At 46.3% G+C, this 72,089-nt stretch overlaps 1 protein-coding gene across 1 annotated transcript; it reads left to right on the top strand.

Moving 5' to 3' along the window:
- The first annotated feature begins 29,748 nt into the window (after positions 1–29,748).
- Positions 29,749–69,572, top strand: UPP2 (uridine phosphorylase 2). The gene is made up of 7 exons (XM_063933696.1): positions 29,749–29,918; positions 30,808–30,925; positions 32,665–32,823; positions 36,054–36,168; positions 47,161–47,370; positions 47,962–48,108; positions 67,688–69,572. Exons 1-7 carry the CDS (start codon positions 29,857–29,859, stop codon positions 67,828–67,830), a joined length of 954 nt encoding a protein of 317 aa, XP_063789766.1. The 5' UTR covers positions 29,749–29,856; the 3' UTR covers positions 67,831–69,572.
- The last annotated feature ends 2,517 nt before the right edge of the window (positions 69,573–72,089 follow it).

The following is a 72,089-nucleotide window of genomic DNA, read 5'->3' as shown; positions in this document are numbered from 1 at the left end:
TGGGGCAAATATAGCAATTTAAATTATGCCTGTACTGAAAATGTAATTCTACAAAACAATATATTTTAATTGTTAATGTCATCCAAAGATAGCAATAAATGGCCAAGTATCACAATGGTACAGGCACCGACCCAAGACGTGTTTAATAGGCTTCCCTATACACAAGTGTGGACCAAACATTCGGGTGTGGTATAAAAGATCTACATTTATTAAATAGACATTCAACAGGTCAACACCATTTGATTGACATGCATTAGGTCCACAGGGTCAAAAGATCAACAGGGTCAAAAGGTCAACAGGTAGAAAATGTTGACATAGAAATGGTCAACACAAAAAGGTCGACACAAGGATTTTATGCTTTTTTGGTGTAATTTTGTATATTTCATCACCTATGACCACAACTGGTGGTTTACATAGACCCTCATGATTTGAGGTAATACTCCATATAATCTAATATGGACTCCCACCCCAATCCATGGCAGACCCGCACCCGGCCCTCCCCCACCCACCACTCCACCGCAACCACCCCTCCCCCACCAGCATCACCCCCGCAACCGCCCCTCCCCCACCCACGCCATCCCCGACCCTCTCCCCCATTCGACCCTCCCCAGCACCCACCCCTTCCCTATCCGCGGCACCACCGGACCGCCTACCCTCTGCCACAACAGCCCTGCACCCATCCCTTCTCCACCTGTGCCACCGATGCACCCATCCCTCCCCCACCCGTGCCACAACTGCAACCGTCCCTTCCCCACCCACGGCACACCCGCACCCGGCCCTCCCCCACCCATCGCTCCACCTCAACTGCCCCTCTCCCACCCGCATCACCCCCCGCAACCACCCCTCCCCCACCCACGCCACCCCCGGACCCCTTCCCCCACCCGCGTCTCCCCCGTACCCACCCCTCCCCTATCCGCGGCACCTCCGAACCCCTTACCCCCCCACGACACCCCCGCCCTGTCCCTCCTCCACCCATGCCACCGCTGCAACCGTCCCTCCCCCACCCACGGCACCCCTGCACCCATCCCTCCCCCACCCGTACCACCCCTGCAACCGTCCCTCCCCCACCTACGGGATACCCGTACCCAGCCCTCCCCCATCCACTGCAACCGTCCCTCCCCCACCCGCATCACCCCCACAATTGCCCCTCCCCCACCCATGGAACCCCCCGATCCCCTCCCCCATCCACGTATCCCCCGCACCCGCCACTCCCCCAACCACAGCACCTACTAGATAATTCATCAGGCCCTGCGTGCGCTTTTCACGCCGTCACAAGGGGCTACGGCCCCTTAACCATCGCATGCCCTTTGTCCATGCAATATTTAACCACTCACAGATTTAAGATTGGGGGTAATATTCCATATAATCTAAATATTGTATGGCCCAAGTCCGTGCAAGGGTTAAGGGGGCGTAGCCCCTTGCGACGGTGTGAAGAGCACCCGTAGGGCGTGATGAGTCACCTAGTGCTAAATAAATAGCAGCAGGGGTGCTTGTGTGACTGTCCACCCTCCCTGCTTGCTGTATGCTACATTCTCTCACAGAAGGTAATTGAACTTTTGAATGACTAATTGTGAAATAAGTAAACATTACACAAACTTGAGCCAATATTGATTTTAACACGTGCTCATCTGGCAGACGTTTATAGTATTGCAGAGTACACCAGAATGTGACAGACTGAATACAAGACAATTCTAGGCAGCATCTTTACTATATATTTCTCTAACGTCCTAGTGGATGCTGGGAACTCCGAAAGGACCATGGGGAATAGCGGGCTCCGAAGGAGGCTGGGCACTCTAGAAAGATTTAGGACTACCTGGTGTGCACTGGCTCCTCCCACTATGACCCTCCTCCAAGCCTCAGTTAGATTTTGTGCCCGGCCGAGGTTGGATGCACACTAGGGGCTCTCCTGAGCTCTTAGAAGAAAGATAGTCTTAGGTTTATTATTTTCAGTGAGACCTGCTGGCAACAGGCTCACTGCAGCGAGGGACTAAGGGGAGAAGAAGCGAACTCGCCTGCTTGCAGCCGGATTGGGCTTCTTAGGCTACTGGACACCATTAGCTCCAGAGGGATCGACCGCAGGCCCAGCCTTGATGTTCGGTCCCGGAGCCGCGCCGCCGTCCCCCTTACAGAGCCAGAAGCAAGAAGATGGTCCGGAAAATCGGCGGCATGAAGACATCAGTCTTCACCAAGGTAGCGCACAGCACTGCAGCTGTGCGCCATTGCTCCTCTCACACTTCACACTCCGGTCACTGAGGGTGCAGGGCGCTGGGGGGGGGGCGCCCTGAGGCAGCAATAAAAACACCTTGGCTGGCAAAAATACCTCAATATATAGCCCCAGGGGCTATATATGAGGTAAATACCCCTGCCAGATTCCATAAAAAAGCGGGAGAATAGGCTGCGGAAAAGGGGCGGAGCTATCTCCCTCAGCACACTGGGCGCCATTTTTCCCTCACAGTTCCGCTGGAAGGAAGCTCCCTGGCTCTCCCCTGCAGACTACTCTACAGAAAAGGGTAAAAAAGAGAGAGGGGGGGCATTTAATTTGGCGCAGTATATAGTTTATATTAAAAAGCAGCTATAAGGGACATAACTCAGTTAGTCCCTGCCTTATATAGCGCTCTGGTGTGTGCTGGCATACTCTCACTCTGTCCCCCCAAAGGGCTTTTGTGGGTCCTGTCCTCTATATAGAGCATTCCCTGTGTGTGTGGAGTGTGTCGGTACGGCTGTGTCGACATGTTTGATGAGGATAATGAGGTGGAGGCGGAGCAGATGCCTTTAGAAGGGATGTCACCCCCTGGGGGGCAGACACCTGAGTGGATGTGCTTATGGAAAGAAATGAGTGCACGTATAGACTCATTACATAAGAAATTTGACGACATGCCGACTGCGGGACAGCCGAGTTCTCAGCTCGTGCCTGTCCAGGTGTCTCAAAAGTCATCAGGGGCTCTGAAACGCCCGCTATCTCAGATGGCACAAGTAGATGTCGACACGGATACTGACACCAGTGTCGACGACGATGAGTCAAATTTAATGCCCATTAAGGCCATTCACTGCATGATTGAGGCAATGAAAGAGGTGTTAAATATCTCTGATTTACATCCAGGTACCACAAAAAAGGGTATTATGTTTGGGGAGAAAAAACTACCTGCAGTTTTTCCCCCGTCAGATGAATTAAATGAAGTGTGTGAAGAAGCGTGGGCTTCCCCTGATAAGAAATTGGTAATTCCTAAAAAGGTACTAATGGCGTTCCCTTTCCCGCCAGAGGATAGGTTACGTTGGGAAACACCTCCTAGGGTGGATAAAGCGCTCACACGTTTGTCTAAAAAGGTGGCACTACCGTCTCAGGATACGGCCGCCCTTAAGGAACCTGCTGATAGAAAGCAGGAGGCGATCCTGAAGTCTGTATATACACACTCAGGCATTATACTTAGACCAGCTATTGCGTCAGCATGGATGTGCAGTGCTGCCGCTGCGTGGTCGGATAAACTGTCAGAAAATATTGACACACTAGACAGAGACACGATTCTGCTAACAATTGACCATATCAAAGACTCAGTCTTATATATGAGAGATGCACAGAGGGAAGTCTGCCGGCTGGCATCTAAAATAAGTGCATTGTCCATCTCTGCTAGGAGATGCTTATGGACTCGCCAGTGGACTGGAGATGCAGATTCCAAAAGGCACATGAAGTTTTGCCTTATAAGGGGGAGGAATTATTTGGGGATGGTCTCTCCGACCTAGTTTCCACAGCAACGTCTGGGAAGTCAGCATTTTTACCCCATGTCCCCTCACAGCCTAAGAAGGCGCCATTTTATCAGGTTCAGTCCTTTCGGACCCAGAAAAACAAGCGGGGAAAAGGAGGGTCTTTTCTCTCTAGATGCAGAGGTAGGGGAAAAAGGCTGCAACAAACAGCAGGTTCCCAGGAGCAAAAGTCCTCCCCCGCTTCCTCTTCCAAGTCCGCCGCATGACGGTGGGCTCCACAGGCGGAGCCAGGTACGGTGGGGGCCCGCCTCATGAATTTCAGCGATCAGTGGGCTCGCTCACAGGTGGATCCCTGGATCCTTCAAATAGTATCTCAGGGGTACAAGCTGGAATTCGAGGCGGCTCCACCCCACCGGTTCCTAAAATCTGCCTTGCCGATTGCTCCCTCAGACAGGGAGGCGGTGCTAGCAGCGATTCACAAGCTGTATTCCCAGCAGGTGATAATCAAGGTACCCCTACTTCAACAAGGCCGGGGTTACTATTCCACACTATTTGTGGTGCCGAAACCGGACGGTTCGGTGAGACCCATTTTAAATTTGAAATCCTTGAACACATACATAAAAAAATTCAAGTTCAAGATGGAATCGCTCAGGGCGTTTATTGCAAGCCTGGAGGAGGGGGATTACATGGTATCCCTGGACATCAAGGATGCTTACCTGCATGTCCCCATTTACCATCCTCACCAGGAGTACCTCAGATTTGTGGTACAGGATTGCCATTACCAATTCCAGATGCTGCCGTTTGGACTCTCCACGGCACCGAGGGTATTTACCAAGGTTATGGCGGAAATGATGATACTCCTTCGAAAAAAGGGAGTTTTAATTATCCCATACTTGGACGATCTCCTAATAAAGGCACGATCCAAGGAACAGTTAGTGGGAGTAGCACTATCTCAGGAAGTGCTGCGCCAGCACGGCTGGATTCTGAATATCCCAAAGTCACAGCTGGTCCCGACGACACGTCTAATGTTCCTGGGAATGATTCTGGACACAGTCCAGAAAAAAGTGTTTCTCCCGGAGGAGAAAGCCAGGGAGTTGTCTTCTCTAGTCAGAGACCTCCTAAAACCAAAACAGGTATCGGTGCATCACTGCACGCGGTCCTGGGAAAGATGGTAGCTTCTTACGAAGCAATTCCATTCGGCAGGTTCCATGCCAGGATTTTTCAGTGGGACCTGTTGGACAAATGGTCCGGATCGCATCTTCAGATGCATCGCTTGATAACCCTGTCCCCAAGAACCAGTGTTAGGGTCTCCTGCCCTGTGCTGCAACGTCGTCATGGCAACCGGGAGACAAGTGCTAGTGGAGTAACCTGAGCGCAGCTGATACTCCGGTTCGGGTCTTTTGCTGTGCAGTGGTTATAGGCTCTGTGCACGGCAGGGGATCCGGTGCTGGTTTTTGTGCTCACAGTCTGTGAGGTCTGAGTGGGGCGTGGACAGCACCTGCTTTATAAGGCCTCTTTTCAGGGTAAGCAGATGCTGCTGAATCTTTGTTGGTTAGTCAGTTCATGAAAGTTAGCCAGTACTGTGTAGCTTTGTATTTGTTTGTTGCTTACTGCAAATAGGCCTGGGGATTTGGTATTACACTCTGCCAATCCAGACCTAGCAGTAAGACTGGAGTCAGTCGTTTAGCTTGCTGGGGTTCTGTTACCACTCTGTGAACTTAGCAAGTTTGCGGCTGTATTCTAAGACTTGCCTGTCTAATCCTGTCTCACTGTGCTAGGTGTCAGGGGTCAGTTTAGTGGCAGTAAGCTAAAACCTGTGCACTGCAAGTGAGAAATAGGATTGTGGAGACTCTCCTTGTGTCTATCATTCCATCTCTGACCAAGGAGTTTACTGCCACACCCGTTGGTAACCCTTTAGGGTTTTGCTGTTGCCCTTAGCAACAGCATTTCGGGTTCTCTATGTATTAAAACACAACATCTTGCTTTTTCCATCTGTGCAGTTCTAATACAAAGGAGATACCCAGTTCCTTAGCCTCTGGGCTTCTCTGTTCACTTTGTGTGTATTTTGTTACCCTATTACCTTCTGTGTACGTTATGTCATATTCCCCAGTTTGTCTGTGAGTCCATTTGTTTTGCATAACAGTTCAAACACCAGTACATTCCTGCAGACACTGGAGTGCATAACAGTTCTGACACCAGTACTTTCCTGCAGGCACTGGTGTGCATAACATATTCAGCAGCCTAATACTCCTGTTGAAATTTTGTGGGAATATGGAGCATACCCCTCAAAATACGTTGCAACAGGTGGTCGATCAGGTGCAGGTCCTGACTCGACAATTTAATGATTTGTCCATTAAAATGCACACCTCCCAGGCTGCTGGTGGAGCTCCCGCAGCAGCAGCACCTGCAGGGGTTAAGGAGCCGAAAGTAAATCTCCCGGATCGTTTTTCTGGAGATCGCTCGCAGTTCTTTTGTTTCAAGGAGAGCTGCAAGCTATACTTCCGGCTTAGGCCTCAGTCTTCTGGGTCGGAGATTCAGCGGGTGGGCATAGTGATTTCCTTGCTACAAGGAGACCCACAGGTCTGGGCATATGGGTTGCAGCCTGACTGTCCGTCGCTTAAAAGTGTTGATGCTTTTTTTACGGCACTGGGCATGTTGTATGATGACCCTGACAAGACGGCCTCAGCCGAGGCTCAGATTTCGATCCTTAAGCAAGGGCGAAGGCCAGTTGAGGTTTACTGTACGGAGTTTCGGAGGTTGGCCCATGATACCCAGTGGAATGACCCAGCCCTGAGACACCAGTACCGAAGAGGTCTTTCTAACCAGATAAAGGACCAACTGGTACAATATCCCTTGCCTGATAGCTTGGATCAGCTCATGCAGTTATCCATCCGGGTGGATAGACGGCTGAGAGAGCGTAGGCTTGAAAGGGAGACTGAGATTTCCTTCCTTCCCAAGGGAACCTCAGACTCTGAGGAATTTTCTGAGGAGCCTATGCAGATTGGGGCTACCCGCCTCTCCTCGCGTGAGAAGACGCGGAGGAGACAGCAGGGGTTGTGTTTGTACTGTGGGAATAAAGGTCATGTGGTAGTATCATGCCCAGAAAAGCCGGAAAACTTCAGGGCCTGAGGGTGATGGGAAATATCCTGTCAGGCCAGAAGTCAGAATTTCCCAAGAAGACTTTTATCATTCCGGTGACCTTGAAGATCCTCGGTCAAACTGTCAAGACTGAGGCCTTTGTGGACAGTGGGGCCGACGGGGTTTTTATGGACCGCCAATTCGCCCTGAAACACTCTGTTCCCTTAGTACCCTTGGCATCGGAAATTGAGATTTGTGGGTTAAACGGGGAACCATTATCCCAAGGTAAAATTACCTCTTGCACTAGCCAGATTTCTTTGTTTATTGGAGCCACACACTCTGAAAAATTGTCCTTTTATGTGACTGTCTGTACTTTTGCCCCATTGGTGTTGGGGTTACCCTGGTTAAGGGCCCACAATCCTCAATTTGACTGGGTCTCTAGGGAGATTCTTAGTTGGGGTACTGATTGTTTCAGGAGTTGCTTGAGCCTTCCAGTCAGGCTCTCGCAGCTAAGTTTGCCAGGATTGCCAGGGTGTTATGCAGATTTTGCGGACGTGTTCTCCAAAAAAGTTGCAGAGGTACTACCTCCCCATCGCCCCTATGACTGTGCCATTGATTTGTTGCCAAATGCTAAGCTTCCCAAGAGCAGGTTGTACTCCCTGTCACGTCCTGAGACTCAGGCTATGGCAGAGTACATTCAGGAGAACTTGGCTAAGGGATTTATCAGACCTTCACAGTCTCCAGTTGGGTCGGGGTTCTTCTTCGTGGGTAAAAAGGACGGTTCGTTGCGACCCTGCATCGACTTCAGGGAATTGAACCGTATCACGATTAAAAACTCATACCCACTGCCTCTCATTTCGGTCTTGTTTGACCAGCTTCGTACTGCCACCATTTTTTCTAAGATTGACCTACGCGGTGCGTACAATCTAATCCGAATAAGAGAGGGGGATGAATGGAAGACTGCCTTTAATACCCACTCAGGGCATTATGAATATTTGGTGATGCCTTTTGGGCTCTGTAATGCCCCGGCAGTCTTCCAGGATTTCATGAATGATGTGCTCAGGGAATATTTGGATAGATTCTTAGTTGTATACTTAGATGACATCCTAATCTTCTCCCATTCCCTGGAGGAACATCGGAAGCATGTACGCTTAGTCCTCCAGAAACTCAGAGACCACCGGCTTGGGGCGAAGCTGGAGAAGTGCGAATTTGAAGTTCAGCAAATCGCATTTCTAGGATATATTATCTCCCCAGAAGGTTTCCAAATGGAGGGTTCCAAGGTACAGGCAGTCCTGGATTGGGTGCAGCCCACTAGTTTGAAGGCGCTTCAGCGTTTCCTGGGCTTTGCGAATTTTTATAGACGATTTATCGCTGGATTTTCGTCTATAGTGGCGCCCTTGGTGGCACTCACTAAGAAAGGGGCGGATGTTGCTCACTGGTCTTGTGAGGCTAAAGCGGCTTTTGCCCGTCTCAAAAGGGCATTTGTTTCGGCCAAGGTGCTGCGACACCCAGATCCAGAGCGTCCTTTTGTGGTGGAGGTGGATGCCTCTGAGATGGGTATTGGGGCAGTGCTTTCTCAGATGGGAGTGTCTGATAATCGCCTTCATCCCTGTGCTTACTTTTCCCGTAAATTTTCGCCTGCCGAGATGAATTATGACGTGGGTAACCGGGAATTGTTGGCTATTAAGGATGCACTCGAGGAGTGGAGACACTGGCTTGAGGGGGCTAAGTTTGTGGTCTCAATTCTCACTGACCATAAGAATCTGGCATATTTAGAGTCAGCGAAGCGTCTCAATGCCAGGCAGGCACGATGGGCTTTGTTTTTTGCTCGCTTTAATTTTTTGATAACATATCGCCCTGGGTCAAAAAACATCAAGGCTGATGCGCTCTCGCAGAGTTTTGCTCCAATCCAGGAGACCACCGAGGAGCCGTTGCCCATTGTTTCCCCATCATGTATTAAAGTGGGCATTACCCAGGACCTCTTATCATTAGTCCTTAGAGCACAGGAGCAGGCTCCTCCAGACCTTCCGGTAGGTCTTTTGTTTGTGCCTCCTAGGTTAAGACAGCGAGTGTTCCTGGAATTCCATGCCAAGAAGTCGGCAGGTCACCCGGGTATTGCCAGAACTCGGGAGTTGCTATCTAGGGCGGTGTGGTGGCCCTCGGTGGCTAAGGATGTGGATCAGTGGGTTCGGGCATGTGACATCTGTGCCCGAAATAAGACTCCTAGAGGGGTTCCTGTTGGCCCATTACATCCACTCTCTATCCCATCTAAGCCATGGACCCACATTTCAATGGATTTTGTGGTGGACTTGCCCAAATCCTCGGGGATGACAGCCATCTGGGTTGTCGTTGACAGGTTTTCGAAGATGGCGCACTTCGTTCCACTGGTTGGGCTGCCATCAGCCAGACGCCTGTCTGAATTATTTATGCTGCATGTTGTGCGTCTCCACGGGTTGCCACTTGATGTGGTCTCTGACCGCGGATCCCAGTTTGTGGCCAAATTCTGGAGGGCATTTTGTTCAGATCTCCAGATTTCTGTCAGCTTGTCGTCAGGCTACCATCCGCAGTCTAATGGGCAGACTGAAAGGGTGAACCAGTCCTTGGAGCAGTTCCTCAGGTGTTATGTCTCCAAGTGTCAGACTGACTGGGTTGCTCATCTGTCCATGGCGGAGTTTGCCTATAACAACGCGGCTCACTCTGCTACAGGGATCTCTCCCTTCCTTTGTGTGTATGGGCATCATCCTAAGGCCAATTCTTTTGACCCCCTGGACTCCACGCCTGGTGGTTCCTCTGTGGTTTCGGTCCTTAGAGGTATTTGGCGGAAAGTGAAGAAAGCCCTTGTGTCTGTGTCATTAGTGACCAAAAGGGTTTTTGATAAGCGGAAAAGACCCTGCAGCTTCAAATTAGGAGACTTCGTCTGGTTGTCTACCAAGAATTTGAAGTTGAGACAGCCATCTCATAAGTTAGGGCCCCGGTTCATCGGCCCTTATAAGATCACCAGGGTTATCAATCCGGTGGCATTTCAGTTAGATCTGCCCCGTTCTTTGGGTATCAATAAAACATTTCATTGTTCCCTTTTAAAACGGGCGATTAGTAATCCTTCTTCCAGTGGAAGACCTTCCCCTCTTCTGATACGTGGCCAGAGGGAGTTTGTTGTTGAAAGGATTCTTGACTCCAAGGTGGTTCGGGGTCGGCTGTCATTTTTGGTGCACTGGAAGGGGTATGGCCCGGAGGAGCGGTCGTGGGTGCGCAGTTGTGATCTTCATGCCCCCAGACTGATACGCTCTTTCTTCTCGCAGTTCCCCGATAAACCCGGTGGTAGGGGTTCTTTGACCCCTCGTCAGAGGGGGGGTACTGTTAGGGTCTCCTGCCCTGTGCTGCAACGTCGTCATGGCAACCGGGAGACAAGTGCTAGTGGAGTAACCTGAGCGCAGCTGATACTCCGGTTCGGGTCTTTTGCTGTGCAGTGGTTATAGGCTCTGTGCACGGCAGGGGATCCGGTGCTGGTTTTTGTGCTCACAGTCTGTGAGGTCTGAGTGGGGCGTGGACAGCACCTGCTTTATAAGGCCTCTTTTCAGGGTAAGCAGATGCTGCTGAATCTTTGTTGGTTAGTCAGTTCATGAAAGTTAGCCAGTACTGTGTAGCTTTGTATTTGTTTGTTGCTTACTGCAAATAGGCCTGGGGATTTGGTATTACACTCTGCCAATCCAGACCTAGCAGTAAGACTGGAGTCAGTCGTTTAGCTTGCTGGGGTTCTGTTACCACTCTGTGAACTTAGCAAGTTTGCGGCTGTATTCTAAGACTTGCCTGTCTAATCCTGTCTCACTGTGCTAGGTGTCAGGGGTCAGTTTAGTGGCAGTAAGCTAAAACCTGTGCACTGCAAGTGAGAAATAGGATTGTGGAGACTCTCCTTGTGTCTATCATTCCATCTCTGACCAAGGAGTTTACTGCCACACCCGTTGGTAACCCTTTAGGGTTTTGCTGTTGCCCTTAGCAACAGCATTTCGGGTTCTCTATGTATTAAAACACAACATCTTGCTTTTTCCATCTGTGCAGTTCTAATACAAAGGAGATACCCAGTTCCTTAGCCTCTGGGCTTCTCTGTTCACTTTGTGTGTATTTTGTTACCCTATTACCTTCTGTGTACGTTATGTCATATTCCCCAGTTTGTCTGTGAGTCCATTTGTTTTGCATAACAGTTCAAACACCAGTACATTCCTGCAGACACTGGAGTGCATAACAGTTCTGACACCAGTACTTTCCTGCAGGCACTGGTGTGCATAACAACCAAGGTGTCTCTTCTGTGGTGGCTGCAGAGTGCTCATCTTTTGGAGGGCCGCAGATTCGGCATACAGGACTGGGTCCTGGTGACCACGGATGCCAGCCTACGAGGCTGGGGGGCAGTCACAAAGGGAAGAAACTTCCAAGGACTATGGTCAAGTCAGGAGACTTCCCTTCACATAAATATTCTGGAACTAAGGGCCATTTACAATGCCCTAAGTCAAGCAAAATCCCTGCTCCTACACCAGCCGGTGCTGATCCAGTCAGACAACATCACAGCAGTCGCCCATGTGAATCGACAGGGCGGCACAAGAAGCAGGATGGCAATGGCAGAAGCCACAAGGATTCTCCGATGGGCGGAAAATCATGTACTAGCACTGTCAGCAGTGTTCATCCCGGGAGTGGACAACTGGGAAGCAGACTTTCTCAGCAGGCACGACCTCCACCCGGGAGAGTGGGGACTTCATCCAGAAGTCTTCCAATTGATTGTAAATCAGTGGGGTCGTCCACAGGTGGACATGATGGCGTCCCGCCTAAACAAAAACTAGAGAGGTATTGCGCCAGGTCAAGAGACCCTCAGGCGATAGCTGTGGACGCTCTAGTGACACCGTGGGTGTACCTGTCAGTTTATGTGTTCCCTCCTCTACCTCTCATACCAAAGGTATTGAGAATAATAAGAAAGCGAGGTGTAAACACAATTCTCGTGGTTCCGGATTGGCCAAGAAGAGCGTGGTACCCGGAACTTCAAGAGATGATCTCAGAGGACCCGTGGTCTCTGCCGCTCAGACAAGACCTGCTACAGCAGGGGCCCTGTCTGTTCCAAGACTTACCGCGGCTGCGTTTGACGGCATGGCGGTTGAACGCCGGATCCTGAAGGAAAAGGGCATTCCGGAGGAAGTCATTCCTACGCTTATTAAAGCTAGGAAAGAGGTTACAGCAAATCATTATCACCGCATATGGCGGAAGTATGTTGCATGGTGTGAGGCCGAAAAGGCCCCAACAGAGGAATTTCAACTAGGTCGATTTCTGCATTTCCTGCAAGCAGGAGTTAATATGGGCCTAAAACTAGGCTCCATTAAAGTACAGATCTCGGCTTTGTCGATTTTCTTTCAAAAAGAACTAGCTTCAGTACCTGAAGTTCAGACATTTGTGAAAGGAGTGCTGCATATTCAGCCCCCATTTGTGCCTCCTGTGGCACCTTGGGATCTCAACGTGATGTTGAGTTTCTTAAAATCACAATGGTTTGAGCCACTAAAAACCGTGGATCTGAAATATCTCATGTGGAAAGTGGTCATGTTATTGGCTTTGGCTTCAGCCAGGCGTGTGTCAGAATTGGCGGCTTTATCATGTAAAAGCCCTTATCTGATTTTCCATATGGATAGGGCAGAATTGAGGACTCGTCCCCAATTTCTCCCAAAGGTGGTGTCAGCGTTTCACCTGAACCAGCCTATTGTGGTGCCTGCGGCTACTAGGGACTTGGAGGACTCCAAGTTGCTAGACGTTGTCAGGGCCCTGAAAATATATGTTTCCAGGACGGCTGGAGTCAGAAAATCTGACTCGCTGTTTATCCTGTATGCACCCAACAAGCTGGGTGCTCCTGCTTCTAAGCAGACTATTGCTCGCTGGATTTGTAGTACAATTCAGCTTGCTCATTCTGTGGCAGGCCTGCCACAGCCTAAATCTGTAAATGCCCATTCCACTAGGAAGGTGGGCTCATCTTGGGCGGCTGCCCGAGGGGTCTCGGCTTTACAACTTTGCCGAGCAGCTACTTGGTCAGGGGCAAACACGTTTGCAAAATTCTACAAATTTGATACCCTGGCTGAGGAGGACCTGGAGTTCTCTCATTCGGTGCTGCAGAGTCATCCGCACTCTCCCGCCCATTTGGGAGCTTTGGTATAATCCCCATGGTCCTTTCGGAGTTCCCAGCATCCACTAGGACGTTAGAGAAAATAAGAATTTACTCACAGGTAATTCTATTTCTCGTAGTCCGTAGTGGATGCTGGGCGCCCATCCCAAGTGCGGTTTATCTGCAATACTTGTACATAGTTATTGTTAACTAAATCGGGTTATTGTTGAGCCATCTGTTGAGAGGCTCAGTTGTTTCATACTGTTAACTGGGATTCATATCACGAGTTGTACGGTGTGATTGGTGTGGCTGGTATGAGTCTTACCCGGGATTCAAAATCCTTCCTTATTGTGTACGCTCGTCCGGGCACAGTGTCCTAACTGAGGTTTGGAGGAGGGTCATAGTGGGAGGAGCCAGTGCACACCAGGTAGTCCTAAATCTTTCTAGAGTGCCCAGCCTCCTTCGGAGCCCGCTATTCCCCATGGTCCTTTCGGAGTTCCCAGCATCCACTACGGACTACGAGAAATAGAATTACCGGTGAGTAAATTCTTATTTTACAAAGGTCCATCATGGGTTAGTGATGCAGGCTGCATAGTAATAAGGCGTCACACTCTAAGCTAAATGCAATGCTGCTTACATTGACAGGCTGCAGGTATTTCGGGATGAGGAGAGAAAGCGTTGCAGAAAACAGGACTCCATTTTGTGGGCAGTGACTGTGTCCTCGGACACAGTATCACTGTGTTTCGGCAGCCAGATATCCTGAGCAACCTGAGGGTTATGCGGAAGTCAGACTCTGCAATCGATGGTTGCGATGTTGATCTGATGTTGCATCTTCAGATGCAGGCAGCAGATCAGAGAAGCCACAAGTGGGCATCTTACATGGGACACTTCCATCGGCTTTTATTGCATAGTATCGCACAACCACTGCATACAAAGAGGCAACAGTGGTGCCACCTCTGAATCAGCACCTGTGTTTCCCGAAGAGTCTTATTTATCAATGTATCTAAAAAGAAAAATACTGGCTCGCATCGGTAAGAGAAGCCTTGTGGCGTAGCCGGACAGTCCCGGAACCCTGTGCTCATGGGTGACCTAGCTTTATGCATGCGCCGGCTCCAGTTTACTAGTATGGTATAAGTTGTTTCAGTGTGAGAAGCTGTGGATGCATGCTGTTGCTATGGTTTCCTTTTAACTACACTTCCTATGTAATGAAACAATTTTAAAACGAGTGGTACAAGCAGCTTGTTTCTTTGATGCACAGACACTGACAGACATATCATCGGGTAAAATGAGTGAATCCTAACTTTTGTAAACAAAAACAAAAACTTTGCGCTTTAGATTTAAAGGCACATCACTCTTTTTTTTTTTTACAATTTTTCTAATTAAGTTATATAAAATGGATTTCAGTCCACTTTGTGATAGGGGTCAATTCATGAAGCGGTGAAAAGTGTGGAAAAGTGTGCCAGTGGAGAAGTTGCCCATGGCAACCAATCAGCTGCTCCGTACAATTGTATAGTATGCAAATTATAAATGTTACTTCAATGCTGATTGGTTGCCATGGGCAACTTCTCCACTGGCTCACTTCTCCACACTTTTCACTGCTTCATGAATAGACCCAGGGACTGCTAAAAACAGCAGATAAGCAGCCACTTGTAAAAAAACTCCCCATCATTTTTGTTGGCCTTTTAGATAACCCCTTATCCTATAGATTGTTCTAAAATTCCCACTCCCAGCTTCACTTGTATATACTGTAGCAACAGCAAATATTAAACCCATTTTAGGAGCTCTCTCATACAATTTACCTGTTAGTATTATAAGACCTATATGTAAATAAAAACAAGTGCAAAAAGGTTTCAGGTAGGGTTTAATCTCATGTGGTTCATATCTGGTTCTCAAAATCTCAAAGGCTAAATATAGTATTGACGGCACTGTAATGGAAGCTACTGAGGAGGAAAGGGATCTAGGAACCACTATTTTAGATGACTTATGCTGGGTACACACTGGCCGATATATTGGCTGTTCAATTGAATGGCCGATATACAGTATCATGGGCGCGTGTGTACCCCCGATATGTCTGTGACTGACATAGTTCACAAACATACTGCATCAGCCCTGTAGCACAGCCGATGGCCATGCCTCCCGCTATTCGCCGGACGGGGCAGGCAAGTTGGAGAGCCTGTGACCACCGCTGGTCTGCTATGCAAAGAATAGATGCTGTGCACATGTGTTCAGCATCTAACAGTGTGAAGAGTGAGCTGGCAGGTTGCACAGCTGCTCGAGGAGCGCTGGGCATGCCCCTAAAGTGACGATAATGGGGTTCGGTGAGTGAGGCACCACTGGAGAGGGTTAGGGTTAGGCTGCGTGGAAGGAAGGGAGAGTTAGGGTCAGGCTGCGGGTTAGTAGGGTTAGGGGAAGCATAGTTACCTAGTAGGTGTCGGGATCCTAAGCATCGGGATGCCGCTGGGAAAGGGGGGACATGATAGAAACTTTTGAATATATGAAGGGTTTTAACAAGGTACAGGAGGGAAACATTCTCCAAAGGAAGAGAAGTATTAGAACACGAGGACATGCACTGAGACTGGAGGGGGGGAGGTTCAGGGGAAATTTGAGGATGATGACTTTCATAGAAACATAGAGTTTGACAGCAGATGAGAACCACTTGGCCCATTTAGTCTGCCCATGTACATACACACACACACTAGGGTCTATATTTTAGTATACAGAGGAAACTAGAGATGAGCGCCGGAAATTTTTCGGGTTTTGTGTTTTGGTTTTGGGTTCGGTTCCGCGGCCGTGTTTTGGGTTCGACCGCGTTTTGGCAAAACCTCACCGAATTTTTTTTGTCGGATTCGGGTGTGTTTTGGATTCGGGTGTTTTTTTCCAAAAAACCTAAAAAACAGCTTAAATCATAGAATTTGGCTGTCATTTTGATCCCAAAGTATTATTAACCTCAAAAACCATAATTTCCACTCATTTTCAGTCTATTCTGAATACCTCACACCTCACAATATTATTTTTAGTCCTAAAATTTGCACCGAGGTCGCTGTGTGAGTAAGATAAGCGACCCTAGTGGCCGACACAAACACCGGGCCCATCTAGGAGTGGCACTGCAGTGTCACGCAGGATGGCCCTTCCAAAAAACCCTCCCCAAACAGCACATGACGCAAAGAAAAAAAGAGGCGCAATGAGGTAGCTGTGTGAGTAAGATTAGCGACCCTAGTGGCCGACACAAACACCGGGCCCATCTAGGAGTGGCACTGCAGTGTCACGCAGGATGTCCCTTCCAAAAAACCCTCCCCAAACAGCACATGACGCAAAGAAAAAAAGAGGCGCAATGAGGTAGCTGTGTGAGTAAGATAAGCGACCCTAGTGGCCGACACAAACACCGGGCCCATCTAGGAGTGTCACTGCAGTGTCACGCAGGATGTCCCTTCCAAAAAACCCTCCCCAAACAGCACATGACGCAAAGAAAAAAAGAGGCGCAATGAGGTAGCTGTGTGAGTAAGATAAGCGACCCTAGTGGCCGACACAAACACCGGGCCCATCTAGGAGTGGCACTGCAGTGTCACGCAGGATGTCCCTTCCAAAAAACCCTCCCCAAACAGCACATGACGCAAAGAAAAAGAAAAGAAAAAAGAGGTGCAAGATGGAATTGTCCTTGGGCCCTCCCACCCACCCTTATGTTGTATAAACAGGACATGCACACTTTAACCAACCCATCATTTCAGTGACAGGGTCTGCCACACGACTGTGACTGATATGACGGGTTGGTTTGGACCCCCACCAAAAAAGAAGCAATTAATCTCTCCTTGCACAAACTGGCTCTACAGAGGCAAGATGTCCACCTCATCATCATCCTCCGATATATCACCGTGTACATCCCCCTCCTCACAGATTATCAATTCGTCCCCACTGGAATCCACCATCTCAGCTCCCTGTGTACTTTGTGGAGGCAATTGCTGCTGGTCAATGTCTCCACGGAGGAATTGATTATAATTCATTTTAATGAACATCATCTTCTCCACATTTTCTGGATGTAACCTCGTACGCCGATTGCTGACAAGGTGAGCGGCGGCACTAAACACTCTTTCGGAGTACACACTTGCGGGAGGGCAACTTAGGTAGAATAAAGCCAGTTTGTGCAAGGGCCTCCAAATTGCCTCTTTTTCCTGCCAGTATAAGTACGGACTGTGTGACGTGCCTACTTGGATGCGGTCACTCATATAATCCTCCACCATTCTTTCAATGGGGAGAGAATCATATGCAGTGACAGTAGACGACATGTCCGTAATCGTTGTCAGGTCCTTCAGTCCGGACCAGATGTCAGCATCAGCAGTCGCTCCAGACTGCCCTGCATCACCGCCAGCGGGTGGGCTCGGAATTCTGAGCCTTTTCCTCGCACCCCCAGTTGCGGGAGAATGTGAAGGAGGAGATGTTGTTGACAGGTCGCGTTCCGCTTGACTTGACAATTTACTCACCAGCAGGTGTTTGAACCCCAGCAGACTTGTGTCTGCCGGAAAGAGAGATCCAAGGTAGGCTTTAAATCTAGGATCGAGCACGGTGGCCAAAATGTAGTGCTCTGATTTCAACAGATTGACCACCCGTGAATCCTTGCTTAGCGAATTAAGGGCTCCATCCACAAGTCCCACATGCCTAGCGGAATCGCTCCGTGTTAGCTCCTCCTTCAATGTCTCCAGCTTCTTCTGCAAAAGCCTGATGAGGGGAATGACCTGACTCAGGCTGGCAGTGTCTGAACTGAATTCACGTGTGGCAAGTTCAAAGGGCATCAGAACCTTGCACAACGTTGAAATCATTCTCCACTGCGCTTGAGACAGGTGCATCCCACCTCCTATATCGTGCTCAATTGTATAGGCTTGAATGGCCTTTTGCTGCTCCTCCAACCTCTGAAGCATATACAGGGTTGAATTCCACCTCGTTACCACTTTTTGCTTCAGATGATGGCAGGGCAGGTTCAGTAGTTTTTGGTGGTGCTCCAGTTTTCTGTACGTGGTGCCTGTACGCCGAAAGTGTCCCGCAATTCTTCTGGCCACCGACAGCATCTCTTGCACGCCCCTGTCGTTTTTTAAAAAATTCTGCACCACCAAATTCAAGGTATGTGCAAAACATGGGACGTGCTGGAATTGGCCCAGATTTAATGCACACACAATATTGCTGGCGTTGTCCGATGCCACAAATCCACAGGAGAGTCCAATTGGGGTAAGCCATTCCGCGATGATCTTCCTCAGTTGCCGTAAGAGGTTTTCAGCTGTGTGCGTATTCTGGAAACCGGTGATACAAAGCGTAGCCTGCCTAGGAAAGAGTTGGCGTTTGCGAGATGCTGCTACTGGTGCCGCCGCTGCTGTTCTTGCGGCGGGAGTCCATACATCTACCCGGTGGGCTGTCACAGTCATATAGTCCTGACCCTGCCCTGCTCCACTTGTCCACATGTCCGTGGTTAAGTGGACATTGGGTACAACTGCATTTTTTAGGACACTGGTGAGTCTTTTTCTGACGTCCGTGTACATTCTCGGTATCGCCTGCCTAGAGAAGTGGAACCTAGATGGTATTTGGTAACGGGGGCACACTACCTCAAGAAATTGTCTAGTTCCCTGTGAACTAACGGCGGATACCGGACGCACGTCTAACACCAACATAGTTGTCAAGGCCTCAGTTATCCGCTTTGCAACAGGATGACTGCTGTGATATTTCATCTTCCTCGCAAAGGACTGTTGGACAGTCAATTGCTTGGTGGAAGTAGTAAAAGTGTGCTTACGACTTCCCTTCTGGGATGACCATCGACTCCCAGCAGCAACAACAGCAGCGTCAGCAGCAGTAGGCGTTACACGCAAGGATGCATCGGAGGAATCCCAGGCAGGAGAGGACTCGTCAGAATTGCCAGTGACATTGCCTGCAGGACTATTGGCATTCCTGGGGAAGGAGGAAATTGACACTGAGGGAGTTGGTGGGGTGGTTTGCGTGAGCTTGGTTACAAGAGGAAGGGATTTACTGGTCAGTGGACTGCTTCCGCTGTCACCCAAAGTTTTTGAACTTGTCACTGACTTATTATGAATGCGCTGCAGGTGACGTATAAGGGAGGATGTTCCGAGGTGGTTAACGTCCTTACCCCTACTTATTACAGCTTGACAAAGGGAACACACGGCTTGACACCTGTTGTCCGCATTTCTGGTGAAATACTTCCACACCGAAGAGCTGATTTTTTTGGTATTTTCACCAGGCATGTCAACGGCCATATTCCTACCACGGACAACAGGTGTCTCCCCGGGTGCCTGACTTAAACAAACCACCTCACCATCAGAATCCTCCTGGTCAATTTCCTCCCCAGCGCCAGCAACACCCATATCCTCCTCATCCTGGTGTACTTCAACACTGACATCTTCAATCTGACTATCAGGAACTGGACTGCGGGTGCTCCTTCCATCACTTGCAGGGGGCGTGCAAATGGTGGAAGGCGCATGCTCTTCACGTCCAGTGTTGGGAAGGTCAGGCATCGCCACCGACACAATTGGAGTCGGACTCTCCTTGTGGATTTGGGATTTCGAAGAACGCACAGTTCTTTGCGGTGCTACTGCTTTTGCCAGCTTTAGTCTTTTCATTTTTCTAGCGAGAGGCTGAGTGCTTCCATCCTCATGTGAAGCTGAACCACTAGCCATGAACATAGGCCAGGGCCTCAGCCGTTCCTTGCCACTCCGTGTGGTAAATGGCATATTGGCAAGTTTACGCTTCTCCTCCGACAATTTTATTTTAGGTTTTGGAGTCCTTTTTTTACTGATATTTGGTGTTTTGGATTTGACATGCTCTGTACTATGACATTGGGCATCGGCCTTGGCAGACGACGTTGCTGGCATTTCATCGTCTCGGCCATGACTAGTGGCAGCAGCTTCAGCACGAGGTGGAAGTGGATCTTGATCTTTCCCTAATTTTGGAACCTCAACATTTTTGTTCTCCATATTTTAATAGGCACAACTAAAAGGCACCTCAGGTAAACAATGGAGATGGATGGATTGGATACTAGTATACAATTATGGACGGGCTGCCGAGTGCCGACACAGAGGTAGCCACAGCCGTGAACTACCGCACTGTACTGTGTCTGCTGCTAATATATAGACTGGTTGATAAAGAGATAGTATACTCGTAACTAGTATGTATGTATAAAGAAAGAAAAAAAACCCACGGTTAGGTGGTATATACAATTATGGACGGGCTGCCGAGTGCCGACACAGAGGTAGCCACAGCCGTGAACTACCGCACTGTACTGTGTCTGCTGCTAATATATAGACTGGTTGATAAAGAGATAGTATACTCGTAACTAGTATGTATGTATAAAGAAAGAAAGAAAAACCACGGTTAGGTGGTATATACAATTATGGACGGGCTGCCGAGTGCCGACACAGAGGTAGCCACAGCCGTGAACTACCGCACTGTACTGTGTCTGCTGCTAATATAGACTGGTTGATAAAGAGATAGTACACTCGTAACTAGTATGACTATAAAGAAAGAAAAAAAAAACACGGTTAGGTGGTATATACAATTATGGACGGGCTGCCGAGTGCCGACACAGAGGTAGCCACAGCCGTGAACTACCGCACTGTACTGTGTCTGCTGCTAATATATAGACTGGTTGATAAAGAGATAGTATACTCGTAACTAGTATGTATGTATAAAGAAAGAAAAAAAAACCACGGTTAGGTGGTATATACAATTATGGACGGGCTGCCGAGTGCCGACACAGAGGTAGCCACAGCCGTGAACTACCGCACTGTACTGTGTCTGCTGCTAATATAGACTGGTTGATAAAGAGATAGTATACTCGTAACTAGTATGTATGTATAAAGAAAGAAAAAAAAACCACGGTTAGGTGGTATATACAATTATGGACGGGCTGCCGAGTGCCGACACAGAGGTAGCCACAGCCGTGAACTACCGCACTGTACTGTGTCTGCTGCTAATATATAGACTGGTTGATAAAGAGATAGTATACTCGTAACTAGTATGTATGTATAAAGAAAGAAAAAAAAACCACGGTTAGGTGGTATATACAATTATGGACGGGCTGCCGAGTGCCGACACAGAGGTAGCCACAGCCGTGAACTACCGCACTGTACTGTGTCTGCTGCTAATATATAGACTGGTTGATAAAGAGATAGTATACTCGTAACTAGTATGTATGTATAAAGAAAGAAAAAAAAACCACGGTTAGGTGGTATATACAATTATGGACGGGCTGCCGAGTGCCGACACAGAGGCAGCCCGTCAGTACAGAACTACCGCACTGTACTGTGTCTGCTGCTAATATAGACTGTTTGATAAAGAGATAGTATACTCGTAACTAGTATGTATGTATAAAGAAAGAAAAAAAAACCACGGTTAGGTGGTATATACAATTATGGACGGGCTGCCGAGTGCCGACACAGAGGTAGCCACAGCCGTGAACTACCGCACTGTACTGTGTCTGCTGCTAATATAGACTGGTTGATAAAGAGATAGTATACTCGTAACTAGTATGACTATAAAGAAAGAAAAAAAAAACACGGTTAGGTGGTATATACAATTATGGACGGGCTGCCGAGTGCCGACACAGAGGTAGCCACAGCCGTGAACTACCGCACTGTACTGTGTCTGCTGCTAATATAGACTGGTTGATAAAGAGATAGTATACTACTAATATTATATATACTGGTGGTCAGGTCACTGGTCACTAGTCACACTGGCAGTGGCACTCCTGCAGCAAAAGTGTGCACTGTTTAATTTTAATATAATATTATGTACTCCTGGCTCCTGCTATAACCTATAACTGGCACTGCAGTGCTCCCCAGTCTCCCCCACAATTATAAGCTGTGTGAGCTGAGCACAGTCAGATATATATATACATTGATGCAGCACACTGGGCTGAGCAGTGCACACAGATATGGTATGTGACTGAGTCACTGTGTGTATCGTTTTTTTCAGGCAGAGAACGGATATATTAAATAAAACAAACAACTGCACTGTCTGGTGGTCACTGTGGTCGTCAGTCACTAAACTCTGCACTCTCTTCTACAGTATCACAGCCTCAGGTCAATCTCTCTCTCTCTCTCTCAACCCTAATCTAAATGGAGAGGACGCCAGCCACGTCCTCTCCCTATCAATCTCAATGCACGTGTGAAAATGGCGGCGACGCGCGGCTCCTTATATAGAATCCGAGTCTCGCGAGAATCCGACAGCGTCATGATGACGTTCGGGCGCGCTCGGGTTAACCGAGCAAGGCGGGAGGATCCGAGTCTGCTCGGACCCGTGAAAAAAACATGAAGTTCGTGCGGGTTCGGATTCAGAGAAACCGAACCCGCTCATCTCTAGAGGAAACCCACACTAGTAGTGGGAGAATGTACAATCTCTCCAAAGGGCCATGGTGGGAATCATACCTATGACCTTAGCACTGTGAGGCAGCAGTGCTAATCATTACACGTACGGTAGTGGACAAGTGGAACAGCCTCCCATCAGAGGTGGTAGAGGCTAATATAGTAGGGCAATTTAAATATGGATCAAATAAGGTTTGAGGTTACCATAACGGTAAAAAAGAGGCAGACTAGATGGGTCACGTGGTTATTATCTGCCGTCAAATTCTATGTTTCTATGTTTTTATATCCAATATAGAACACATAACTATCCATAACTATCCAATCCAATATATCTAATTACTATTGCAACACAATCTGCAGTTTACCTATTACCACATAAACAGCAATTAAGTTGCAATAATTCATAAATGTAGTTTGTAAAAAGTAATTAGGCTCTTACATCTTAGAGCTACATACAATCATAGCCATATTAAGGGGGAGACACAGGGCATACTGTACCCCGGGCCCCCCTCTGTCATTGGGCTCCCCGGCCAGAGCACACTGACATCACTAGCTTTCGCTTTTTATGCAGCAGCAGAACCAGACAGCCAGAATGTGAGCAGGACAGAATGCAGTGCAGGCAGAGACACAGGAGTATCAGATTTCATGAGGTATGGATGGAGCTTCCCAACCAGAGGAGAGATAGGAGGGTGGAGAGAGTTATAAGTGACACAGGGTGGGTCACTTGCAGCTCTCTTCACACCTGGGTGTCTTGAGTCCTGTGTAACTTCTTATCTAATGAGGGTCTAGAGACACACACGCACACACACGCACACACACACACACACACACACACACACACACACACAGAGTCCTCCTGAGTCCTATCCCAATATGTAAATAGTACAGAGTGCTGCTGCTATTTTTGCATGTGACAAGATAAATTATAGATTTTATTTTTCTATGTTTACTTTAAGTTGTCTTTGTTCCACTACAAGAATTTTTTTTTAAATAGTTCTTTTTCAATTAGGTGGAGCTATAAACAGTCCCAGGCATTATTAAACTAATAGTAAAAATCAAATATACACCATTGGGCTAAATTTAATATACACACTCCATACCTCCCACCGTCACCCATTCCAGGAGGGACAAAATGCTCTCTACCTGGACTTCCTGCTTAATTTATCATTGCAATCACCTGTATTGAAACACCTTTCTTATCAATTAAATCGTTCAACACAGATGACTACAATCATATAATAAAAGGGAAGTCCATAAAAAGAGCATTTTGTCCCTCTTGGAATAGGTCATGTTGGGAGGTATGCACAATCCAATATAACCCCCTCCCCCCTTTCATCAGGGCCACCTGTCTAAAGTGCCTGGGCACCCCCAAGGCTTAATCCGGCCCTGCGTACAATGTACCTGTAACAATATGTCATAGAGTCTGCTGGTTCCATATACAAACATGTTATGAATAATAGATACGACTTTGATAAATGTCTGAATAACTCCCCTATATAACTATATACAGATGTAGCCAGGCTTATCTTTGCTGCAATGCAGCATGCTGCAACATGGCTTGCTGCATGACAAACAACTATTCGCAGCTGGTGACAGCTCCATTAATTCCTAATGGAATCAATGAAGCGATCGCCAGATGTGAATAGTCACAGGCCGCCACGCCATCCATCACAGTAAGATAAACATGGCTACATCTATAGGTCTGGTAGCTTAAATACAAGTCATCGCATAGTGCAAATTTGTCTAATCCATACATTGCCACCACAATCCAGCATAATAGCTTTAAGGGGAATGACCGAGAGTGGAAGGACCTGTAGATTTCACAAACCTATTTTCAGGGACATGTGTAACAATATGATATAGGGGTAATTCAGATCTGATCACTAGGCAGCGATTTTTGCTGTACTGCGATCAGATAGTCGCCGCCCCATAGAGGAGTGTATTTTCTCTGTGCAAGTGTGTGATCGCATGTGCAGTCTCTGCGCAGCCCAAGACTTACTCAGCCGCTGCGATCACATCAGCCCTGTTCGGGAACGGATTTGACGTCAGACACCCTCCCTGAAAATGCTTGAGCCCGCCTGCGTTTTTCTGGACACGCCCTGAAAACGGTCAGTTGCCACCCACAAATGCCCTCTTCCTGTCAATCTCTTTGCGAACGCCCGTGCGAATGGATCCTTCGCAAAATCCCATCGCTGACCGAAGATCCCCGCTACAGCCGTGCGATGCGCAGTGTAGTGCATATGCATGCGCAGTTCGGATCTGATCGCCCGCTGTGCGAAGATGCTCAGATCTGAATTACCCCCATAGTTGTCAAGTTATATATCTAGTAGTTAGATAACTGGTGATCTTGGGGTTTGCTCGGTAAAGGTCGATTTTCATCGATTTTTATCACTTTCAAAATGCTAAAAAAATCGATTTGATCAATGTTTGGCTTCAGGGCCTGAAATAGACATTTACTACAGATGATTTTTCTGTATTCATTTTTAATTGTTAGTAAATCAATGAAAACCGTCCTTTAGTAAATATAACCCTAGTGTCTAAGTAAATATTTTGCTGTGTGATTAAGTTCCCTCCACGTGAATGTGGGGAAGATTTACTAAACCTTGGAGAGTGATAAAGTGAAGAGAGATAAAGTACTAACCAATCAGCTCCTAACTGACATGTTTTAAAAATGACAGGTTTGCTGGTACTTTATCTTTCTCCACTTTATCACTCTCCAAGGCTTAGTACATCTGCCCCAGTGTTACAGAGAGTTATTTCCAAAGTACAGTATATGTGTGGCACAGTGGAGCCGAGTGGGTTAGGAAGCTTGGATATTCTTTATACTATTTCTGATTTGTAAAATAATATAAATAATATTTAGGAATCAACAATCATTCAATCTACAGACCCCGATTTTTCTGATAATTCAGGGCTGCCTACATCCATCAGAATTTCCTGCTGTACCGAACAGTTCATGGGCTCTATTTATCATTGGTGGGTCAGTGGCTGAGTTTTGTACAGTAAGGCTGCATATCACAGCAATACAAAAAGTGTATCATCAATGTATCCTCTTGTATAGGTTTTCTCACTTTAGCTGGAAGCTGAAAGCTGCTGCAAAGTGTTAATAGAATGCACCCATGGGTGGTCAGTCAGCGCATAAGCATATAGAGATTTGATTAGGTAGGAGGAGATCCAGCAAAGACTTTCCGGCTATGTTAACGGTGGTAAAGTGCGCAACGCTTTCTCTGATTTCCCCGGCTGTAACACTTTGTTAAACATGGAGATATTGTGATAGATCCCTTTGCCAACTTTTATGCCTGCAAAATGGCTCTTCCGTGAAGAATCTTCACCATTTGAAAAATAGAGCCCTAAGTAGCTTTCATTCAACTGGTTTATTTAAATAGTATTAAAGCTCATTTTTGTTTAATGAATGAGGGGGGGGGGGTTTAAAAAGTATTCAGGGGTGGATTTAGGGTTCAGGCCACCCCTAGATCGCGCCCCCCCAACTGGTGTAACTACAGCCCCCACAGCCATTGCGGTGGCTTGGAGGCGCCAGGCTTGGTGGGCACCTGCAGTGTTTATACATATTCCTATGCGGACTAGCAATCCACATGTAAATCTGCTTAAAATGTCCCTCCTAAAATGGCCACCACCTTGGAGGAGACAAATGCTAGAGGCAGGGACGTTTTAAGAGAGGAGGGGACCCGCATGCAGCTTCCGTTGCAGGCCCCCTCCTCTTCGGCAGCAGTAGACTCTGGCATAATGCCACGCCTTGTTCCCGGGGGACACCTCCAGTGTGCATGTGCAAATCCCTCGGAAATGGCTGCGGTGGCCATTTTCTGAGTGATCTGTGCCCGCCCAGCAGGGCCTCCGTTGCAGGCCTCCGGAGTGGTAAATATATTCTATGGGTGCAGTGTGTGCGGTGTGGGGCCCCCTGGACCCAGGGGCCCACGTGCACCGTACAAACTGCACCCATTATAGAAACGGCTATGGCTAGAGGTCATACTTGACCTCTAGGGTCTGACAAGGAACACAGCGCTACAGCGTTTCCTGGAAGTGCTGGGAGAGCTCAGCACTGGCACCACTGGAAGAAGATGCAGCTTTCTGCATTACACCCCTAACAATGAGCATGACGCCAATGGCAACGAACATGACACCCAGAGCATGAAACCCCTGGCAACGAACATGACACCCAGAGCATGAAACCCCTGGCAATGAGCATGGAAGCCAGAGCATGAAACCCCTGGCAACAAGCATGGAACCCAGAGCATGAAACTCCAGGCAATGAGCATGGAACCCAGAGCATAAAACCCCTGGCAACGACTATGGAACCCCCAGCATGAAACCCCTGGCAAAGAGCAGTAATTAGAAGCCTTACTGTGGGGCATAATGTGTAATGGGCATTACGGTGTGTAGCATAATGTACCACAGGTATTACGGTGTGTGACATAATGTGTCACAGGCATTACTGTCTGTGGTATAATGTGTCTGAGGCATTATGGTGGTTGGCATAATGTATCACGGTCATTACGGTGTGTGGAATAATGTATACTGGCATTATGGTGTGTGGCATAATGTGTCACAGGCATTATGGTGTGGAATAATGTGTCAGGGGCATTGCAGTGTGTGGCATAATGTGTCATGGGTATATGCCTTGCAGGGTCTTATCCTAAACTAATGTGTGTCACAATAGTACGCTTATATGTAACAAACAGGGACCTCAACTCACAGGCCTAATGTAATGTAATGACAAATGAACAGCATATAAACATGTGTTGTGTAACTTTTCTAAATTCTAATATATTAACTCTAATAAACTGAATCAGCATGGACAGTGCTGTGCCCATTTCTCCGGCATTTTCTGCATGCGCAGTAGTCTCACACTAATACACTACCGACGAGAGAGGAGGGGTACCATACAGAGACTGCATACGGGCTCCCATCACTTTTAAAATGCCGGTGCTCCAACGGTGCCCCTCATTATGATGTCATGCACTCAGAGGGCATGGCTGGCACAGGGCACCTGGACACCTAGTCAGAGCCGGCCCTACCCAATATGATGCACTAGGCAAGATTTTGGCTGGTGCCCCCTAGCACCACCGCTAGTTCCGCCGCTGACCCTGCACCCCTTTCCCAGCACCATCACCCCCCACCCATAGCAGTCCTTTTTTTAGTTTTCCTACCCCCTGTAATTTAAATAAGAACAGTGTGCACATTCGGCGCACAGCCCACAAAGGTATGTGTTTTTGCTGGCAAGGGGCATGGCCACACAATAGTACCCCCAATTCAAATTATGCGTCACAGTAGTGCAACTTTATTCACAATTTATTATGCGATAGTGTCCCTTATTCACATTACATCACACAGTAGTACCACTTTACCTTATATACGTTTCTCCTCACAGTAGTGCCCCTCATTCACTTAACATCATACTGAAATGCTCCTTATTCACATTACACCACACCATATTGCTCTTTATTCTCATTACACCATACCATATTGCTCCTTATTCACATTACACCACACCATATTGCTCTTTATTCACATTAGACCACACAGTAGTGCCCTTTCTATACATTACGCCACACAGTAGAGCACCTTATGCACATAATGACACACATTTGTAATGCTTTTATACACATAATACCACACATTAATGCCCCTTACACATATGCCACACATTATTAATGTCCTTATAAACATAATGCGCCTTACACATTATGCCAACCCTTATTAATGCCCTTATACACATAATTTCCCTTACACATATGCCGCACATTGCTAATGCCCTTATACACATGACCCACATAATGTCCCTTACACATATGCCGCACATTATTAGTGCCCTTAAACACATAATGACACACATAGTGCCCCTTACACATATGTTACACATTATTAATGCCCTTATACACATAATGACACATATAGTTCCTGGCGCGAGTCAACTGGCAGCTCTGCAAACGTCGGGTGCCTATTTTTTCTGAAAATGCATCTTATTTGCATTGCTATGTGGCTAGGATGCACAAGCAGCTTCAGCTGATTAAAATGATATGCGGCATGCCTATATACTGTGTGCCACTGTGGCTGTATCTGCTTATGAAATGCTACACACAGAATATAGGCATGCTGCATATAATTTTTATCAGCAGAAGCTGATTGTGTTCCCAGGCATACCAGATGCCCTAGGCAATTGCCTAGTTTGCCTATGCCTAGGGCCGGCTCTGCACCTAGTTATGGAGCTGTTTAATGGATGGCATTAGCCACTGTATCACTAGAGAGGGATTTATGGTTCCCTATTTGGTAGCTCAGGGCATGACTTTTCAGTGGAAAAGTACTTCACTTGGATACGTTCCTTCTGGATCCTGATAAGGAATTATTATTAAAGAGCACCAATAAATTGAAAGTAACTAATGCAAAATAGATTGTTAATTATTGGGGAAAAGCCTGATAAATAATAAATAAGCTAATGACTGAAATAATAGTATGTAACGTAAAATCCCTATAACTCTATTGAACCCCAGCAGACAAAATATTTCAACCACAGTATAGTAATAGAGGCCAGGCATTTTTAATTACATAAATGTACATTTCTCATTAATTTTCTCATTATATAATGCTCGGACTGTGCATGAATATGTATGGAGAGTTTTGCATTCAGTATCATCCACCCCCAGTCCTTAGCAGTTGTTATATTTGAATGCAACTATGCTGACAGTGAGCAAAGCCTTGATGGGTTACTGTCTAATAATGTAACATAGCTGTGTGAGTGCTGGGTGCAAGGCTATTTATCCCAGAGTACCTTGCAGTGTTAAATTGCCTTCCATTCCAGTAGAATGCCTATGTCCATTACATGAGCAATCATTATAAGAGGGTAATTTTAGGCATTATAAAGCCTTTGCACCTAATCCATTCTTGATCAGTTAGATAACATGCTTATAGGCGTCCATTTAGACACATTCCAAAGGTGAAATTATAATCATTTATCTACAATACTTCACACTTCAATATTCAGGAAATGATGAAATAATTGCCACTCTCAAATAGTAAAAATGGCACATTATAGTGATGACATTATAGAGCACCAGTAATGGGGCTTGCTGGTGACCTCTGGTGGCCTTAACATGAACTGTTCTAGAAACGAAGTGGCAGAATGGAATTGCTGCTAATGGCTTATTTGTAGTAACAGGATAGTCACAGTGACGTTCGCAAGGCGTTCATGTTAACTGTTCGAGTCATATACAGTACGTTCTTTAGGTTGCACTACTCATTTAGATTGTATTATTTCATTGTTTATAATACTTTTTAAAACAAACCACTCTGACACAGAGGCAATATACCAGGAGTTAGATGTGCTTTGTTTGCAGTATGTGGGTGGTAAGTGCTTTATAATCACGTTAGCCAGGCAATCAGTAACTGGGGTCTGTTATGTAATCAAAGACAACGCCTCTACCAAAGCAGCCAATCAGAAGGCTCAGACAGACATTCCAAAATGACTTAACTTTCCCCTATAAGAACGTTTCACTGATTATGTCAGAGCAATACCTCTCATTAGTCCATGCTGATAAGCTGTAAACAAGGAAATATAGTGGACTGAGACAGCTCTGGAGACGAGCGATGGCTCCAATTTTAGCAGATAGCAGCAAATCCAATCTACCAGAAAGGGAGAATTGTGTAAAGTAAGTGTGTCATGGGAAAGCTTTCAGAAGGTATACGGTACACGTTGTTTTATTTATTTTTATAACAGTAAAATGTAATTGAATAAATAGTGTACGTACATTGTAATCCACTATATCCTGAGTAATGTCTGTTTTAGTGTCACAGTGAAGTATCATGTTGGTACAGTACAAGTACCTAATCTGTCTATTTGCAATTTTGCCTAATTTACAAATGGATAGTGTCAATATTATTTATATAGTAATTGTTGCAAATAAATATTAATAATAAATTTCACTTGATATGCAGCAGAAGTAAGTGTCTGGGCTGGGTGCAAGGTGTTTTTTTGTTGTACATTAAATAATTCAATAAACAATTACCTGTGATAAAGAAGAGTTTACTATGGTAGCCTATAATATCTGCCTTCTATTTACCTGTGTAGTAGGTAACCTATAGCAAAAATGATCACCAGCCTATGCTGTAAATATTGCATAGTGATCAAAAAAAATCATCCCCTGCCAGCCTATGTAAAAGTCAATGCACGGTATGCACCCATCACATTAAACAACCCTGCACGTATAACGCCATTGCAATCCGAGCAGCTGTGTGAAGCGCACTTGTAGCTGATGTGTACATACTGTAGTCACTGTAACCAATAGGTTCTATTCCCATACCAGTCCGCATACAAAAATGCATTTAGTGTATGTAGAAGGCTTAATGCTGCTCATTTAAAAAAACCAAAAGATTTTGCAATTAATATTTATGGCATTATGCAGGCAAATGTTTTATTTAGAAGTGTATGTACTTTATTTAGAAGTGTATGGCAAAATGATATTGATACAAACAGGAACTTATTCTGGATTTGTATGTGTAAATTGTATTAAGTTTGTTATGTATTTATTACTATTGCAGCAATGGATTTGTACATGTTAAAAATCCCCATTTGGACCTCTTGTCGGAGGACATTCTATACCACTTTGACTTGGGCACTAGAACGCATGATCTCCCCTCTATGTTTGGGGATGTGAAGGTAAGTAGGGTCTTATAATAGTTGAGAACCAGTATAAAAGCATGTTACGGCTTATCTTATCTCCAGCTGCTGCAGAACTAGATGCTGGGATTTGTCCACAACTGCTGGAAAACCAGGGGAGCCTAAGCTGGGTACACACTACACATAATATTATATTGCCCAATTTTGGGTCTGTGATGGATTGCAACAACCGCTGTATAGTGTGTACAGCCAATTCCTCCTTATTCATTATTTGATGCAGTGTGTGGGAGCTCGCATCTTCCCAGCTGATGTCCGCACGTTAGAAGTGACGTATGATGCAGTTCTCTAACATTGATACTGTAACAATAAATTGTGGCAGTGTATGGTGGATCGTGCAGTGTATATGCGGGTACAATATATCATTACATGGTATTGGGCTGTCGCAAGAATGCCGGATTGTTCAAGTGTGTACCCAGCTTATGTCCATGTATGATAACCAGCACCTTGTAAAAGTGAAGTTTTTGCAGACAGTTCCCCAGTGTTCCAGTATTTCTCATCTTTTCTGGCAGAACATAGTATAAAGCCGGGGCATTCTCAGGCGCTCTCTACACTTTAATACATTTTATACAGCGGTTAAGAGAAGTGAGCTGATTATTCAGCATTTTATTCCAGCATATTGAACTTTTTTTTAACCTGTAACTCTTACTGTTCACACATTACACTACCCCACTAAATGCAATGTGCACAACAGCGCCATAAGGGCTGTTTCATACACACCGGTTTTCATCGGATGGCAAAAAGCCGGACAAACTTTGTCCGTCTTTTTGCCATCCGGCAGTATCTTTCACACACAACGGCTTTGAGTCGTGTTTACTGCTGTGCGCATGCGCAGCGGTGGCTGCTAAAAAAAACATTGTGTGTGAAAGATCCCATTCACACACTTGGTTCTCTGCCTACAAGGACGGCACGGCTCCGGCACCGTCCATGCCGTGTGAAATGACACATTACTCTGCATGTGTCTCTACGGGACGGCCGCGGAAAAAAACGGAATTTTGCCGGCCGGTGCTACCTGGCCAGTGTGAAACAGCTCTGTGGGTTGGGGTCGAGCAATCGGCGGCCGGTATCCCAGCTGTCAGCTTACCGACGCCGGGATCCCAGATGCCAGTATGCCGGCAGGGTGGTGAGTAAAACAAAGCCCCTTGAAGGCTCGGTGGCTCGCTGCGCTCACCATGGGTTCTATTCCCGATCTATGGGTGTCGGGAACACTCAGGAGTGTGAGTAGTCCTGGGCCCCCTGCCGGCATTCTGGCGGCCGGAATCACAGCGTCGGTATGCTGACTGCCGGGATCATAACTACATCCCCACCATATATATCATGCTCCTTAGCACAGTATCAGAATATTAATAACAACGTCTAGTAAAAGGAGACTCGTGGAGATTTCGAAGTTTGATCTGTTCTCTAGAAAATGGGATTTTTTTTAAGATACACCCCCATAATTTGAGCACATTCTGCACATGGAGCCTTCTGATGGAAGGATGCCTCCAGCCAATCCATTCTTGTAAAAGATACAAGCCAGGAGGAGGGATGGGATGAATCCAGTGCTGGAGGATGGGGTGTTACTCCAAGCATGGCCCATTCCAGCACCAGTGGCAAGTAATTGAGGAGGTGGGCCATAGCATAGGTTTTAAGAACTTGTAAATTACTCTTAATCCACAGATTTTACAGTGTTTATGTAATAGGTGCTTTTTAACTGTTATTGTTTTGTGGGACTTTTGCAGTTTGTCTGTGTTGGTGGAAGTCCAAACAGAATGAGGGATTTTGCAATATTTATACACCAGGAGCTGGGACTGGAAGGAGATGGCAACGACATAAAAGATATTTGTGCTGGCACTGACAGATACAGCATGTACAAAGCCGGTCCTGTGCTGTCTATTAGCGTGAGTGTCATATTATGCAATAATACAAGATGACAAACAATCAATAGGTAACAGTCTGAAATTGCTTGATATTGTTAATATATGCGCAAATTGTTAGCAAAAGCTGTTTTGAAGCAGAGTAAATGCTTTTCTATATATAACCTCTCTGCCTGTGTGGTGGTGGTAGCAGTGATGTGCGGTGGGGTGAGGCAGGTGAGGCAGAGCCTTTCCTGTCATACTAACGTTTGTGCCAGAGGTTTGACTGTATAAAGCAGAGGTTCTCAAACTCGGTCCTCGGGAGCCCACACAGTGCATGTTGCAGGTATCCTCACAGAATCGCAAGTGAAATAATTAGCTCCACCTGTGGACCTTTTAAAATGTGTCAGTGAGTAATTAATACACCTGTGCACCTGCTGGGTTACCTGCAAAACATGCACTGTGTGTGTTTCCTAGGACCGAGTTTGAGAACCTCTGGTATAAAGTATATGAAAAATACAAAGAATATGTTTGAAATATCTTCTTTGCATTATTCTAATAATTTTTATAGCTAAAACTCTGAAGTAAAAATTCCATGGCAGGTGAGGCAGTGCCTCACCTGGCTAACTTTTCCGCTTCTTTCTGATCAAAACTCACCAAATTTCCAGGAGTTTCTACTGCTGCACCTGTGTATAATGCCCAGATGTACATTTTGGCTCATATATTGCATGTAAATCTGGCTCTGGTGCTAGCCAGTGCCTCCTGAGCTATTTAGCTCACCGCACGTCCCTGGGTGGTAGTGTGCTATCTGCAACTCCTACTTTGCAGCACCCTTGGTTCAACCACCCAGTATGGCAGGATGGCCTAGGCCAGATCAGTAAATGGGTGTCATGTGTAACAGTAGAGCAGATGAAGAAACCCCCGTTACAAGTGCCTTGCAGAGCACCCACACCACTCAGCTCACACACAGGCAGTGTGGTCTCTTCCTCTGCTGTCTTCTGTCTCTCCCACATCGGTCATCCTTTCAGTCTGCTGTAGGTGATTGCACTAGGTATGACACATAATGGGGCAGTCATGTGACCAGTGCCAACAAATTTGAAACCGATGCAGCCTATCTAAGAGGCACTATTCAGTTACCATGACAATGTTGACATGTTCATCATTCAGTATATTCACACTGATGTAATGTCAACATGGTCACCATGTTGACAATAGTAATCTGGTTCTGTACCACTCCACATCACAACCTATCATCCAGCTAGTCACGTTAGAGCACAGATGGTAGGTTGCGACCTGCAGGCTTCCGATAGCACAGCAGATATCCATTGTGCACTGCCTGAGACAACCCTATACCGATGAACAACATCTTCCCACTTAGGGGGTAATTCAGAGTTGATCACAGCAGCAAATTTGTTAGCTAATGAGCAAAACCATGTGCACTGCAGGGGAGGCAGATGTCACATGTGCAGAGAGAGTTAGATTTGGGTGGGGTGTGTTCAAACTGAAATCTAAATTGCAGTGTAAAAATAAAGCCGCCATTATTTACCCTGCACAGAAACAAAATAACCCACCCAAATCTAACTCTCTCTGCACATGCAGGCTTGGACTGTCCCACAAGGGTACAGGGGAAACCACCGGTGGGCCCTACTGCCTGGGGGCCCACCTCCTGCTCTAAGGATCAGGTTCAGACTGTGCACTTGAATTATACATTATACATATGTTACCTTATACTGGACTATGGTGTATTTTCTACAGTGCATTGCTGTTATTAATCTGGTACATTATCATGCATGCAGCAGCTGAATTTACTGTATGTATTTAAGAAGGAGACCAGACATTGCGCTGTCTAATGGTTAGTCAAACCAATGAGGTGGCAGGCCACACCCCTTCAGTAAACATGGGCCCCTACCACTGCATTCCCCCGGTGGGCCCTACATGCCCCAGTCTGACACTGTGTACATGTTATATCGGGTGGTCTTCAGTATGCCGAATGTCGGGATTCCGGCGCACATTATACCGGCGCCGGAATCCCGACACCCGGCATACCGACAGCTATTCTCCCTCGTGGGGGTCCACGACCCCACTGGAGGGAGAATAAAATAGTGTAGCACGCCCCCGTGCCCGCAGCGTGGCGAGCGCAGCGAGCCCGCAAGGGGCTCCTTAGCGCTCGCTAAGCTGTTGGTATGCCGGCGGTCGGGCTCCCGGCGCTGGTATGCTGGTCGCCGGGACCCGAGCGCCGGCATACCGTACTACACCCGTTATATCTGCCACCCTACAGTGCACATGGTTTTGCCCGACTGCTAACAAATTTGCTGCTGCGATCAACTCTGCATTACCCCCCAAGTTTGGTGCATAACCCTGATCAAGTCTAAGATCTTTGCCCTGAGATAGGGGTCGATTCATGAAGTAGTGAAAATATTAGAGAAGTGAGCCAGTAGACAAGCTGTATTTACAGAGTGCATTCTATACAAAATATACAGAGCAGCTGATTGGTTGCCATAGACAACTTCTCCACTGGCTCACTTCTCCACTCTTTTCATTGCATAATGAATAGACCCCATAGTGAATGAATAGACCCCATGGTGATTGTATGCCAGAGCTGTCGCTATCTGTGGTGTGTCATCTGGTGCAGCTGTATCTTAGCGTGATCGGGTGCAGGAGGGGGCGTGGCTTCACTGCATGAAGACATGCCAATAGGTGACGCTTTGAGGGTGTGACTTTGTGTCTCACCCCAATTCTCATTAAACTAGCCTCTCTCCGCAGCTCTCGTCATGCTGGGCAGCCCCCGACTTCTCTCCTGAGTCCCGGCACAAGAAATGTGGATGCTGCTCTGTGACCCTATTCAACACAAAAATAGCAGAGCAGCTCTGCTATTTTGGTGTCACTCCTTCAGATGTTGTCGTCCAGTGTGACCCGTGACCCCCTAGTGATGCCACTGCTGCATGCCTAGTAAGTCCGTGTCAGGAGCAAAAACCGCCAGACCATGAACTGCTGCTTACTCTACAGTTCTCGTAGTATTATTTATGTATTGCTGTCCCCATCCACTTGTATAATTGTGTGAGCACAGGGATGTGTGTAACAGGACATCCTCAGTGTGAAAGCTGGAAGCCATAGACTGGCACTTAGTAGAATGAGCAGAACCCTGATAACACAGAGCAGTGATGTTACGCTCCTGTACAACTGGTGCAGGAAGATTGGTTTGTCAAACGCACCTCTAGATGTTAGGAACATGTTTGACATATGGACTTTGTTATATCCTTTAATTCCTTCCATAGCACGGGATGGGCGTCCCTTCCATCTCCATAATGCTGCATGAGCTCATCAAGCTTCTACATCACGCCAAGTGCCGAGGTGTCACAATTATACGCATCGGGACATCAGGGGGAATCGGTAAGCATCATTTAATAAATTCATCTTAGTTTTCATGACCTATCCCTTGAAGACAGAACATATATTCACAATGTCGCTGTATCTTTTTCTTTTCTTTTTTTAAATCTTTTTATTGAAATAGTTGAAGAAGAATTGTGTAATGTGTACAAGAGATTACATTTACAACAACTGATGACTTGTTGGTATAAATTAACTATAAAGCTAATTATTTTTGTAGTTATTAATACATAAAAAAAAAATCACAAAATACAATAAGGAGGGAGAAGGTGAAATAAAGGGAGGGCATGAAGGTAGGCAACATTTGACACCTACCTGAACCAGAGAAGAACTATTTCCACCAGAAAATGATGAATATTAAGCCCACTCCACTGTACACCCCTCTACAGCATATTAAACCCCCCCCCCCCCCCCCAACACACACCACCACCCTGGGGGTCATGTATCGGGGCCCCTTCATTCAGCCCAATGCCCCCTTCTACAGTTTAGTGATCTCTCTTCCGCCCTATCTCCCCCCACCTCCATCTGTGCAGTAAAGGAGTTATTAGCAAAAATTACTGCTCCAGGTCCAACATGCTAAGCGGAAGATAGAACACCCCCTACGACTCGCAAGACATCAAAGCTGACGCTGATAGCACCCCCCACCGCAAAGCTGGAAGATGGGTAGGGGCCCAGTGTATTGCTTTGCCCAGGGGCCTGCACTGCTGGTCAGACAGCCCTGAATCCCATAAAATATATATATATATGTAAGTCACAATTTGGCCGCATTATCTCCAGCACTTGTCGGATGATCCTGGAAAAATATAGTGTAACATCTCGAGGAGCATGTACCAACGCGAGTACACTTTGTAGGAGTTTTCCTTTATATTGGTGTTGATCTACACATTGACTAATATCTGCCCAATCCTTGTCCTCCAAGAGGGTGATGGCTTCCATCAATCCTCTAAACTCTTCGGGCGGCCGCCACACCTGGAGGTTGAATGAGACTCTTCTCCGCTTCCCCCAGTTTAAGGACCATATCAGGTGTCAAATAGAGGAGTATTTTAACATTAATGTCACTGATGACATCCCCCTTCCAACAATCTGGGAAGCACATAAGGCCGTTATTAGAGGTGCGATGATTAAATATGCCACATATAGAATAAAGCAACAGAACGAGAGGATTGTTACTTTCACCTCTCAACTGTCACAACTTGAGCGAAGTCATAAACAATCTCATTCCTCACGTGTCCTTAGTCAGATTCAAGGTATCAGAGGCAGGGGCGCCAGAACTTTTTTTTTTTTTTTTTGGGGGGGGGGGGGGGGGGGGGGGGGCATATATAAAAATACATTTTGGCATTTCTTCCACGATTATCGACCCCCACACGCGGAACACTTACCCCACCCCAGATCACCGCGGAGAATCTGATTCAAAACTCCGGCGCTGCAGTGTGCTGCCCCATGCTGAGCCTGCTGGGACATCCCCGCCTCCTCCCAGTAATGCCTCTGTGAAGAGCTGGCTAGACAGGACACGGGGCAGCATGCTGCGGCGCCAAAGTTTTGAAGTCAGTCTACGCGGTAATCTGGGGGTAAGCGCTCCCCCTGCCCACGCTTACGCCATGTTTGGGGGGCATGCTGCCCCCCTTCCCCCCCATCCCCCCATTCTGACACCTATGATCAGAGGTGAACTTCAATCCCTCCTTGCGGAACGTACAGAGAAATCCCTTAGATATTTGAATCAAAAATGTTATGAAAAAAGTAATAATTGATTCTTTATTAGTTGCCAGTCTTAGAGCGAAAAAAGCCTCACAAACTATCTTATCACTCAGAAATGATTTAAATGTCTTAAGCTACGATCCGGGTTCCATTAACAAGTCCTTTTACAATTATTATAAATCTCTTTACAACCTTGTAAAATGCGCGTCAGGCCCCAATCTACCATCCGCTGTAGCCAAAGACTATTTAGACACCTGCAACCTTACTGAACTTTCAGACTCCACTATTAGCACGTTAAACACCCCTATCTCAGTCGAGAAATTCAACGTGGCCTTAAAATCTCAGAAACCGTCCAAAGCACCAGGTCCAGACAGTTTCCCAATGTCGTATTATAAATCATTCTCAGGTTTATTGGCTCCCCGTCTGGTCAGTGTCTTTAATAAAATAATTACCCAAAACGGGAAAGGATTCAACTACTTGCACAAGTTATAGGCCGATTTCACTTCTTAATGCAGACATTAAGCTATTCGCAAAGGTTCTTGCAATCCGGTTGAATACATACTTGGTCCAATTGATTGACGCTGATCAAGTGGGGTTTGTCTCCACTAAACAGGCCCATGATAACACGAGGCGGACGATCAACTTGATCTCATACATCAATGAACATAAAATGCCATCAATTCTTTTATCACTGGACGCAGAGAAGGCCTTCGATCGCCTGTCTTTTATGTTTCGGCCTTTTGTATTTCAGACCCTGAGATCCTATGGCTTTTGCGGTAGCTTTTTGTCTGCAATTCACGCTCTATACCACAATCCCATGGCGTCTGTCTCCACCAATGGGTGATCCTCCTCCACCTTTACATTGGGTAATGGCACTAGACAGGGGTGTCCTTTGTCTCCCCTGCTGTATGCCCTCAGTATTGAGCCATTGGCAGCTCACATTAGGAAGAACCCTGACGTCAAAGGGATTTCTGTACAAGGCTTCCAATATAAGATATCGCTTTTTGCAGATGAAGTACTGCTTTCCCTGTCCTCCCCTCTGACCTCGCTCCCTAACTTGCAAGCCGAACTTTCATTATTTGGAAGTATGTCAGGACACAAGGTTAACAGTACTAAATCTGAGGCACTGGCATTCCCCCTCCCTACGGATACTATGCGGCTCCTAGAAACAAATTTTGAGTACATCTGGCGGCCTCAGCCCATCAAATATTTAGGAATCCAGATCACAAAGCATTATGACCAGTTACTTAATGCCAATTGTATCCCACTATTGCAAAATATTAGAAAAGACCTAGCTAAATGGGATCCCCTGTGTATTTCATGGAAGGGTAGAATTAATTCAGTCAAAATAAATATTCTGTCATGGCTGCTTTATCTATTTCAAACTGTCACCATTGTAGTCCTATCCTCCTATCGCCATACTGTGCAATCTATGTGTGGCAAATTTATATGGTTGAACAAAAAGCCCAGACTTCAGAGAACCTGTCTTTCTAAATTCACGACTACCAGAGGCTTAGGTCCCCCCATATTTGAATGGTATTTCCAGGCTACACAATTAAGCCACATCGTAGCCTGGCATACACCTGGTGGTTGTAAGAAGTGGGTGTCCCTGGAAAGCGACCTACTTAATCATTATTGTTTTAGTTTCCTTCCATGGCTCCCCAATTATTTGAGACCAGCGTCAGTACATAATACCCACTCTGTTCGGAAGGTATGGGACAACTTGAATATGAAACTCAAATTAGCACCTTATCCTTCCCCTCTGACCCCTCTATGGTGTCATCCCTATTTCCCTTTGGGTTGCGTATCTTCCTACATGCACCCTTGGGTTGCAGTGGGCATAACTAGGTTTCTCCACATCTCTGGAGAATTTGCTCCACATACTTTTTCAGCAGTACGGTTTACAGGACCCCAGGTATTTTTACTACTTGCAGATTATAAGCTTTCTGCACTCCTTTAGTAAGTCTAGTAAACTTAGACATCCAAACCCATTTAAACGATTATGTATTTATGACCCAGGGCGCAGAGGTATTATCTTTATTTTATACTCTCTTCAGGTAGGCTCCTCCTCTCCCAAAGAACCATTTGAACAAGATTTGGGGGTAACTTTGGAGAAGGAGGAGGAGGAGTGGTCGGAGATCCGCTGCTCGATCACCAAAGTATCTATAAATACGAATTTTAAGGAAAATGCCTTCAAGGTCTACTCAAGGTGGTATATGGTATCTGAAAGGCTATATCACATTTTCCCATCGAGTTCCAATTTATGCTGGAGACAGTGTGGATCTACGGGCTCCTTCTTACATGTATGGTGGGATTGCCCTTTGATTAGCTCTTTTTGGAAATGCATTCTCGCCCTTATCGGTAAAATTCCTATTCCTGTCAATCCCTCACATGCCCTGCTTTGTAAACCGTTGGAAGGGATATCTGGACCCTCGAGTAGACTTTGCACTCACATCCTTAATGCTGCCAAACGTTTAATAGCCGCACACTGGAAACAACCTTCAGCTCCATTCTTACAAGCTGTAATCAGTATTTGGTTTATAGCATCAATGGAGTACATTACTGCCTTGCTCCACCATTCAGTGCACAAATTCCTTGATACTTGGAGCCCCTGGTACCTATATTTCCACAGACAATTGCCGGGTACCCTATAAAATCTATTTCTAATTTAAATTTAAATTCCTCTATTGTCTCGAGAATGGAGCCTTTAGCTCATTTAATCCGCCTTATCGTATATAGCACAGACTGTAGCGTGTTGTTCCCTCCCCCCTCTACCCTCTCCCAGTCCCTTCCCTCATTCAGTTTTCTTTATACTGTTCCTTTTTTTTTGTTAATTCTTCCACAAAAAATTAAAAAAAAACAAGTGGACATGACAACATTTATATTGTTTGTGATATACTTTACTGTTTGGCGTTTCATGATACAAAACATAACCTGACAATATGTTCTTTAATTTTGCATATGATGTATACTTTTGCTCTCCACGTTTACAAATAAAGAGTTAAAAAAATAAAATCGGAGGGTGAAACGGCCAATATCAAGTACAGAATTGAGATAAAACCCTTGCGACTTGGGTAGTAAATGCAACAATATTCAATTGAGGTGGATTGGCTAATGGGCCCTACTCACTGGCCGAGGTGCCCGACGGCCGATACGGCCGACGAGCGACCCGGCGGCGGGGGGGGCAGTGACGGGGGGAGTGAAGCTTCTTCACTCCCCCCGTCACCCGGCTCCATAGACGTGCAGGCAAATATGGACGAGATCGTCCATATTGGCCTGCATGCACAGCCGACAGGAGACCAGCGATGAACGAGCGCGGGGACGCGCATCGTTCATCGCTTAAGTCTCCGCACTGAAAGATATGAACGAGATCTCGTTCATTTATGAATGAGATCGTTCATATCTTTCAAAATATCGGCCAGTGTGTAGGGCCCATTAATTTGTGAGGTTTACTGACGGAATTTATAAAACGAGTGATTTGCAAATATGCAAACTGATGTCTGGGTGGTCGCTGTGTCTATTTCTTATAGGGCTTTCTGTCTGCAGAAATATTTTGCTTACATAAGGAAATACAGAAACCACACAGATTTACTCCCAAATTACATCAAAAGGTCATATGAGCTGTTTGTACATTAACGCCAATGAAAAGTTGGAATTGTACATACAGTGCCTTGCTAAAGTATTCACCCCTTAGCTTTTTACCTATTTTGTTACATTACAACCTGTAATTTATTTATTTTTTAATCTGAATTTTATGTGATGGATATGCACAAAATAGTCTAAGTTGGTGAAGTGAAATAAGAAAAAATTATATACAAAATAATTTTTATAAATAAAAATTAGACAATTGGCATTTGCATATGTATTCACCCCTTTTGCTAAGAAGCCCCCAAAAGTTCTGGTGCTACCAATTACCTTCAGAAGTCACATAATTAGTGAAATGAATTCCACCTGTGTGTAATCTAAGTGTCACATGATTGTCAGTATAAACACACCTTTTCTGAAAAGCCCTAGAGGCTGCAACACCACTAAGCAAGAGGCATCACACCATGAAGACCAAGGAGCTCTCCAAACAAGTCAGGGACAAAGTTGTTGAGAATTACAAGTCAGGGTTGGGTTATAAAAAAAAATATCCAAATCTTTGATGATCCCCCGGAGCACCATCAAATCCGTCATCTTCAAATGGAAAGAACATGGTACAACAACAAACCTGCCAAGAGAGGGCCGGCCACCAAAACTCACAGGCTGGGCAAGGAGGGCATTAATCAGAGAGTTAGCAAGAGACCAAAGGTAACCCTAGAGGAGCATGTGACCACAATAAGCCATACACTCCATAGAGCAGGGCTTTATGGAAGAGTGGCCAGAAAAAAGCCATAACTTAGTGTTAAAAATAAGAAGGCACGTTTTGAGTTTGCCAAAAGGCATGTGGACGACTCTCCCCAAATGTATGGAGGAAGGTGCTCTGGTCAGATGAGACTAAAATGTAACTTTTCGGCCACCAAGGAAAACGGTATGTCTGGCACAAACCAAACACATCCCATCACCCCTAGAACACCATCCCCACATTGAAACATGGTGGTGGCAGCATCATGCTGTGGGGATGTTTTTCAGCAGCAGGGACTGGGAAACTGTTTAGAGTCGAGGGAAAGATGGATGGTGCTAAATACAGGGATATTCTTGAGCAAAACCTGTTTCACTTTGCCTGTGATTTGAGACTGGGACGGAGGTTCACCTTCCAGCAGGACAATGACCCGAAGCATACTGCTAAAGCAACACTCGAGTGGTTGAAGGGGAAACATTTAAATGTGTTGGAATGACCTAGTCAAAGCCCACACCTCAATCCAATTGAGAATCTGTGGTCAGATTTGAAGATTGTTGTTCACAAGCGGAAACCATCCAACATAAAGGAGCTGGAGCAGTTTTACCTTGAGGAAGGGGCAAAAATCCCAGTGGCAAGATGTGGCAAGCTCATAGAGACTTATCCAAAGTGACTTGCAGCTGTACTTGCCGCAAAAGGTGGCTCTACAAAGTAGTGACTTTAGGGGGGTGAATAGTTATGCACGCTGAAGTTTTCTGTTATTTTGTCCTATTTGTTGTTTGCTTCACAGTAAAAAAGAAAAACATCTAAAAAGTTGTAGGCATGTTCTGTGACTGAAATGATGCAAACCTTCAAACAATCCATTTTAATTCCAGGTTGTGTGGCAACAAAACATGAAAAATGCAAAGGGGAGTGAATACTTTAGCACTGTAAACGTAGACTGTTTAGGGACATTCAATATATTGTATATTTATTTTTTATTTAAATATTCTATAAATTTTGCAAAGGGAAACTCAGTGACCCAAAAGACAATGTTGGGTATCCTTTATTGCCAGCACCAGTAGAGTAAAGTATTAAGCTGAGATATTAACTTCAACTGACAAACAATGCCATGGAGGGCTGGCTCTACCATTAGGCTGCTTTAGGCAGCTGCCTAGGGCGCCAGGGTCTGGGGGTGTGGGGGAGGTGGGACACCACTGAGTCTACCTGTCACAAAATTAACGATGAAAGAAACATCCTTGTTGTACTTAATGCAAGTAGTGGCTGTGGACCTTTATAAGTCACTCTTTCATCTTTCATTTGAAGGGCTGGGAAGTGGGTATTGGTGGTGGTTGTGGGCAGTAGGCTGGAGCTTTGCCTAGGGTGCAAGAAAACTTGCCATGATGCCATGCAATAGAGATGGTTATGGGAATTCAATAACTGCAAATGTGCAGCATAACTTACAACAATCCTGAATAAATTTGACCCTTCAGCTGCGCCCTCTAGTGACGGCGCTCTGTAACTGAGAGGTTACTCCCCTTCTGCCAGTGGTGAAAAAAAGAGACATGGATGGGACTATTCGGCAGGAAACCATAACAATAAATTAGACCTTTGCTTTTATTGTATAACTTGCACTTAATTGGCCAAAGCTAATTGGTTGCTAGGTGATAATAAATAACCCTGATCACCTATGAAAATTTTTCTAAATGCCGGATTGACAACAGTTAACAAGGGGAGGTCGTCCAGGGTTAGTGCAAACAGTATAAATGCGCCCTCTTTCCCTGGGTATTTTAAAAATGTGGCATAATGAGAAACATTTGCGCATGCCAAAAACGGGCGCATGGCCTCACTACAAGGGGCATGGCCTGACAAGAAAAGAAGACCTTACACCCCAGTTTTTTACCCTCCACCCCTAGGATCCACATAAAAAAGCAGATCCACATAAAAAAAGCCAGATCCATATGAAACCATGGAACAAGCCTTTCACTTACCCTGCCACCATTGTCACTGATCCACCTCTCGCCTATCCTGCTACCATGGGCACTAATCCATCTCACATACTCGGCCACTATTGGCACTGATCCAGCTCTCACCTATCCTGCCACCATGGGCACTAATTTATCTCACCTACTCGGCCACTATTGGCACTAATCCACCTCTCACCTATCCTGCCACCATGGGCATTGATCCACCTCTCACCTACCCTGCCACTATTGGCACTGATCTACCTTTCACCTACCCTGCCACCATGGACACTGATCCACCTTTCACCTACTTGCTACTATTGGCACTAATCCACCTCTCACCTACCCTGCCACCATGGGCACTGATCAACCTCTCACCTACCCTGCCACCATGGGCACTGATCAACCTCTCACCTACCCTCCAACCATGGACACTGATCCACCTCTCACCTACTTGCTACTATTGGCACTAATCCACCTCTCACCTACCCTGCCATCATGGGCACTTATTCAACTCTCACCTATCACTATGGACACTGATCCACCTTTCACCTACTTGCTACTATTGGCACTAATCCACCTCTCACCTACCCTGCCACCATGGGCACTGATCAACCTCTCACCTACCCTGCCACCATGGGCACTGATCAACCTCTCACCTACCCTCCAACCATGGACACTGATCCACCTCTCACCTACTTGCTACTATTGGCACTAATCCACCTCTCACCTACCCTGCCATCATGGGCACTTATTCAACTCTCACCTATCACTATGGACACTGATCCACCTCTCACTTACCCTGCCATGATGGCCACTGATCCACCTGATCTCCTGTCTACAGGTCCCAGATAACTTTGCAGCAGTGCACAAACTCCCTGCCCTACTCACCTTCCAGACTGCCAAGCAGTTGTGGCCCTCTTATCCTTGAAGTGGAGACACACTTCACCATTCAGTTGTAGATTTGGGAGACTGTTAGCCACTTCTCTGGGGAGCGCTCTATGGCCTGGCTGATTGCAGCGCTAGAAGCTACTTTTGTGGAGCTGGTTTTGTGGAACTGCTGAGCTCCCAGGGGAAATGGAGAGAAAGTGGGAGACAGTGCTAGCACACCTGGAGGGACAAGCAGGGCTTCAGTTTGGGGGTGCTGCTGCAGCCGGCACTGGAAGTAGCCGCACACCCTCAGCTCCTCCAATGGCTCATAGTCTAGGGATGACCATCGACCATCGATGATTCAAAAATCATCGATGGTCTATGACCAATGTTGAATACTTTTGCCATCGATGGGGGAAAACCAGATGGTTTCCCACCATCGATGATGCACAAGCAGCAAAATATTATTATTATTTTTTTACAAAGTGCCGGGACACAGAGCTTAGCTCCACCCCTGACACGACACTTCCACAAAGCTCCACCCTGGGCTCTCATTGGCCACTGCCTACTAAATTGTAAAGGAGGGTTGACCATTGGTGGGTGGAACCATCGATGGTTCCCTTACAGATGGTTTCACACCATAAGGGTTACCCATCAATGGTAACATTGATGGTGACCATTAAGAATGCCAAATTGATTTCTCACAAATATTTAAAATGCCCGCTCTAATATATATTGTAAATGCCTGCACCTCTTATTACCATATACGATAAAAGTGTGCTGTACATTGCAAAACACTGTATCCCGTAAGAGAAAACAATACACCCACACATTATCTGAGTTCCAAAGCTCATTGAAGTATATATTTGCTATTAAAAAGGGATATGGATTCAATATATATTACAAAGTACAGTATACCTATAGTTACATGGTTACACTCACACAGTAAGCAGTTAAAACATACAATTACATACAATTTCAGTTACATGCCAGCGATACAATTACCATATCTTTCTCATATAAATTTGTCCCTCCATATGACTCTCTCTCTCCCTCTCTCCCTCTCTCCCTCTCTCTCTCTCTCTCTCTCTCTGTGTAAAATCATGCAAGACCTCCATCTTCCTCTGAGACCAAAAAGCAAGTAAACCTGATACCAAAAAAACAGGAACTACCTTCCTGTGTGACCAGCAAAATGTGTTAACTAGTTTCTGCGAGAGGGGTTCATGATGAGTCACTATTCTCTTTGTATATGCTGATCAGGTTCAGCCTTGAAGACTGCCAAAGGGCTGGCCTGAGTTCCCTGTCCACTGTAACATTCATTGTTCTAACAAAGTGATTTTAGCTTTTATACATGTAATCATAATTATCTGCTGCAATGGCCTACAACTTAATAACAAGTATCAAATTAATCTACACATTAAGCTGGTTGTTTTAATAGTAAACATGACCGGTCTATCTTGTTTAGTTCAAATAATGCACATTCATGACATTACTTCATTAGATAATTTTAAATCATCATGATGTCTGGCACTTGATATTATTATAATTATGTACTGTATGAAATAAGTGTCGAATCCATCTCTGTGGCATGTCCGTGTAAATGCGTGTGTTACCATATATTGCTGTGCTCGCTGCGCATATTTGCAAGTATAGCGACTTAAATGTGTGTAGTTTGTATGTTCTCTTTATGTAATATTTTTGACTTCGACACCATCGATGGGTAATCCACCAATGGCCATCCCTATCATAGTCCTTGCTCTCCTTCAGCAGGCTCATAAAGTCCACATTGCCCACGGTAGACTCCGGCTGCAGTGAGGGGGCCGGGGACGAGTTGGCCGAATTGCACTGGTTAAACTCTGTCTGTGGAAGGGCCCTCCCCTGATGGTGTCAGCGGGCGCCTCATGCAATTGCACAACTTGGATGTTGCTAGAAACGGCCCCTACTCTGGCATAAGTAAACTGTGTTTTCTGTTTGGCATAATGTGAAATGGTGCCACTAAAATGTCTTTTACAGATTTGGGGTGCTGGAAGTATTTACACATTACACTTTTTAATGAATATATCATATTGGCAGTTTTATCGGTAGGGGCCCCCCATAAATTAGCTGTGCTGGGGCCCCCAGAAATCTTACCCTGGCCCTGACTATTTATTTACACTAACCTTATTACAGGAATTGAACCTGGGACTGTTGTGATCACAGACATTGCCGTGGATGCCCTTTTCAGGCCGCAGTTTGAGCAGGTCATATTAGATAAAGTGGTTATCAGGAACACGGAACTGCACCAGAAACTGGCAGAGAAACTTCTACACTGCAGTAAAGAGATAAACGACTTTCTTACTATTATCGGCCACACTATGTGCACCTACGACTTTTATGAAGGTATGTATTATTCTTTAGCCAAACACAAAGCAGTAGTTGTCTATGTCTTGTATTGGTTGCAGTGGCATATACAGTAAATAGGAACACGAGCCCAGTGAGACTTGTTGGTGTGGCCATGCATACCCGGGCTAATAGTGCACTTCTTCCGACCTGATATAGGGACATGCCCGATAATGACCCAAATAATAAACTGGCATTGCTAGCCATATCAGGCAGTTGGCACATTTGATCCAATTGCCCTATATGGCTAGCAATATCATAGCGTGTATGGCCAGCATTCTAATATTTGCTACTACAGTATTTGGTATAATTTTAGCACGATGACCTTATTTCCCCACTAAACTTTATTTTGCCAAACTTTACAGATATACTCTGCATATTCTCCAGTGGTTTGGGGTTCTATTGTCTATTAAAAATAAAATATTTGTATTATGAGATAGCTAATAGTTCTTTTATTATTATTTAATGAAATATCTAAAGTGGTAAACATCTACTTCTAGGTAGGAATGACTCACATGCAATAACATATTTGTGTCTTGTTTGAAAGTAATGAAATATGGACAAGAGCAGTAAAAGTAATTTATTTCTAAGGTCAGGGGAGATTGGATGGGGCACTATGTTCCTTTTCTAAAGAAGAAAAATGTGAATACCTCCAAAAGGCGTATAATGCAGGAGTCCGGAACATAGAGATGGAGTCTTCAGTGTTTGCTGCCATGTGTCATTTATGTGGCCTTAAAGGTACTTTAAAAAAAATTTTTTTTTTTTACGAATTCTAATTTAAAATAACGAACACTTAAGGTGTGTACACACGGAGTGATATGGCTCAGCGATTTTGACTGTATAGTCAGAATTGCTAAGAAAATTAGTGCATATTGCTCCGTGTGTACACAGCGAGCAATATTGATGCGTGTCTGCGCCAGGTCGCTATTGCTGGGAAAAATAGACTGTGCAGGCAAGTCAATTTTCACTATGTCGCTGGAAAAGTAAAAGTATCCCTCTATTTAAAGGATTTAGTCAAAATCGCCCATAGCCAAAATCGCTTGCACACTTACTCAAAATTGCTGGTAAAGATAGTCAAATCGCCTACTGCCAGTTCAAGGTAAATCGCTCATAGTCAAAATTGCTCATAGTCAAAATCGCTCCGTGTGTACAGTATGCACCTTTAGGCTTGTGCATTACATTGGGGTATATGCAATTGCGGTCGAATTCCCGAAATTGTCGAATTTCGGGATTTTTTCGCCAAAAAAAAAAATCGTCAATGCAATTCAGTGCTTTCCGTCAAAAAAACGGACTTTCAAAATTCGACTTTTTGAAATTCGACTTTTGTCAAATTCGACTTTTCTGCAATGATACAAGTGCTGCAATTCGACCAAAGTGTATTCAATTCAAGTTTGGAAATTCGACAACAGTGCTTTTAGACAGTAAATTCGTCATTTTCAATCCGCCACACTTTGGAGGGTGAAACCAATAAAAAAAAATTTAAAACATGTTTTTTTTTTTTGGGAATAGCATATCTATTTATATTAGAAGGGATTAGGTACTTGGTTTGTCTTTTTTGGTTGCACAAGTATTATTTATATATTTTTTAAAATATATATTTTATTTTATTTTTTTAATAGCTGGAACGGTAAAATCAAGGAAAAAAATGGCGTGGGGTCCCCCCTCCAAAGCATAACCAGCCTCAAGCTCTTCGAGCTGGTCCTGGTTCTAAAAATGCGGGGAAAAATTTGACAGGGGATCCCCCGTATTTTTAAAACCAGCACCGGGCTCTGCGCCTGGTGCTGGTGCAAAAAATACGGGGGACAAAAAGAGTGGGGGTCCCCCGTATTTTTTACACCAGCATCGGGCTCCACTAGCTGGACAGATAATGCCACAGCCGGGGGTCACTTTTATACAGTGCCCTGCGGCCGTGGCATTAAATATCCAACTAGTCACCCCTGGCCGGGGTACCCTTGGGGAGTGGGGACCCCTTCAATCAAGGGGTCCCCAGCCACCCAAGGGCCAGGGGTGAAGCCCGAGGCTGTCCCCCCCCCCATCCAAGGGCTGCGGATGGGAGGCTGATAGCCTTGAGAAAAATGTCAGAATATTGTTTTTTCCAGTAGTACTACAAGTCCCAGCAAGCCTCCCCCGCAAGCTGGTACTTGGAGAACCACAAGTACCAGCATGCGGGAGAAAAACGGGCCCGCTGGTACCTGTAGTACTACTGGAAAAAAAATACCCAAATAAAAACAGGACACACACACCGTGACAAGTACAACTTTATTACATACTGCCGACACACACATACTTACCTATGTTGACACGCCGACTGCCACAGTCTCCGACGATCCGAGGGTACCTGTTAAAAAATGATACTCACCTTCCAGCGTCCAGAGATAAATCCACGTCCAGAGTATAATCCAGGTACTTGGCAAAATAACAAAACGCAAAAACCCGTGCCAGCGGACTGAAAGGGGTCCCATGTTGACACATGAGACCCCTTTCCCCGAATGCAGAGACCTCTACGTGACAGCTGTCACTGAAAGGTCTCTTCAACCAATCAGCGAGTGCAACGTCCTTGCACTCTGCTGATTGGCTCTGCGTGTCTGAGCTCAGACAGCGCATCGCAAAGCCTCTCCATTATATTTAATGGTGGGAACCTTGCGGTTAGCGGTGGGGTCACCCGCCGGTCAGCGGCTGACCGCGGGTAACCCCCCCGCTGACGGCAAAGTTCCCACCATTGAAATAATGGAGAGAGCTGTGCGATGCGCTGTCACAGCACAGACAGCGCACAGCCAATCAGGTGAGCGCCACGTAGTAGCGCTTCCTGATTGGCTGAAGGGACCTCAGTGACAGGAGTCACGTGGGGTCCCGGCACATTCGGGGAAAGGGGTCTCATGTGTCAATATGGGACCCCTTTCAGTCCGGCATGGTCGGGTATGCGGTTTGTTTTTTTAACATGTACGTGGATTATACTCTGGACGTGGATTTATCTCTGGACGCTGGAAGGTGAGTATAATTTTTTAACAGGTACCCTCGGATCGTCGGAGACTGTGGCAGTCGGCGTGTTAACATAGGTAAGTATGTGTGTGTCGGCAGTGTGTAATAAAGTTGTACTTGTCACGGTGTGTGTGTCCTGTTTTTATTTGGGTATTTTTTTTCCAGTAGTACTACAGGTACCAGCGGGCCCGTTTTTCTCCCGCATGCTGGTACTTGTGGTTCTCCAAGTACCAGCTTGCGGGGGAGGCTTGCTGGGACTTGTAGTACTACTGGAAAAAACAATATTCTGTCATTTTACTCAAGGCTATCAGCCTCCCATCCGCAGCCTTTGGATGGGGGGAACAGCCTCGGGCTTCACCCTTGGGTGGCTGGGGGGGGGGACCCCTTGATTGAAGAGGTCCCCACTCCCCCAGGGTACCCCGGCCAGGGGTGACTAGTTGGATATTTAATGCCACGGCCGCATGGCGCTGTATAAAAGTGACCCCCGGCTGTGGCATTATCTGTCCAGCTAGTGGAGCCCGATGCTGGTGTATAGAATACGGGGGACCCCTACTCTTTTTGTCCCCCGTATTTTTTGCACCAGCATCAGGCGCAGAGCCCGGTGCTGGTTTTAAAAATACGGGGGATCCCATGTCAATTTTGTCCCCGCATTTTTAGAACCAGGACCAGCTCGAAGAGCCCGAGGCTGGTTATGCTTTGGAGGGGGGACCCCACGCCATTTTTTTCCGGGTTTTTACCCGTTTTTTTAATTCGCGGCAAAATTTGGCAAATCGGCCGTTTTTCGCCCGCGGGAATGTCGAATCCGTTTTTCATTGAATATGGTGAATTCCGGCAGTCACCTGCCGGAATTCACCTGTCGAATTGTGTCAAATTAAAAAAACGGCGATAATTTTCCGCGATTCGCCGTGAATTGCATATACCCCTATATCTTCTAATAGATTCACAAGACCGTAATGAGCATTCTGTCAGACGGATGGATAGAAATATCTATCTATCTATGATATGTTGCAGCCCATAGCACCTACATTGAGGCACCTGCATGTGGCTGTTTATTCCTGCCAGCAGTAGATCATGCTTGTTCTCTACTCATCTGGCAGTAAAGGAGTTGGAGGAATGTAATGCAAGTGAGTCAGGACCCACTATACATAACCAACCTTCTATAGTAAACAGATCATGGATCTACCACACACACACAATGAGAGAAAACTGTCCCTAAGTAACTTATACTAGACTATACAGATTGGATATCTGGTTACTTGAGTACACCATGTAAGGAAATCAGTGTCATTTGGGTCATGAACCTCCCCCCCTTAACCTGTAGAATCACGTAAAGAGTCCACCAGCCATTGTTATTCAGTGTTCATTCATTATTATTATTATTATTATTATTATTTTCTCTGACGTCCTAGTGGATGCTGGGAACTCCGTAAGGACCATGGGGAATAGCGGCTCCGCAGGAGACTGGGCACAACTAAGAAAGATTTAGGACTACCTGGTGTGCACTGGCTCCTCCCTCTATGCACCTCCTCCAGACCTCAGTTAGAATGTTGTGCCCGGCCGAGCTGGTTGCACACTAGGGGCTCTCCTGAGCTCTTAGAAAAGAAAGTATATTTAGGTTTTTTATTTTCAGTGAGATCTGCTGGCAACAGACTCACTGCTACGAGGGACTGAGGGGAGAAGAAGCGAACCTACCTACTTGCAGCTAGCTTGGGCTTCTTAGGCTACTGGACACCATTAGCTCCAGAGGGATCGAACACAGGCCCAGCCTCGGTCGTCCGGTCCCGAAGCCGCACCGCCGTCCCCCTTGCAGAGCCAGAAGCAAGAAGAACGTCCAGGAAATCGGCGGCTGAAGACTCCGGTCTTCATTAAGGTAGCGCACAGCACTGCAGCTGTGCGCCATTGCTCCCCATGCACACCACACACTCCGGTCACTGATGGGTGCAGGGCGCTGGGGGGGGCGCCCTGGGCTGCAATAAGAGTACCTTAGCTTGGCTAAAAAACACATAATATAGTCAGTAAGACTATATATGTGTAAAATCCCCTGCCAAAAATATCCTGAAAAAAGCGGGAGAAGTCCGCCGAGAAGGGGGCGGGGCTATCTCCCTTAGCACACTGGCGCCATTTCCTCTCACAGCTCCGCTGGAAAGACGCTCCCAAGGCTCTCCCCTGCAGTTTCCAGGCTCAATAGGGTTAAAAAGAGAGGGGGGGCACTAAATTTAGGCGCAAACTGTGTATTATAGCAGCTATAGGGGAAAAATCACTGTGTATCCCTGCATTATATAGCGCTCTGGTGTGTGCTGGTATACTCTCTCTCTGTCTCCCCAAAGGACTTTGTGGGGTCCTGTCCTCAGTCAGAGCATTCCCTGTGTGTGTGCGGTGTGTCGGTACGGCTGTGTCGACATGTTTGATGAGGAGGCTTATGTGGAGGCAGAGCAGGTGCCGATAAATGTGATGTCCCCCTCTGCGGGGTCGACACCTGAATGGATGGACATGTGGAAGGAATTACGCGATAGTGTCAACTCCTTACATAAAAGGTTTGACGACATAGCAGATGTGGGACAGCCGGCTTCTCAGCCCGTGCCTGCCCAGGCGTCTCAAAAGCCATCAGGGGCTCTAAAACGCCCACTACCTCAGATGGCAGACACAGATGTCGACACGGATACTGACCCCAGTGTCGACGACGATGAGACTAGTGTACATTCCAATAGAGCCACTCGTTATATGATTACGGCAATGAAAAATGTGTTGCACATTTCTGATATTACCCCAGGTACCACAAAAAAGGGTATTATGTTTGGGGAGAAAAAGCTACCAGTGGTTTTTCCCCCATCTGATGAATTAAATGAAGTGTGTGAAGAAGCGTGGGCTTCCCCCGATAAGAAACTGGTAATTTCTAAAAAGTTACTAATGACGTACCCTTTCCCGCCAGAGGACAGGTCACGTTGGGAGACATCCCCTAGGGTGGATAAAGCGCTCACACGTCTGTCAAAAAAGGTGGCACTACCGTCTCCGGACACGGCCGCCCTAAAGGAGCCTGCGGATAGAAAGCAGGAGGCTATCCTGAAGTCTGTATATACACACTCAGGAATTATACTGAGACCGGCTATTGCTTCAGCATGGATGTGCAGTGCTGCAGCTGCGTGGTCAGATTCCCTGTCGGAAAACATTGATACCCTAGACAGGGACACTATATTGCTAACCGTAGAGCATATTAAAGACGCTGTCTTATACATGAGAGATGCACAGAGGGATATTTGCCGGCTGGCATCTAAAATAAACGCAATGTCCATTTCTGCCAGGCGAGGGTTGTGGACTCGGCAGTGGACAGGAGATGCAGATTCTAAAAGGCACATGGAAGTTTTGCCTTACAAGGGTGAGGAGTTGTTTGGGGATGGTCTCTCGGACCTCGTTTCCACAGCGACAGCTGGGAAGTCAGCATTTTTACCCCATGTTCCCTCACAGCCAAAGAAAGCACCGTATTATCAGGTACAGTCCTTTCGGCCCTAGAAAGGCAAGCGGGTTAGAGGCGCGTCCTTTCTGCCCAGAGGCAGAGGTAGAGGGAAAAAGCTGCAACATACAGCCAGTTCCCAGGAACAAAAGTCCTCCCCCGCTTCCTCTAAGTCCACCACATGACGCTGGGGCTCCACAGGCGGAGCCAGGTACAGTGGGGGCCCGTCTCAAGAACTTCAGCGACCAGTGGGCTCGCTCACGGGTGGATCCCTGGATTCTACAAGTAGTATCTCAGGGGTACAAGCTGGAATTCGAGACGTCTCCCCCTCGCCGTTTCCTCAAATCTGCCTTGCCGACAGCTCCCCCGGACAGGGAGGCAGTGCTGGAGGCGATTCACAAGCTGTATTCTCAGCAGGTGATAATCAAGGTACCCCTCCTTCAACAAGGACGGGGTTACTATTCCACAATGTTTGTGGTACCGAAACCGGACGGTTCGGTGAGACCCTTTTTAAATTTAAAATCCTTGAACACTTATATAAGAAGGTTCAAGTTCAAGATGGAATCGCTCAAGGCGGTGATTGCAAGCCTGGACGAGGGGGATTACATGCTATCACTGGACATCAAGGATGCTTACCTGCATGTCCCCATTTACCCTCCTCACCAGGAGTACCTCAGATTTGTGGTACAGGACTGTCATTACCAATTCCAGACGTTGCCGTTTGGTCTGTCCACGGCACCGAGGGTATTTACCAAGGTAATGGCCGAAATTATGATACTCCTTCGGAAAAAGGGAGTTTTAATTATCGCGTACTTGGACGATCTCCTTATAAAGGCGAGGTCCAGGGAACAGTTGTTGATTGGAGTAGCACTAGCTCGGGAAGTGCTACAACAGCACGGCTGGATCCTGAATATTCCGAAGTCGCAGCTGGTTCCTACAACGCGTCTACTGTTCCTGGGGATGGTTCTGGACACAGATGAGAAAAAAGTGTTTCTCCCGGAGGAGAAGGCCAAGGAGTTGTCATCTCTAGTCAGAGACCTCCTAAAACCAAAACAGGTGTCGGTGCACCACTGCACGCGAGTCCTGGGAAAGATGGTGGCTTCTTACGAAGCAATTCCATTCGGAAGGTTCCATGCAAGGATCTTTCAGTGGGATCTGTTGGACAAGTGGTCCGGATCGCATCTTCAGATGCATCGGCTGATAACCCTGTCTCCAAGGACCAGGGTGTCGCTGTTGTGGTGGCTGCAGAGTGCTCATCTTCTAGAGGGCCGCAGATTCGGCATACAGGACTGGGTCCTGGTGACCACGGATGCCAGCCTTCGAGGTTGGGGGGCAGTCACACAGGGAAGAAACTTCCAAGGACTATGGACGAGTCAGGAGACTTCCCTACACATAAATATTCTGGAACTAAGGGCCATTTACAATGCCCTAAGTCAGGCAAGACCCCTGCTTCAACACCAGCCGGCGCTGATCCAGTCAGACAACATCACGGCGGTCGCCCATGTAAACTGTCAGAGCGGCACAAGAAGCAGGATGGCGATGGCAGAAGCCACAAGGATTCACCGATGGGCGGAAAATCATGTGTTAGCACTGTCAGCAGTGTTCATTCCGGGAGTGGACAACTGGGAAGCAGACTTCCTCAGCAGGCACGACCTCCACCCGGGAGAGTGGGGACTTCATCCAGAAGTCTTCCAAATGGTTGTACACCGTTGGGAAAGGCCACAGGTGGACATGATGGCGTCCCGCCTCAACAAAAAGCTAAAAAGATATTGCGCCAGGTCAAGGGACCCTCAGGCGATAGCTGTGGATGCTCTAGTGACACCGTGGGTGTACCAGTCGGTTTATGTGTTCCCTCCTCTGCCTCTCATACCCAAGGTACTGAGAATAATAAGAAGGAGAGGAGTAAGAACTATACTTGTGGTTCCGGATTGGCCAAGAAGAGCTTGGTACCCAGAACTTCAAGAAATGATCTCAGAGGACCCATGGCCTATGCCGCTCAGACAGGACCTGCTGCAGCAGGGACCCTGTCTGTTCCAAGACTTACCGCGACTGCGTTTGACGGCATGGCGGTTGAACGCCGGATCCTGAAGGAAAAGGGCATTCCGGAGGAAGTCATCCCTACGCTGATTAAAGCTAGGAAGGAGGTGACCGCAAACCATTATCACCGCATATGGCGAAAATGTTGCGTGGTGTGAGGCCAGAAGGGCCCCAACGGAGGAATTTCAGCTGGGTCGATTTCTGCACTTCCTACAGTCAGGGGTGACTATGGGCCTCAAATTAGGTTCCATTAAGGTCCAGATTTCGGCTCTGTCGATTTTCTTCCAAAAAGAACTGGCTTCACTGCCTGAAGTTCAGACGTTTGTTAAAGGAGTGCTGCATATTCAGCCCCCTTTTGTGCCTCCAGTGGCACCTTGAGATCTCAACGTGGTGTTGGATTTCCTTAAGTCACATTGGTTTGAGCCACTTAAAACCGTGGAACTAAAATATCTCACGTGGAAAGTGGTCATGCTGTTGGCCTTGGCTTCGGCCAGGCGTGTGTCAGAATTGGCGGCTTTGTCATGTAAAAGCCCTTATCTGATTTTCCATATGGATAGGGCGGAATTCAGGACTCGTCCCCAATTTCTTCCTAAGGTGGTATCAGCTTTTCATTTGAACCAACCTATTGTGGTGCCTGCGGCTATTAAGGACTTGGAGGATTCCAAGTTGCTGGACGTAGTCAGGGCCCTGAAAATCTATGTTTCCAGGACGGCTGGAGTCAGGAAAACTGACTCGCTATTTATCCTGTATGCGCCCAACAAGCTGGGTGCTCCTGCTTCAAAGCAGTCTATTGCTCGCTGGATCTGTAGTACGATTCAACTTGCACATTCTGCGGCTGGACTGCCGCATCCTAAATCTGTAAAAGCCCATTCCACGAGGAAAGTGGGCTCTTCTTGGGCGGCTGCCCGAGGTGGTCTCGGCTTTACAACTTTGCCGAGCTGCTACTTGGTCGGGTTCAAACACATTTGCTAAATTCTACAAGTTTGATACCCTGGCTGAGGAGGACCTTGAGTTTGCTCATTCGGTTCTGCAGAGTCATCCGCACTCTCCCGCCCGTTTGGGAGCTTTGGTATAATCCCCATGGTCCTTACGGAGTTCCCAGCATCCACTAGGACGTCAGAGAAAATAAGAATTTACTCACCGGTAATTCTATTTCTCGTAGTCCGTAGTGGATGCTGGGCGCCCATCCCAAGTGCGGATTGTCTGCAATACTTGTATATAGTTATTGCCTAACTAAAGGGTTATTGTTTGGAGCCATCTGTTGAGAGGCTCAGTTGTTATTCATACTGTTCACTGGGTATAGTATCACAAGTTGTACGGTGTGATTGGTGTGGCTGGTATGAGTCTTACCCGGGATTCCAAATCCTTTCCTTATGGTGTTAGCTCTTCCGGTCACAGTTTCCTAACTGAGGTCTGGAGGAGGGGCATAGAGGGAGGAGCCAGTGCACACCAGGTAGTCCTAAATCTTTCTTAGTTGTGCCCAGTCTCCTGCGGAGCCGCTATTCCCCATGATCCTTACGGAGTTCCCAGCATCCACTACGGACTACGAGAAATAGAATTACCGGTGAGTAAATTCTTATTATTATTATTACTTTCACACGTGACTAAACTATGAATGCTTCTGAAACCATTCAGTCTTTTGGTGATAATTTTGACTCTAGAGTCTATCACTGTCATGTTTTAATCACTATCATTATATGCTTCCTAGTTTATTCTTCTCACATGTGACTACAGTATATGAAATGCACCAAATCCAGGATCAGGTCTGGATACATATGAATTCTAAGGGTTTGCAGCAATAATTGAACAGATCTGTGAGATGCAGCCTTGGTTCCCCAGACATTAGTGCTCACATAGTAACTAGAGATGAGCGCCGGAAATTTTTCGGGTTTTGTGTTTTGGTTTTGGGTTCGGTTCCGCGGCCGTGTTTTGGGTTCGACCGCGTTTTGGCAAAACCTCACCGAATTTTTTTTGTCGGATTCGGGTGTGTTTTGGATTCGGGTGTTTTTTTCCAAAAAACCTAAAAAACAGCTTAAATCATAGAATTTGGCGGTCATTTTGATCCCAAAGTATTATTAACCTCAAAAACCATAATTTACACATTTTCAGTCTATTCTGAATACCTCACACCTCACTATTATTTTTAGTCCTAAAATTTGCACCGAGGTCGCTGTGTGAGTAAGATAAGCGACCCTAGTGGCCGACACAAACACCGGGCCCATCTAGGAGTGGCACTGCAGTGTCACGCAGGATGTCCCTTCCAAAAAACCCTCCCCAAACAGCACATGACGCAAAGAAAAAAAGAGGCGCAATGAGGTAGCTGTGTGAGTAAGATAAGCGACCCTAGTGGCCGACACAAACACCGGGCCCATCTAGGAGTGGCACTGCAGTGTCACGCAGGATGTCCCTTCCAAAAAACCCTCCCCAAACAGCACATGACGCAAAGAAAAAAAGAGGCGCAATGAGGTAGCTGACTGTGTGAGTAAGATAAGCGACCCTAGTGGCCGACACAAACACCGGGCCCATCTAGGAGTGGCACTGCAGTGTCACGCAGGATGTCCCTTCCAAAAAACCCTCCCCAAACAGCACATGACGCAAAGAAAAAAAGAGGCGCAATGAGGTAGCTGACTGTGTGAGTAAGATAAGCGACCCTAGTGGCCGACACAAACACCGGGCCCATCTAGGAGTGGCACTGCAGTGTCACGCAGGATGTCCCTTCCAAAAAACCCTCCCCAAACAGCACATGACGCAAAGAAAAAAGAGGTGCAAGATGGAATTGTCCTTGGGCCCTCCCACCCACCCTTATGTTGTATAAACAGGACATGCACACTTTAACCAACCCATCATTTCAGTGACAGGGTCTGCCACACGACTGTGACTGATATGACGGGTTGGTTTGGACCCCCACCAAAAAAGAAGCAATTAATCTCTCCTTGCACAAACTGGCTCTACAGAGGCAAGATGTCCACCTCATCATCATCCTCCGATATATCACCGTGTACATCCCCCTCCTCACAGATTATCAATTCGTCCCCACTGGAATCCACCATCTCAGCTCCCTGTGTACTTTGTGGAGGCAATTGCTGCTGGTCAATGTCTCCACGGAGGAATTGATTATAATTCATTTTAATGAACATCATCTTCTCCACATTTTCTGGATGTAACCTCGTACGCCGATTGCTGACAAGGTGAGCGGCGGCACTAAACACTCTTTCGGAGTACACACTTGTGGGAGGGCAACTTAGGTAGAATAAAGCCAGTTTGTGCAAGGGCCTCCAAATTGCCTCTTTTTCCTGCCAGTATAAGTACGGACTGTGTGACGTGCCTACTTGGATGCGGTCACTCATATAATCCTCCACCATTCTTTCAATGGTGAGAGAATCATATGCAGTGACAGTAGACGACATGTCCGTAATCGTTGTCAGGTCCTTCAGTCCGGACCAGATGTCAGCATCAGCAGTCGCTCCAGACTGCCCTGCATCACCGCCAGCGGGTGGGCTCGGAATTCTGAGCCTTTTCCTCGCACCCCCAGTTGCGGGAGAATGTGAAGGAGGAGATGTTGTTGACAGGTCGCGTTCCGCTTGACTTGACAATTTACTCACCAGAAGGTGTTTGAACCCCAGCAGACTTGTGTCTGCCGGAAAGAGAGATCCAAGGTAGGCTTTAAATCTAGGATCGAGCACGGTGGCCAAAATGTAGTGCTCTGATTTCAACAGATTGACCACCCGTGAATCCTTGTTAAGCGAATTAAGGGCTCCATCCACAAGTCCCACATGCCTAGCGGAATCGCTCCGTGTTAGCTCCTCCTTCAATGTCTCCAGCTTCTTCTGCAAAAGCCTGATGAGGGGAATGACCTGACTCAGGCTGGCAGTGTCTGAACTGACTTCACGTGTGGCAAGTTCAAAGGGCATCAGAACCTTGCACAACGTTGAAATCATTCTCCACTGCGCTTGAGACAGGTGCATCCCACCTCCTATATCGTGCTCAATTGTATAGGCTTGAATGGCCTTTTGCTGCTCCTCCAACCTCTGAAGCATATACAGGGTTGAATTCCACCTCGTTACCACTTCTTGCTTCAGATGATGGCAGGGCAGGTTCAGTAGTTTTTGGTGGTGCTCCAGTTTTCTGTACGTGGTGCCTGTACGCCGAAAGTGTCCCGCAATTCTTCTGGCCACCGACAGCATCTCTTGCACGCCCCTGTCGTTTTTAAAAAAATTCTGCACCACCAAATTCAAGGTATGTGCAAAACATGGGACGTGCTGGAATTGGCCCAGATTTAATGCACACACAATATTGCTGGCGTTGTCCGATGCCACAAATCCACAGGAGAGTCCAATTGGGGTAAGCCATTCCGCGATGATCTTCCTCAGTTGCCGTAAGAGGTTTTCAGCTGTGTGCGTATTCTGGAAACCGGTGATACAAAGCGTAGCCTGCCTAGGAAAGAGTTGGCGTTTGCGAGATGCTGCTACTGGTGCCGCCGCTGCTGTTCTTGCGGCGGGAGTCCATACATCTACCCAGTGGGCTGTCACAGTCATATAGTCCTGACCCTGCCCTGCTCCACTTGTCCACATGTCCGTGGTTAAGTGGACATTGGGTACAGCTGCATTTTTTAGGACACTGGTGACTCTTTTTCTGAGGTCTGTGTACATTTTCGGTATCGCCTGCCTAGAGAAATGGAACCTAGATGGTATTTGGTACCGGGGACACAGTACCTCCAACAAGTCTCTAGTTGGCTCTGCAGTAATGATGGATACCGGAACCACGTTTCTCACCACCCAGGATGTCAAGGCCTCGGTTATCCGCTTTGCAGTAGGATGACTGCTGTGATATTTCATCTTCCTCGCAAAGGACTGTTGGACAGTCAATTGCTTGGTGGAAGTAGTAAAAGTGGTCTTACGACTTCCCCTCTGGGATGACCATCGACTCCCAGCAGCAACAACAGCAGCGCCAGCAGCAGTAGGCGTTACACGCAAGGATGCATCGGAGGAATCCCAGGCAGGAGAGGACTCGTCAGAATTGCCAATGACATGGCCTGCAGGACTATTGGCATTCCTGGGGAAGGAGGAAATTGACACTGAGGGAGTTGGTGGGGTGGTTTGCGTGAGCTTGGTTACAAGAGGAAGGGATTTACTGGTCAGTGGACTGCTTCCGCTGTCGGCCCAAGTTTTTGAACTTGTCACTGACTTATTATGAATGCGCTGCAGGTGACGTATAAGGGAGGATGTTCCGAGGTGGTTAACGTCCTTACCCCTACTTATTACAGCTTGACAAAGGGAACACACGGCTTGACACCTGTTGTCCGCATTTCTGGTGAAATACTTCCACACCGAAGAGCTGATTTTTTTGGTATTTTCACCAGGCATGTCAACGGCCATATTCCTACCACGGACAACAGGTGTCTCCCCGGGTGCCTGACTTAAACAAACCACCTCACCATCAGAATCCTCCTGGTCAATTTCCTCCCCAGCGCCAGCAACACCCATATCCTCCTCATCCTGGTGTACTTCAACACTGACATCTTCAATCTGACTATCAGGAACTGGACTGCGGGTGCTCCTTCCATCACTTGCAGGGGGCGTGCAAATGGTGGAAGGCTCATGCTCTTCACGTCCAGTGTTGGGAAGGTCAGGCATCGCAACCGACACAATTGGAGTCGGACTCTCCTTGTGGATTTGGGATTTCGAAGAACGCACAGTTCTTTGCGGTGCTACTGCTTTTGCCAGCTTTAGTCTTTTCATTTTTCTAGCGAGAGGCTGAGTGCTTCCATCCTCATGTGAAGCTGAACCACTAGCCATGAACATAGGCCAGGGCCTCAGCCGTTCCTTGCCACTCCGTGTGGTAAATGGCATATTGGCAAGTTTACGCTTCTCCTCCGACAATTTTATTTTAGGTTTTGGAGTCCTTTTTTTACTGATATTTGGTGTTTTGGATTTGACATGCTCTGTACTATGACATTGGGCATCGGCCTTGGCAGACGACGTTGCTGGCATTTCATCGTCTCGGCCATGACTAGTGGCAGCAGCTTCAGCACGAGGTGGAAGTGGATCTTGATCTTTCCCTAATTTTGGAACCTCAACATTTTTGCTCTCCATATTTTAATAGGCACAACTAAAAGGCACCTCAGGTAAACAATGGAGATGGATGGATTGGATACTAGTATACAATTATGGACGGACTGCCGAGTGCCGACACAGAGGTAGCCACAGCCGTGAACTACCGCACTGTACTGTGTCTGCTGCTAATATAGACTGGTTGATAAAGAGATAGTATACTCGTAACTAGTATGTATGTATAAAGAAAGAAAAAAAAACCACGGTTAGGTGGTATATACAATTATGGACGGGCTGCCGAGTGCCGACACAGAGGTAGCCACAGCCGTGAACTACCGCACTGTACTGTGTCTGCTGCTAATATAGACTGGTTGATAAAGAGATAGTATACTCGTAACTAGTATGTATAAAGAAAGAAAAAAAAAACACGGTTAGGTGGTATATACAATTATGGACGGGCTGCCGAGTGCCGACACAGAGGTAGCCACAGCCGTGAACTACCGCACTGTACTGTGTCTGCTGCTAATATATAGACTGGTTGATAAAGAGATAGTATACTCGTAACTAGTATGTATGTATAAAGAAAGAAAAAAAAACCACGGTTAGGTGGTATATACAATTATGGACGGACTGCCGACACAGAGGTAGCCACAGCCGTGAACTACCGCACTGTACTGTGTCTGCTGCTAATATAGACTGGTTGATAAAGAGATAGTATACTCGTAACTAGTATGTATGTATAAAGAAAGAAAAAAAAACCACGGTTAGGTGGTATATACAATTATGGACGGGCTGCCGAGTGCCGACACAGAGGTAGCCACAGCCGTGAACTACCGCACTGTACTGTGTCTGCTGCTAATATAGACTGGTTGATAAAGAGATAGTATACTCGTAACTAGTATGACTATAAAGAAAGAAAAAAAAAACCACGGTTAGGTGGTATATACAATTATGGACGGGCTGCCGAGTGCCGACACAGAGGTAGCCACAGCCGTGAACTACCGCACTGTACTGTAACATAGTAACATAGTATCTGAGGTTGAAAAAAGACAATTGTCCATCGAGTTCAACCTATTTGTGGTGTCCTCTGCATGATGATTTGACTAAATAGTAACTATAATGCATGACTATGCACCATACCCCTGGATATCCTTATCCAATAGGAATTTATCTAACCCATTCTTAAAGGTGTTGACAGATTCCGCCATTACAACTCCCTCGGGAAGGGAATTCCAAACACGTATTGTCCTTACCGTGAAAAAGCCTTTACGCCGTATTGTGCGGAATCTCCTCTCCTCTAACCTGAGCGAGTGTCCACGAGTCCTCTGTGTTGATCTAACCAAAAACAGGTCCCGCGCAAGCTCTGAGTATTGTCCCCTTATATATTTGTAGATGTTGATCATATCCCCTCTTAGTCTCCGCTTTTCCAATGTAAACATGCCTAGTCTTTCAAGCCTTTCCTTGTATTCCATCGTCTCCATGCCCTTAATTAGTTTGGTCGCCCTCCTTTGTACCTTTTCAAGCTCCAGGATATCCTTTTTGTAGTACGGTGCCCAGAACTGTACACAGTATTCAAGGTGTGGCCTCACTAGTGATTTATATAATGGGAGTATAATACTCTCGTCCCTAGCATCAATACCCCGTTTTATGCATGCTAATATCTTATTAGCCTTCTTTGCTGCAGTCCTACTTTGGGTACTACTGCTTAGCTTGCTATCTATGAGGACACCTAAGTCCTTTTCCAGTACAGAATCCCCTAGTTTTACCCCATTTAGTAGGTAGGTGTACTTTTTGTTCTTGTTACCACAGTGCATTACCTTACACTTGTCTGTGTTGAAGCGCATTCTCCATTTGGCTGCCCATGCTTCTAATTTAACTAAGTCGTTCTGAAGAGACTCGGCATCCTCCTCTGTTTTTATAACCTTACACAATTTGGTATCATCTGCAAAAATTGACACCATGCTCTCTAGACCTTCTGTTAGGTCGTTAATGAAAATATTGAACAATAGCGGTCCTAATACTGAGCCTTGCGGCACACCACTTAGCACTTCAGTCCAAGTTGAAAAATATCCATTAACCACAACGCGCTGCTTCCTATTATCTAACCAGTTTTTGACCCAAGTGCATATTGTGCTTCCTATCCCTGATTCTTGTAGCTTGTATATAAGTCTCATGTGTGGTACAGTATCAAACGCTTTGGCAAAGTCTAAAAAGATTACATCCACGTCTTTACCCTGATCTAGGTTTGCGCTTACTGTTTCATAAAAGCCAAGTAAGTTGGTTTGACAGGATCTGTCCTTCATAAACCCATGTTGATTCCTTTTAATGACCTTATTGGTTTCAAGGGACTTCTGAATACTATCTCTTAGAATACCTTCCAATACTTTCCCCACTATAGATGTAAGACTAACTGGTCTATAATTACCTGGTTCAGCTTTACTTCCCTTTTTGAATATAGGCACTACTTCCGCTATACGCCAGTCTTTGGGAACCATACCTGATATAACTGAATCCTCAAAGATCAGAGATAGCGGTTTTGCCAGTTCAGAGTGAAGCTCCATTAGAACCCTTGGATGAATACCATCGGGCCCTGGTGATTTATTAATCTTTAAATGTTTTAATCGGTGACAGACTACTTCCTCGCTTAAATAAGTACCTATCAGTGTGATATTGTCCTTATTGAGATTGTGTGTCAGTCCCTGAATTGGGTCCTCTCTAGTGAATACTGTTGAAAAAAACTCATTTAGTGTGTTCGCTATGTCATTATCATTTTTGCTTAAGACTCCCAACGTGTCCTTCAAAGGGCCTATACTCTCCTTTTTTAATCTCTTGCTATTGATGTATTTAAAGAATTTTTTGGGATTTGCTTTGCTTTCCTTTGCTACTAGTTTTTCAGTTTCTACTTTAGCCGCTCTTATTTCCTTTTTGCAATTTTTGTTACATTCCTTATAGTGCTGAAATGACTCTGCTTCCCCGTCAGATTTGTATTTTTTAAATGCTCGCCTTTTCTTGCCCATAAGTTCCTTAATCTTTTTGTTAAGCCACATCGGTTTATGATTTTTATTCCCTTTTTTGCTACTCATAGGAATATATTTGAGTGTATTTTTAGCTAGCAGGAATTTTAGTACCTCCCATTTCTCCGTAGTATTTTTTCCTAAAAACAAACCTTCCCATTCAATATCCCTGAAAAATACCCTCATCATTTCAAAATTTGCTTTGCTAAAGTTTAAAGTCCTAGTTGAGCCAGTATAGGGCTGTTTGTAGAAACTGATATTGAATGTGACCATATTATGGTCGCTGTTTCCTATGGGTTCCCCTACTATAATACCCGATACCAAATCCTGATTGTTTGTTAATACCAGGTCTAAGATTGCATTGTACCTAGTTGGTTCCTCAATTAGTTGGACTAGGTAGTTATCATTTAGTGTGTTTAAAAACATACTGCCCCTAGCAGTATCACATGAATCGTTTTTCCAGTTTATCTCTGGATAGTTAAAATCTCCCATCACTACTATGTCTCCTACTCCTGCTGCTTTTTCAATTTGCTTTAGTAACAATTCATCATCAGATGCGTTGATACCAGGCGGCCTATAGCATACACCCAATACTAACTTTTTTGTTCCTTTTTCCCCGCATGCAATTTCTACCCATAGTATCTCAACAGTGTCTACAGTACCCTCCTGAGTATCTTCCCATATATTAGGTTTTAAAAACGGCTTTACGTACAGTACTGTGTCTGCTGCTAATATAGACTGGTTGATAAAGAGATAGTATACTACTAATATTATATATACTGGTGGTCAGGTCACTGGTCACTAGTCACACTGGCAGTGGCACTCCTGCAGCAAAAGTGTGCACTGTTTAATTTTAATATAATATTATGTACTCCTGGCTCCTGCTATAACCTATAACTGGCACTGCAGTGCTCCCCAGTCTCCCCCACAATTATAAGCTGTGTGAGCTGAGCACAGTCAGATATATATATACATTGATGCAGCACACTGGGCTGAGCAGTGCACACAGATATGGTATGTGACTGAGTCACTGTGTGTATCGTTTTTTTCAGGCAGAGAACGGATATATTAAATAAAACAAACAACTGCACTGTCTGGTGGTCACTGTGGTCGTCAGTCACTAAACTCTGCACTCTCTTCTACAGTATCACAGTATCACAGCCTCAGGTCAATCTCTCTCTCTCAACCCTAATCTAAATGGAGAGGACGCCAGCCACGTCCTCTCCCTATCAATCTCAATGCACGTGTGAAAATGGCGGCGACGCGCGGCTCCTTATATAGAATCAGAGTCTCGCGAGAATCCGACAGCGTCATGATGACGTTCGGGCGCGCTCGGGTTAACCGAGCAAGGCGGGAGGATCCGAGTCTGCTCGGACCCGTGAAAAAAACATGAAGTTCGTGCGGGTTCGGATTCAGAGAAACCGAACCCGCTCATCTCTAATAGTAACTGCTGGCAGAGGCTACAATTGTAGGTCAGAGTTAATATTTGAGGTCTCCTAATGCTTAATTTGAATGTGCAAAATAAAGGCCGATATCTGGCTGAATCGTTAATTTAGCAGTCAGTCCAGCCCTACAATATACAGTATATTTGATGCATTCCTGCTTCAGTGGCAGATTTAAGAGAAGCAATCCCATCTGAAATCATTTATACATCATTTTTAAACAAAAGAAGCTAATCATTTCTGTGATCACTACTAGATTATTAATAATGAAGTTTGTCCATACACCTAGGAGACTGTCACCATAAATAATAAGATAGATATCACTCTCCTCCCATAACTCACAACGTTAGTGAACCCAAGGTCAACAGGTGCCAACCAGGACACTTTATCAGGACACTTGATCACTTATACCATGTGTCTTAGTACTGCCTTATACCCCTTTTACACTACTGAGCACGGGTCGCAGCCGGGAGCCTGACACGGGTGCTACCCGGCTGCGGCCCGTGCTCAGCTCCCTTTCCCACTGCGCTCACCAACCCGGCATATTGGCGGGTTGGTGACGCTGCTAGTGACGCAGCAGGGGCGGCGCTGGGAGATCACATGATCTCCCAGCGCCGCACTTCCAAACAGTGTAAGCGGGAGCCGTGTCGCATCGACACGGCTTCCGTTTACACTACAACCCTACCCGGATCATTCCCGTGTCTGACCCAGGTATTTACCCGGGTAGGATTCACGGGTCACTTGATCCGGGTTTTTTGCTGGGGGACCCTTTTCCACTAGCAAAAAACACGGGTAAATACGCGCCCCCGTGCATTTATCCGTGTTTTTTGAGCTAGTGGAAAAGGGGAATAAGTGACCTGTAGGAAACACTGGTAATGTGAGTACAGGTGTTGCCTACCTGAAAAAGGTCATCTGGTCCTAGTTAGACACAGACCTCGGCTTTGGAGCATGGCCTAGCACGTTGTGACATAAGATGAGTGGTCTATCATTCCTAGCTTTTACCAATCCATAATAAAGAGGTAAAATGTAAAAAAAAAAAAAAACACAAGAAAAACATACCTGCTCTACCTTTTAATATTACTTTTAAAACAAGTGTATAATCTATACACTAGAGCAGGCTTAGCCAACTTGTGGCTCTCCAGCTGTTGTGAAACTACAAGTCCTAGCATGCCCTGCCACACTTTTGTTATTAAGAAATGCTAAAACAGTGACCGGGCATGCTGGGATGTGTAGTTTCACAACAGTTGGAGAGCCACAGGTTGCACTAGATTATTGAACAACAGGAATTTGTTGAGTAGTGTATGCATTCAGACTATTAACAGTATTGGAACATTGAATCTCTTCTAGCTGCAGTAGTCTGCGTGACTCTTCTTGACAGGCTGCAAGGAGATCAGATCACACACAGCCACAGCGTTCTGGGAGAGTACCAGAAGCGGCCACAGAAGTTGATTGCACAGTTCATCAAGAAAGAACTTCACTTGTGCATATAGCTTGCTCCCAGATCGGTGCTAGATAACACAGCTATCTCATATACTGTATATAGTTCATATGTAAATACTGCATACTGTGTATAATACTCCTACACCGTTCTACTACAGTAGGAGGTTACTGTGAAATGCAACCACTTTCCCCTAAATTACAAGGTTGTTTCTATGAAAGCACTACTACTTTGGACAATTTTCAAGAATTTATTGTCCTTGAAGATATCTGAAGTAGTCTGTGCTCTAGACGTGCGTCCCCACAGGAACCACACTTCAGGGTAAATTTATTAAGGTGGAAGTTTTTTCAGAACTGGTGATGTTGCTCATAGCAACCAATCAGATTCTACTTAACATTTATCTAACTGCTTCTTGAAGATAAAAGATAGAATCTGATTGGTTGCTATGGGCAACATCACGAGGTCTAAAAAACTTTCCTCCTTAGTAAATTTACCCCTTCCTGTTCTTTCCAGCGCATTAAGATAACCGGTGCCTATCTATAGATCTTTAAAAACATTCACCTTACAGCCCCCCTCCTTTATATAGGGTGGGTTGTAATATTCTATTGTACAATAAATATATAATTTACAATCTGGGGTAAATTATATTCACTTTATTCAGCCTTTTGTTTTAAGCAAATTTGAATTGTTTCAAGTCAACACGTGTATAATATCAAATTATTTTAAATACTATAACTACAACCAAGTTATGTTCATGAGCAGATTTTTCTTTAACTAAATTATCTGTTATGTAGAGTACTTAATAACACAGTATTCACCTAGTGGGATCATAGTCCATAGGTTTTTGGCCATAGGGATCACCAGGAAGATTCCTGGTAGGCCGACGTATCTGTGGGGCCTGTTTTGTGTGTTGTCACGTTGCCCCACCCCCCACATGACAGGTAGCCCACAGCACTCTGGGGGTCATTCCGAGTTGTTCGCTCGTTGCCGATTTTCGCAAAGGAGCGATTAAGGCAAAAATGCGCATGCGCTAAGTATTTTAGCACAAAACTTAGTAGATTTACTCATGTCCGAATGAAGAATTTTCATTGTTGAAGTGATCGGAGTGTGATTGACAGGAAGTGGGTGTTTCTGGGCGGAAACTGACCGTTTTCTGGGAGTGTGCGAAAAAACGCAGGCGTGCCAGAATAAAACGCAGGAGTGTATGGAGAAACGGGGGAGTGGCTGGCCAAACGCAGGGCGTGTTTGTGACGTCAAACCAGGAACGAAACGGGCTGAGCTGATCGCAGTGTAGGAGTAAGTCTCGAGCTACTCAGAAACTGCTAAGAATTATTTATTTGCAATTCTGCTAATCTTTTTCGTTCGCAATTCTGCTAAGCGAAGATACACTCCCAGAGGGCGGCAGGCTAGCGTGTGCAATGTTGCTAAAAGCAGCTAACGAGCGAACAACTCGGAATGAGGGCCTCAGTACACTGCATTGTCCCCATTCATTCTGTTGTTCCATCTCTGCAGCACAGCAACTCTGCCATCCAGTGATGCTGTCGTAGCTACAGGGTATGTTACACTTCTTGTGCTGCCCATGTCGGGCCACTTCTACAAAATGTTACAGGGCCACTTTTAGGCCCTCATTCCGAGTTGTTCGCTCGCAAGCTGCTTTTAGCAGCTTTACACACGCTAAGCCGCCGCCTACTGGGAGTGAATCTTAGCTTCTTAAAATTGCGAACGAAAGATTCGCAATATAGCGAAAAGACATCTCTGTGCAGTTTCTGAGTAGCTCGAGACTTACTCGGCATCTGCGATCAGTTCAGTGCTTGTCGTTCCTGGTTTGACGTCATAAACACACCCAGCGTTCGCCCAGACACTCCTCCGTTTCTCCAGCCACTCCCGCGTTTTTCCCAGAAACGGTAGCGTTTTTTCGCACACACCCATAAAACGGCCAGTTTCCGCCCAGAAACACCCACTTCCTGTCAATCACATTACGATCACCAGAACGAAGAAAAAACCGTGAGTAAAATTCCTAACTGCATAGCAAATTTACTTGGCGCAGTCGCAGTGCGGACATTGCGCATGCGCACTAAGCGGAAAATCGCTGCGATGCGAAAAAATTTACCGAGCGAACAACTCGGAATGACCCCCTTAGTTCCCAATCCGCCACTGGTCTCAGTCGCAACTACAGCAAAAGATGCAAGGAAGGCCACAACTGCATACAATCAGTCCCTATGAGAAGGTATCCTGCCCCTGCCTCTCAAAAAACACCCACCCCTATTATGGCTGGTTCCATAAATTTTCCTGGGTGGTTTTCCATCCCAGTCCGCCCCTGCATAGTCCTCAAGATCAGGGTTGTACATTTTGTTATAGACCTAATCTGTAACCATATGTAGCCATCTTTTATATGCACCTAAGTAGCTACTTATAGAATAAGTCCACACAACCTCAAAATCTAGTCTTCAGTGAAGTAAAGTAAGGCACATTAAAATACAACATTCTAGTTACTTACATCGCTAGGTTAGTAAAAATCTGTGGGACCTCAAATGCCTAACACACAGTCTGGCCAGTGCCGTAACTAGACATTTTAGCGCTGTGTGTAAGAAACGGCAATGGCGCCCCTCCCAATATATACAAATCAGGGCCAGTGCGTGTCGTAGCTGCGCGTAAAATGTATAGGGGCGTGGTTTCACGGGGAAGAGGCGTGGCCACAGACCTCCCTTTTACACATTACAGCAGGCAGAGTCCCTCTTTTTACACATTACGGCAGGCAGAATCCCCCTTTTTACACATTAGGCAGGGTCCCCCTTTTTTACACATTAAGCAGGCAGAGTCTCCGTTTTACACATTACAGCAAGAGCCCCCCTTTTTTTACACATTACAGCAACAGAGCCCCCTTTTTTACACATTATGGCATGCAATCCCCCTTTCTCTGACGTCCTAGTGGATGCTGGGAACTCCGAAAGGACCATGGGGAATAACGGCTCCGCAGGAGACTGGGCACAAAAGTAAAAGCTTTAAGACTAGCTGGTGTGCACTGGCTCCTCCCCCTATGACCCTCCTCCAAGCCTCAGTTAGATTTTTGTGCCCGAACGAGAAGGGTGCAATCTAGGTGGCTCTCCTGAGCTGCTTAGAGTAAAAGTTTAAATTAGGTTTTTTATTTTCAGTGAGTCCTGCTGGCAACAGGCTCACTGCATCGAGGGACTAAGGGGAGAAGAAGCGAACTCACCTGCGTGCAGAGTGGATTGGGCTTCTTAGGCTACTGGACATTAGCTCCAGAGGGACGATCACAGGCCCAGCCATGGATGGGTCCCAGAGCCGCGCCGCCGTCCCCCTTACAGAGCCAGAAGAGCAGAAGAGGTCCGGAAAATCGGTGGCAGAAGACGTCCTGTCTTCAATAAGGTAGCGCACAGCACCGCAGCTGTGCGCCATTGCTCTCAGCACACTTCACACTCCGGTCACTGAGGGTGCAGGGCGCTGGGGGGGGGCGCCCTGAGACGCAATAAAAATACCTTATATGGCAAAAAAATACATCACATATAGCTCCTGGGCGATATGGATGCATTTAACCCCTGCCAGGATACATAAAAAACCGGGAGATAGGCTCCGCCCCCTTATCGGCGGCCTTATCTCCTCAGCACACTGGCGCCATTTTCCCTCACAGCTCCGTTGGAGGGAAGCTCCCTGGCTCTCCCCTGCAGTCACTACACTACAGAAAGGGTTAAAAAAGAGAGGGGGGCACTAATTAGGCGCAGTATAAACAATACAGCAGCTATAAGGGGAAAAACACTTATATAAGGTTATCCCTGTGTGTATATATATATATATATATATATATATATATATAGCGCTCTGGTGTGTGCTGGCAAACTCTCCCTCTGTCTCCCCAAAGGGCTAGTGGGGTCCTGTCCTCTATCGGAGCATTCCCTGTGTGTGTGCTGTATGTCGGTACGTTTGTGTCGACATGTATGAGGAGAAAAATGATGTGGAGACGGAGCAGATTGCCTGTAATAGTGATGTCACCCCCTAGGGGGTCGACACCTGAGTGGATGAACTGTTGGAAGGAATTACGTGACAGTGTCAGCTCTGTATAAAAGACAGTAGTTGACATGAGACAGCCGGCTACTCAGCTTGTGCCTGTCCAGACGTCTCATAGGCCGTCAGGGGCTCTAAAGCGCCCGTTACCTCAGATGGCAGATATAGACGCCGACACGGATATTGACTCCAGTGTCGACGGTGAAGAGACAAATGTGACTTCCAGTAGGGCCACACGTTACATGATTGAGGCAATGAAAAATGTTTTACACATTTCTGATAATACGAGTA

Source organism: Pseudophryne corroboree, chromosome 7 (genome assembly GCF_028390025.1).
Source record: "Pseudophryne corroboree isolate aPseCor3 chromosome 7, aPseCor3.hap2, whole genome shotgun sequence".
Classification (NCBI taxonomy): domain Eukaryota; kingdom Metazoa; phylum Chordata; class Amphibia; order Anura; family Myobatrachidae; genus Pseudophryne; species Pseudophryne corroboree.
The sequence above is the reverse complement of the archived record's forward strand: the minus strand, read 5'-3'. Positions and strand labels throughout refer to the sequence as shown.

Bases quoted from the DNA above. Each gene is read 5' to 3' on its own strand.
- UPP2 (XM_063933696.1), top strand. From the start codon at position 29,857: ATGGCTCCAATTTTAGCAGATAGCAGCAAATCCAATCTACCAGAAAGG. The intron at 30,926-32,664 runs GTAAGTAGGGTC...GGACTTTTGCAG, and splicing joins CTATGTTTGGGGATGTGAAG to TTTGTCTGTGTTGGTGGAAG. The intron at 48,109-67,687 runs GTACTTTAAAAA...AATCTCTTCTAG, and splicing joins TCATTTATGTGGCCTTAAAG to CTGCAGTAGTCTGCGTGACT.